The sequence below is a fragment of the Solea solea genome, chromosome 1 (assembly GCF_958295425.1).
Source record: "Solea solea chromosome 1, fSolSol10.1, whole genome shotgun sequence".
Classification (NCBI taxonomy): Eukaryota; Metazoa; Chordata; class Actinopteri; order Pleuronectiformes; family Soleidae; genus Solea; species Solea solea.
The window spans coordinates 23,098,187-23,170,275 of record NC_081134.1 but is presented as its reverse complement, the minus strand read 5'-3'; the positions used below and the strand labels follow the sequence as shown (position 1 = coordinate 23,170,275).

The following is a 72,089-nucleotide window of genomic DNA, read 5'->3' as shown; positions in this document are numbered from 1 at the left end:
AGACTGTATAGAGTCTAACACGACCTGATTTTCAGTTTTTGGACACAGGACAAACAGGACTTTGGGCTTTTTTCCCCCGGCCAAAAAAGACTGCCAAAAAGACAGTCTGTAAAATTCAAACGTGAAAAAGGTGGGAAACTGTCTTTTCTTCAATAATTCCTAAAGGCAATGAGCCAGGATGCTGATTTTTCCGTATGTGTATCAGGGACTAATGCTAATCCCGGGTGCCGAGTTTCAGACCTGTGCACCTTTCGTAAAGGTCAATGGTCAGCCGTTCGGGTGTGTTTTTTGTAATAATTCCTAAAGGCATTAGGCCAGGAGTCAGATTTTTCCGTATGTGTATCAGTGACTAAGGCTGATCTAGGTTGCTGAGTTTTTAGACCCGTGCAACCTTTGGAAAGGTCAAAGGTCAGCCGTTCTGGTGTGTTTTTTGTGATAATTTGTAAAGGCATTAAACCAGGAGTCTGGTTTTTCCGTATGTGTATCTGGGACTAAGGCTCATCCCGGGTGCCGAGTTTCAGACCTGTGCAATCTTCGGAAAGGTCAAAGGTCAGCCGTTCGGGTGTGTTTTTTGTAATAATTCCTAAAGGCAATGAGCCAGGATGCTGATTTCTCTGTATGTGTATCGAGGACCATAGCTGATCCAGGGTGCCGAGTTTCAGACCTGTGCCACCTTCGGAAAGGTCAAAAGTCAGCCGTTTGCTTGTGTTTTTTGTAATAATTCCTAAATGCATTGAGCCAGGAGTCAGATTTTTCCGTATGTGTATCAGGGACTAAGACTTATCTCGGGTGCTGAGTTTCAGACCTGTGTAACCTTCAGAAAGGTCAAAGGTCAGCCTTTCAGGTGTGTTTTTTGTAATAATTCCTAAAGGCATTGGGCCAGGAGTCTGATTTTTCCGTATGTGTATCTGGGACTAAGACTAATCCCCGGGTGCAGAGTTTCAGACCTGTGCAACCTTTGGAAAGGTTAAAGGTAAGCCGTTCGGTGTGTTTTTTGTAATAATTCCTATAATATAAAACCCACAAATGAAGTTAACATCTTATAAGATATACTTATGTACCTTCAGTGTTTGATTTTGCAATGATTTCACTGTTTGGATGTGTTTTTCTATTTGTGTCTGTTTTTGTGCGCATTCAGCAGGGATACAGCTGTTTTCTGATTTTTTTCATTTTTCTACTGTCCCATAACATAAACCTTACAAATAAAGTTAAAATCTTAAAAGATATAGTCATATACCTTCAGTGTTTGATTTTGCAATGATTTCACTGTTTGGATGTGTTTTTCTATTTGTGTCTGTTCTTGTGCGCATTCAGCTGGGATACGGCTGTTTTCGGACTTTTTTCCTTTTTTCTACTGTCCCATAACATAAACCTCAAAAATAAAGTTACAATATTATAAGATATGGTTATATACCTTCAGTGTTTGATTTTGCAATGATTTCACTGTTTGAATGTGTTTTTCTATTTGTGTCTGTTTTTGTGCGCATTCAGCTGGGATACGGCTGTTTTCTGACTTTTTTCATTTTTCTACTGTCCCATAACATAAACCTGAAACATAAAGTTAACATCTCATGAGATATACTTCTGTACCCTCAGTGTTTGATTTTGCAATGATTTCACTGTTTGGATGTGTTTTTCTATTGGTGTCTGTTTTGTGTGCGCATTCAGCTGAGATAAGGCTATTTTTGGATATTTTTCATTTTTCTACTGTCCCATAACATAAACCTCACAAATGAAGTTAACATCTTAAAAGATGTAGTTCTGTACCCTCAGTGTTTGATTTTGCAATGATTTCACTGTTGGGATGTGTTTTTCTATTGGTGTCTGTTTGTGGGCTCATTCAGCTTTGATAATGCTGTTTTCTGACTTTTTTCATTTTTCTACTGTCCCATAACCTAAACCTCACAAATGAAGTTAAAATCTTAAAAGATTTAGTTCTTTACCCTCAGTGTTTGCTTTTGCAATGATTTCACTGGTAGGATGGGCTTTTCTATTGGTGTCTGTTTGTGTGCGCATTCAGCTGAGATAAGGCTGTTTTCGGATTTTTTTCATTTTTCTACTGTCCCGTAACATAAACCTTACAAATGAAGTTAACATCTTAAAAGATTTAGTTCTGTACCCTCAGTGTTTGATTTTGCAATGATTTCACTGTTTTGGATGTGTTTTTCTATTGGTGTCTGTTTGTGTGCGCATTCAGCTGAGATAAGGCTGTTTTCAGTCTTTTTTCATTTTTCTACAGTCCCATAACATAAACCTCACAAATGAAGTTAAAATCTTATAAGATATAGTTATATACCTTCAGTGTTTGATTTTGCAATGATTTCACTGTTTGGATTTGTTTTTCTATTGATGTCTTTCTGTGTGTGCATTACACTGAGATAAGGCTATTTCCGGGACGCGGCACGAGACTGGCGTCATTCCGCTCATCTTGGGACCCCAAACGACAGATGAAATTTCACACTCCTGCGACCTGTAGAAATGTAGTTCCTCCAAAACTTCCACCCTGGCCAAAGGGTCTCAGACTGTATAGAGTATAACACGACCTGATTTTCAGTTTTTGGACACAGGACAAACAGGACTTTGGGCTTTTTTCCCCCGGCCAAAAAAGACTTCCAAAAAGACAGTCTGTAAAATTCAAACGTGAAAAAGGTGGGAAACTGTCTTTTCTTCAATAATTCCTAAAGGCAATGAGCCAGGATGCTGATTTTTCCGTATGTGTATCAGGGACTAATGCTAATCCCGGGTGCCGAGTTTCAGACCTGTGCACCTTTCGTAAAGGTCAATGGTCAGCCGTTCGGGTGTGTTTTTTGTAATAATTCCTAAAGGCATTAGGCCAGGAGTCAGATTTTTCCGTATGTGTATCAGTGACTAAGGCTGATCTAGGTTGCTGAGTTTTTAGACCCGTGCAACCTTTGGAAAGGTCAAAGGTCAGCCGTTCTGGTGTGTTTTTTGTGATAATTTGTAAAGGCATTAAACCAGGAGTCTGGTTTTTCCGTATGTGTATCAGGGACTAAGGCTAATCCCGGGTGCCGAGTTTCAGACCTGTGCAATCTTCGGAAAGGTCAAAGGTCAGCCGTTCGGGTGTGTTTTTTGTAATAATTCCTAAAGGCAATGAGCCAGGATGCTGATTTCTCTGTATGTGTATCAGGGACCATAGCTGATCCAGGGTGCCGAGTTTCAGACCTGTGCAACCTTTGGAAAGGTCAAAAGTCAGCCGTTTGCTTGTGTTTTTTATAATAATTCCTAAATGCATTGAGCCAGGAGTCAGATTTTTCCGTATGTGTATCAGGGACTAAGACTAATCTCGGGTGTCGAGTTTCAGACCTGTGCAACCTTCAGAAAGGTCAAAGGTCAGCCGTTCCTGTGTGTTTTTTGTAATAATTCCTAAAGGCATTGAGCAAGGAGTCAGATTTTTCCGTATTTGTATCAGGAACTACGGCTGATCCAGGGTGCCGTATCAGACCCGTGCTACCTTTGGAAAGGTCAAAGGTCAGCCGTTTGGGTGTGTTTTTTGTAATAATTCCTAAAGGCATTAGGCCAGGAGTCAGATTTTTCCGTATGTGTATCAGGGACTAAGGCTGATCTAGGTTGCTGAGTTTCACACCCGTGCAACCTTGGGAAAGGTCAATGGTCAGCCTTTCTGGTGTGTTTTTTGTAATAATTTGTAAAGGCATTGAGCCAGGAGTCTAAGTTTTCCGTATGTGTATCAGGGACTAAGGCTAATCCAGGGTGCTGAGTTTCAGACCTGTGCAGCCTTCAGAAAGGTCAAAGGTCAGCCTTTCAGGTGTGTTTTTTGTAATAATTCCTAAAGGCATTGGGCCAGGAGTCTGATCTTTCCGTATGTGTATCTGGGACTAAGACTAATCCCCGGGTGCAGAGTTTCAGACCTGTGCAACCTTCGGAAAGGTCAATGGTAAGCCGTTCGGTGTGTTTTTTGTAATAATTCCTATAATATAAAACCCACAAATGAAGTTAACATCTTATAAGATATAGTTATATACCTTCAGTGTTTGATTTTGCAATGATTTCACTGTTTGGATGTGTTTTTCTATTTGTGTCTGTTTTTGTGCGCATTCAGCTGAGATAAGGCTGTTTTCGGACTTTTTTCATTTTTCAACTGTCCCATAACATAAACCTCACAAATGAAGTTAACATCTTAAAAGATTTAGTTCTGTACCCTCAGTGTTTGATTTTGCAATGATTTCACTGTCGGGATGTGTTTTTCTATTGGTGTCTGTTTTGTGTGCGCATTCAGCTGAGATAAGGCTATTTTCGGATATTTTTAATTTTTCTACTGTCCCATAACATAAACCTCACAAATGAAGTTAACATCTTAAAAGATGTAGTTCTGTACCCTCAGTGTTTGATTTTGCAATGATTTCACTGTTGGGATGTGTTTTTCTATTGATGTCTGTTTGTGGGCTCATTCAGCTTTGATAATGCTGTTTTCGGACTTTTTTCATTTTTCTACTGTCCCATAACCTAAACCTCACAAATGAAGTTAAAATCTTAAAAGATTTAGTTCTGTACCCTCAGTGTTTGCTTTTGCAATGATTTCACTGTTTGGATGTGTTTTTCTATTGGTGTCTGTTTGTGTGCGCATTCAGCTGAGATAAGGCTGTTTTCGGATTTTTTTCATTTTTCTACTGTCCCGTAACATAAACCTTACAAATGAAGTTAACTTCTTAAAAGATTTAGTTCTGTACCCTCAGTGTTTGATTTTGCAATGATTTCACTGTTTTGGATGTGTTTTTCTATTGGTGTCTGTTTGTGTGCGCATTCAGCTGAGATAAGGCTGTTTTCGGATTTTTTTCATTTTTCTACTGTCCCGTAACATAAACCTTACAAATGAAGTTAACTTCTTAAAAGATTTAGTTCTGTACCCTCAGTGTTTGATTTTGCAATGATTTCACTGTTTTGGATGTGTTTTTCTATTGGTGTCTGTTTGTGTGCGCATTCAGCTGAGATAAGGCTGTTTTCAGTCTTTTTTCATTTTTCTACAGTCCCATAACATAAACCTCACAAATGAAGTTAAAATCTTATAAGATATAGTTATATACCTTCAGTGTTTGATTTTGCAATGATTTCACTGTTTGGATTTGTTTTTCTATTGATGTCTTTCTGTGTGTGCATTACACTGAGATAAGGCTATTTCCGGGACGCGGCACGAGACTGGCGTCGTTCCACTCGTCTTGGGACCCCAAACGACAGATGAAATTTCACCCTCCTGCGACCTGTAGAAATGTAGTTCCTCCAAAACTTCCACTCTGGCCAAAGGGTCTCAGACTGTATAGAGTCTAACACGACCTGATTTTCAGTTTTTGGACACAGGACAAACAGGACTTTGGGCTTTTTTCCCCCGGCCAAAAAAGACTGCCAAAAAGACAGTCTGTAAAATTCAAACGTGAAAAAGGTGGGAAACTGTCTTTTCTTCAATAATTCCTAAAGGCAATGAGCCAGGATGCTGATTTTTCCGTATGTGTATCAGGGACTAATGCTAATCCCGGGTGCCGAGTTTCAGACCTGTGCACCTTTCGTAAAGGTCAATGGTCAGCCGTTCGGGTGTGTTTTTTGTAATAATTCCTAAAGGCATTAGGCCAGGAGTCAGATTTTTCCGTATGTGTATCAGTGACTAAGGCTGATCTAGGTTGCTGAGTTTTTAGACCCGTGCAACCTTTGGAAAGGTCAAAGGTCAGCCGTTCTGGTGTGTTTTTTGTGATAATTTGTAAAGGCATTAAACCAGGAGTCTGGTTTTTCCGTATGTGTATCAGGGACTAAGGCTAATCCCGGGTGCCGAGTTTCAGACCTGTGCAACCTTCGTGAAGGTCAAAGGTCAGCTGTGCGGGTGTGTTTTTTGTAATAATTCCTAAAGGCATTGAGTCAGGAGTCTAATTTTTCCGTATGTGTATCAGGGACTAAGGCTCATCCCGGGTGCCGAGTTTCAGACCTGTGCAATCTTCGGAAAGGTCAAAGGTCAGCCGTTCGGGTGTGTTTTTTGTAATAATTCCTAAAGGCAATGAGCCAGGATGCTGATTTCTCTGTATGTGTATCAGTGACTAAGGCTGATCTAGGTTGCTGAGTTTTTAGACCCGTGCAACCTTTGGAAAGGTCAAAGGTCAGCCGTTCTGGTGTGTTTTTTGTGATAATTTGTAAAGGCATTAAACCAGGAGTCTGGTTTTTCCGTATGTGTATCAGGGACTAAGGCTAATCCCGGGTGCCGAGTTTCAGACCTGTGCAATCTTCGGAAAGGTCAAAGGTCAGCCGTTCGGGTGTGTTTTTTGTAATAATTCCTAAAGGCAATGAGCCAGGATGCTGATTTCTCTGTATGTGTATCAGGGACCATAGCTGATCCAGGGTGCCGAGTTTCAGACCTGTGCAACCTTCGGAAAGGTCAAAAGTCAGCCGTTTGCTTGTGTTTTTTATAATAATTCCTAAATGCATTGAGCCAGGAGTCAGATTTTTCCGTATGTGTATCAGGGACTAAGACTAATCTCGGGTGTCGAGTTTCAGACCTGTGCAACCTTCAGAAAGGTCAAAGGTCAGCCGTTCCTGTGTGTTTTTTGTAATAATTCCTAAAGGCATTGAGCAAGGAGTCAGATTTTTCCGTATTTGTATCAGGAACTACGGCTGATCCAGGGTGCCGTTTCAGACCCGTGCTACCTTTGGAAAGGTCAAAGGTCAGCCGTTTGGGTGTGTTTTTTGTAATAATTCCTAAAGGCATTAGGCCAGGAGTCAGATTTTTCCGTATGTGTATCAGGGACTAAGGCTGATCTAGGTTGCTGAGTTTCACACCCGTGCAACCTTGGGAAAGGTTAAAGGTCAGCCTTTCTGGTGTGTTTTTTGTAATAATTTGTAAAGGCATTGAGCCAGGAGTCTAATTTTTCCGTATGTGTATCAGGGACTAAGGCTAATCCAGGGTGCTGAGTTTCAGACGTGTGCAGCCTTCAGAAAGGTCAAAGGTCAGCCTTTCAGGTGTGTTTTTTGTAATAATTCCTAAAGGCATTGGGCCAGGAGTCTGATTTTTCCGTATGTGTATCTGGGACTAAGACTTATCCCCGGGTGCAGAGTTTCAGACCTGTGCAACCTTTGGAAAGGTCAAAGGTAAGCTGTTCGGTGTGTTTTTTGTAATAATTCCTATAATATAAAACCCACAAATGAAGTTAACATCTTATAAGATATACTTATGTACCTTCAGTGTTTGATTTTGCAATGATTTCACTGTTTGGATGTGTTTTTCTATTTGTGTCTGTTTTTGTGCGCATTCAGCTGGGATACGGCTGTTTTCTGACTTTTTTCATTTTTCTACTGTCCCATAACATAAACCTGAAACATAAAGTTAACATCTCATGAGATATACTTCTGTACCCTCAGTGTTTGATTTTGCAATGATTTCACTGTTTGGATGTGTTTTTCTATTTGTGTCTGTTTTTGTGCGCATTCAGCTGAGATAAGGCTGTTTTCGGACTTTTTTCATTTTTCAACTGTCCCATAACATAAACCTCACAAATGAAGTTAACATCTTAAAAGATTTAGTTCTGTACCCTCAGTGTTTGATTTTGCAATCATTTCACTGTCGGGATGTGTTTTTCTATTTGTGTCTGTTTTTGTGCGCATTCAGCTGGGATACGGCTGTTTTCTGACTTTTTTCCTTTTTTCTACTGTCCCATAACATAAACCTCAAAAATAAAGTTACAATATTATATGATATGGTTATATACCTTCAGTGTTGATTTTGCAATGATTTCACTGTTTGGATGTGTTTTTCTATTTGTGTCTGTTTTTGTGCGCATTCAGCTGGGATACGGCCGTTTTTCAGACTTTTTTCATTTTTCTACTGTCCCATAACATAAACCTCAAACATAAAGTTAACATCTCATGAGATATACTTCTGTACCCTCAGTGTTTGATTTTGCAATGATTTCACTGTTTGGATGTGTTTTTCTATTTGTGTCTGTTTTTGTGCGCATTCAGCAGGGATACGTCTGTTTTCTGATTTTTTTTCATTTTTCTACTGTCCCATAACATAAACCTCACAAATAAAGTTAAAATCTTAAAAGATATAGTTATATACCTTCAGTGTTTGATTTTGCAATGATTTCACTGTTTGGATGTGTTTTTCTATTTGTGTCTGTTTTTGTGCGCATTCAGCTGGGATACGGCCGTTTTTCGGACTTTTTTCATTTTTCTACTGTCCCATAACATAAACCTCACAAATGAAGTTAACATCTTAAAAGATTTAGTTCTGTACCCTCAGTGTTTGATTTTGCAATCATTTCACTGTCGGGATGTGTTTTTCTATTTGTGTCTGTTTTTGTGCGCATTCAGCTGGGATACGGCTGTTTTCTGACTTTTTTCCTTTTTTCTACTGTCCCATAACATAAACCTCAAAAATAAAGTTACAATATTATATGATATGGTTATATACCTTCAGTGTTGATTTTGCAATGATTTCACTGTTTGGATGTGTTTTTCTATTTGTGTCTGTTTTTGTGCGCATTCAGCTGGGATACGGCCGTTTTTCGGACTTTTTTCATTTTTCTACTGTCCCATAACATAAACCTCAAACATAAAGTTAACATCTCATGAGATATACTTCTGTACCCTCAGTGTTTGATTTTGCAATGATTTCACTGTTTGGATGTGTTTTTCTATTTGTGTCTGTTTTTGTGCGCATTCAGCAGGGATACGGCTGTTTTCTGATTTTTTTCATTTTTCTACTGTCCCATAACATAAACCTCACAAATAAAGTTAAAATCTTAAAAGATATAGTTATATACCTTCAGTGTTTGATTTTGCAATGATTTCACTGTTTGGATGTGTTTTTCTATTTGTGTCTGTTTTTGTGCGCATTCAGCTGAGATAAGGCTGTTTTCGGACTTTTTTCATTTTTCAACTGTCCCATAACATAAACCTCACAAATGAAGTTAACATCTTAAAAGATTTAGTTCTGTACCCTCAGTGTTTGATTTTGCAATGATTTCACTGTCGGGATGTGTTTTTCTATTGGTGTCTGTTTTGTGTGCGCATTCAGCTGAGATAAGGCTATTTTCGGATATTTTTAATTTTTCTACTGTCCCATAACATAAACCTCACAAATGAAGTTAACATCTTAAAAGATGTAGTTCTGTACCCTCAGTGTTTGATTTTGCAATGATTTCACTGTTGGGATGTGTTTTTCTATTGGTGTCTGTTTGTGGGCTCATTCAGCTTTGATAATGCTGTTTTCGGACTTTTTTCATTTTTCTACTGTCCCATAACCTAAACCTCACAAATGAAGTTAAAATCTTAAAAGATTTAGTTCTGTACCCTCAGTGTTTGCTTTTGCAATGATTTCACTGTTTGGATGTGTTTTTCTATTGGTGTCTGTTTGTGTGCGCATTCAGCTGAGATAAGGCTGTTTTCGGATTTTTTTCATTTTTCTACTGTCCCGTAACATAAACCTTACAAATGAAGTTAACTTCTTAAAAGATTTAGTTCTGTACCCTCAGTGTTTGATTTTGCAATGATTTCACTGTTTTGGATGTGTTTTTCTATTGGTGTCTGTTTGTGTGCGCATTCAGCTGAGATAAGGCTGTTTTCAGTCTTTTTTCATTTTTCTACAGTCCCATAACATAAACCTCACAAATGAAGTTAAAATCTTATAAGATATAGTTATATACCTTCAGTGTTTGATTTTGCAATGATTTCACTGTTTGGATTTGTTTTTCTATTGATGTCTTTCTGTGTGTGCATTACACTGAGATAAGGCTATTTCCGGGACGCGGCACGAGACTGGCGTCGTTCCACTCGTCTTGGGACCCCAAACGACAGATGAAATTTCACCCTCCTGCGACCTGTAGAAATGTAGTTCCTCCAAAACTTCCACTCTGGCCAAAGGGTCTCAGACTGTATAGAGTCTAACACGACCTGATTTTCAGTTTTTGGACACAGGACAAACAGGACTTTGGGCTTTTTTCCCCCGGCCAAAAAAGACTGCCAAAAAGACAGTCTGTAAAATTCAAACGTGAAAAAGGTGGGAAACTGTCTTTTCTTCAATAATTCCTAAAGGCAATGAGCCAGGATGCTGATTTTTCCGTATGTGTATCAGGGACTAATGCTAATCCCGGGTGCCGAGTTTCAGACCTGTGCACCTTTCGTAAAGGTCAATGGTCAGCCGTTCGGGTGTGTTTTTTGTAATAATTCCTAAAGGCATTAGGCCAGGAGTCAGATTTTTCCGTATGTGTATCAGTGACTAAGGCTGATCTAGGTTGCTGAGTTTTTAGACCCGTGCAACCTTTGGAAAGGTCAAAGGTCAGCCGTTCTGGTGTGTTTTTTGTGATAATTTGTAAAGGCATTAAACCAGGAGTCTGGTTTTTCCGTATGTGTATCAGGGACTAAGGCTAATCCCGGGTGCCGAGTTTCAGACCTGTGCAACCTTCGTGAAGGTCAAAGGTCAGCTGTGCGGGTGTGTTTTTTGTAATAATTCCTAAAGGCATTGAGTCAGGAGTCTAATTTTTCCGTATGTGTATCAGGGACTAAGGCTCATCCCGGGTGCCGAGTTTCAGACCTGTGCAATCTTCGGAAAGGTCAAAGGTCAGCCGTTCGGGTGTGTTTTTTGTAATAATTCCTAAAGGCAATGAGCCAGGATGCTGATTTCTCTGTATGTGTATCAGTGACTAAGGCTGATCTAGGTTGCTGAGTTTTTAGACCCGTGCAACCTTTGGAAAGGTCAAAGGTCAGCCGTTCTGGTGTGTTTTTTGTGATAATTTGTAAAGGCATTAAACCAGGAGTCTGGTTTTTCCGTATGTGTATCAGGGACTAAGGCTAATCCCGGGTGCCGAGTTTCAGACCTGTGCAATCTTCGGAAAGGTCAAAGGTCAGCCGTTCGGGTGTGTTTTTTGTAATAATTCCTAAAGGCAATGAGCCAGGATGCTGATTTCTCTGTATGTGTATCAGGGACCATAGCTGATCCAGGGTGCCGAGTTTCAGACCTGTGCAACCTTCGGAAAGGTCAAAAGTCAGCCGTTTGCTTGTGTTTTTTATAATAATTCCTAAATGCATTGAGCCAGGAGTCAGATTTTTCCGTATGTGTATCAGGGACTAAGACTAATCTCGGGTGTCGAGTTTCAGACCTGTGCAACCTTCAGAAAGGTCAAAGGTCAGCCGTTCCTGTGTGTTTTTTGTAATAATTCCTAAAGGCATTGAGCAAGGAGTCAGATTTTTCCGTATTTGTATCAGGAACTACGGCTGATCCAGGGTGCCGTTTCAGACCCGTGCTACCTTTGGAAAGGTCAAAGGTCAGCCGTTTGGGTGTGTTTTTTGTAATAATTCCTAAAGGCATTAGGCCAGGAGTCAGATTTTTCCGTATGTGTATCAGGGACTAAGGCTGATCTAGGTTGCTGAGTTTCACACCCGTGCAACCTTGGGAAAGGTTAAAGGTCAGCCTTTCTGGTGTGTTTTTTGTAATAATTTGTAAAGGCATTGAGCCAGGAGTCTAATTTTTCCGTATGTGTATCAGGGACTAAGGCTAATCCAGGGTGCTGAGTTTCAGACGTGTGCAGCCTTCAGAAAGGTCAAAGGTCAGCCTTTCAGGTGTGTTTTTTGTAATAATTCCTAAAGGCATTGGGCCAGGAGTCTGATTTTTCCGTATGTGTATCTGGGACTAAGACTTATCCCCGGGTGCAGAGTTTCAGACCTGTGCAACCTTTGGAAAGGTCAAAGGTAAGCTGTTCGGTGTGTTTTTTGTAATAATTCCTATAATATAAAACCCACAAATGAAGTTAACATCTTATAAGATATACTTATGTACCTTCAGTGTTTGATTTTGCAATGATTTCACTGTTTGGATGTGTTTTTCTATTTGTGTCTGTTTTTGTGCGCATTCAGCTGGGATACGGCTGTTTTCTGACTTTTTTCATTTTTCTACTGTCCCATAACATAAACCTGAAACATAAAGTTAACATCTCATGAGATATACTTCTGTACCCTCAGTGTTTGATTTTGCAATGATTTCACTGTTTGGATGTGTTTTTCTATTTGTGTCTGTTTTTGTGCGCATTCAGCTGAGATAAGGCTGTTTTCGGACTTTTTTCATTTTTCAACTGTCCCATAACATAAACCTCACAAATGAAGTTAACATCTTAAAAGATTTAGTTCTGTACCCTCAGTGTTTGATTTTGCAATCATTTCACTGTCGGGATGTGTTTTTCTATTTGTGTCTGTTTTTGTGCGCATTCAGCTGGGATACGGCTGTTTTCTGACTTTTTTCCTTTTTTCTACTGTCCCATAACATAAACCTCAAAAATAAAGTTACAATATTATATGATATGGTTATATACCTTCAGTGTTGATTTTGCAATGATTTCACTGTTTGGATGTGTTTTTCTATTTGTGTCTGTTTTTGTGCGCATTCAGCTGGGATACGGCCGTTTTTCAGACTTTTTTCATTTTTCTACTGTCCCATAACATAAACCTCAAACATAAAGTTAACATCTCATGAGATATACTTCTGTACCCTCAGTGTTTGATTTTGCAATGATTTCACTGTTTGGATGTGTTTTTCTATTTGTGTCTGTTTTTGTGCGCATTCAGCAGGGATACGTCTGTTTTCTGATTTTTTTTCATTTTTCTACTGTCCCATAACATAAACCTCACAAATAAAGTTAAAATCTTAAAAGATATAGTTATATACCTTCAGTGTTTGATTTTGCAATGATTTCACTGTTTGGATGTGTTTTTCTATTTGTGTCTGTTTTTGTGCGCATTCAGCTGGGATACGGCCGTTTTTCGGACTTTTTTCATTTTTCTACTGTCCCATAACATAAACCTCACAAATGAAGTTAACATCTTAAAAGATTTAGTTCTGTACCCTCAGTGTTTGATTTTGCAATCATTTCACTGTCGGGATGTGTTTTTCTATTTGTGTCTGTTTTTGTGCGCATTCAGCTGGGATACGGCTGTTTTCTGACTTTTTTCCTTTTTTCTACTGTCCCATAACATAAACCTCAAAAATAAAGTTACAATATTATATGATATGGTTATATACCTTCAGTGTTGATTTTGCAATGATTTCACTGTTTGGATGTGTTTTTCTATTTGTGTCTGTTTTTGTGCGCATTCAGCTGGGATACGGCCGTTTTTCGGACTTTTTTCATTTTTCTACTGTCCCATAACATAAACCTCAAACATAAAGTTAACATCTCATGAGATATACTTCTGTACCCTCAGTGTTTGATTTTGCAATGATTTCACTGTTTGGATGTGTTTTTCTATTTGTGTCTGTTTTTGTGCGCATTCAGCAGGGATACGGCTGTTTTCTGATTTTTTTCATTTTTCTACTGTCCCATAACATAAACCTCACAAATAAAGTTAAAATCTTAAAAGATATAGTTATATACCTTCAGTGTTTGATTTTGCAATGATTTCACTGTTTGGATGTGTTTTTCTATTTGTGTCTGTTTTTGTGCGCATTCAGCTGAGATAAGGCTGTTTTCGGACTTTTTTCATTTTTCAACTGTCCCATAACATAAACCTCACAAATGAAGTTAACATCTTAAAAGATTTAGTTCTGTACCCTCAGTGTTTGATTTTGCAATGATTTCACTGTCGGGATGTGTTTTTCTATTGGTGTCTGTTTTGTGTGCGCATTCAGCTGAGATAAGGCTATTTTCGGATATTTTTAATTTTTCTACTGTCCCATAACATAAACCTCACAAATGAAGTTAACATCTTAAAAGATGTAGTTCTGTACCCTCAGTGTTTGATTTTGCAATGATTTCACTGTTGGGATGTGTTTTTCTATTGGTGTCTGTTTGTGGGCTCATTCAGCTTTGATAATGCTGTTTTCGGACTTTTTTCATTTTTCTACTGTCCCATAACCTAAACCTCACAAATGAAGTTAAAATCTTAAAAGATTTAGTTCTGTACCCTCAGTGTTTGCTTTTGCAATGATTTCACTGTTTGGATGTGTTTTTCTATTGGTGTCTGTTTGTGTGCGCATTCAGCTGAGATAAGGCTGTTTTCGGATTTTTTTCATTTTTCTACTGTCCCGTAACATAAACCTTACAAATGAAGTTAACTTCTTAAAAGATTTAGTTCTGTACCCTCAGTGTTTGATTTTGCAATGATTTCACTGTTTTGGATGTGTTTTTCTATTGGTGTCTGTTTGTGTGCGCATTCAGCTGAGATAAGGCTGTTTTCAGTCTTTTTTCATTTTTCTACAGTCCCATAACATAAACCTCACAAATGAAGTTAAAATCTTATAAGATATAGTTATATACCTTCAGTGTTTGATTTTGCAATGATTTCACTGTTTGGATTTGTTTTTCTATTGATGTCTTTCTGTGTGTGCATTACACTGAGATAAGGCTATTTCCGGGACGCGGCACGAGACTGGCGTCGTTCCACTCGTCTTGGGACCCCAAACGACAGATGAAATTTCACCCTCCTGCGACCTGTAGAAATGTAGTTCCTCCAAAACTTCCACTCTGGCCAAAGGGTCTCAGACTGTATAGAGTCTAACACGACCTGATTTTCAGTTTTTGGACACAGGACAAACAGGACTTTGGGCTTTTTTCCCCCGGCCAAAAAAGACTGCCAAAAAGACAGTCTGTAAAATTCAAACGTGAAAAAGGTGGGAAACTGTCTTTTCTTCAATAATTCCTAAAGGCAATGAGCCAGGATGCTGATTTTTCCGTATGTGTATCAGGGACTAATGCTAATCCCGGGTGCCGAGTTTCAGACCTGTGCACCTTTCGTAAAGGTCAATGGTCAGCCGTTCGGGTGTGTTTTTTGTAATAATTCCTAAAGGCATTAGGCCAGGAGTCAGATTTTTCCGTATGTGTATCAGTGACTAAGGCTGATCTAGGTTGCTGAGTTTTTAGACCCGTGCAACCTTTGGAAAGGTCAAAGGTCAGCCGTTCTGGTGTGTTTTTTGTGATAATTTGTAAAGGCATTAAACCAGGAGTCTGGTTTTTCCGTATGTGTATCAGGGACTAAGGCTAATCCCGGGTGCCGAGTTTCAGACCTGTGCAACCTTCGTGAAGGTCAAAGGTCAGCTGTGCGGGTGTGTTTTTTGTAATAATTCCTAAAGGCATTGAGTCAGGAGTCTAATTTTTCCGTATGTGTATCAGGGACTAAGGCTCATCCCGGGTGCCGAGTTTCAGACCTGTGCAATCTTCGGAAAGGTCAAAGGTCAGCCGTTCGGGTGTGTTTTTTGTAATAATTCCTAAAGGCAATGAGCCAGGATGCTGATTTCTCTGTATGTGTATCAGTGACTAAGGCTGATCTAGGTTGCTGAGTTTTTAGACCCGTGCAACCTTTGGAAAGGTCAAAGGTCAGCCGTTCTGGTGTGTTTTTTGTGATAATTTGTAAAGGCATTAAACCAGGAGTCTGGTTTTTCCGTATGTGTATCAGGGACTAAGGCTAATCCCGGGTGCCGAGTTTCAGACCTGTGCAATCTTCGGAAAGGTCAAAGGTCAGCCGTTCGGGTGTGTTTTTTGTAATAATTCCTAAAGGCAATGAGCCAGGATGCTGATTTCTCTGTATGTGTATCAGGGACCATAGCTGATCCAGGGTGCCGAGTTTCAGACCTGTGCAACCTTCGGAAAGGTCAAAAGTCAGCCGTTTGCTTGTGTTTTTTATAATAATTCCTAAATGCATTGAGCCAGGAGTCAGATTTTTCCGTATGTGTATCAGGGACTAAGACTAATCTCGGGTGTCGAGTTTCAGACCTGTGCAACCTTCAGAAAGGTCAAAGGTCAGCCGTTCCTGTGTGTTTTTTGTAATAATTCCTAAAGGCATTGAGCAAGGAGTCAGATTTTTCCGTATTTGTATCAGGAACTACGGCTGATCCAGGGTGCCGTTTCAGACCCGTGCTACCTTTGGAAAGGTCAGAGGTCAGCCGTTTGGGTGTGTTTTTTGTAATAATTCCTAAAGGCATTAGGCCAGGAGTCAGATTTTTCCGTATGTGTATCAGGGACTAAGGCTGATCTAGGTTGCTGAGTTTCACACCCGTGCAACCTTGGGAAAGGTTAAAGGTCAGCCTTTCTGGTGTGTTTTTTGTAATAATTTGTAAAGGCATTGAGCCAGGAGTCTAATTTTTCCGTATGTGTATCAGGGACTAAGGCTAATCCAGGGTGCTGAGTTTCAGACGTGTGCAGCCTTCAGAAAGGTCAAAGGTCAGCCTTTCAGGTGTGTTTTTTGTAATAATTCCTAAAGGCATTGGGCCAGGAGTCTGATTTTTCCGTATGTGTATCTGGGACTAAGACTTATCCCCGGGTGCAGAGTTTCAGACCTGTGCAACCTTTGGAAAGGTCAAAGGTAAGCTGTTCGGTGTGTTTTTTGTAATAATTCCTATAATATAAAACCCACAAATGAAGTTAACATCTTATAAGATATACTTATGTACCTTCAGTGTTTGATTTTGCAATGATTTCACTGTTTGGATGTGTTTTTCTATTTGTGTCTGTTTTTGTGCGCATTCAGCTGGGATACGGCTGTTTTCTGACTTTTTTCATTTTTCTACTGTCCCATAACATAAACCTGAAACATAAAGTTAACATCTCATGAGATATACTTCTGTACCCTCAGTGTTTGATTTTGCAATGATTTCACTGTTTGGATGTGTTTTTCTATTTGTGTCTGTTTTTGTGCGCATTCAGCTGAGATAAGGCTGTTTTCGGACTTTTTTCATTTTTCAACTGTCCCATAACATAAACCTCACAAATGAAGTTAACATCTTAAAAGATTTAGTTCTGTACCCTCAGTGTTTGATTTTGCAATCATTTCACTGTCGGGATGTGTTTTTCTATTTGTGTCTGTTTTTGTGCGCATTCAGCTGGGATACGGCTGTTTTCTGACTTTTTTCCTTTTTTCTACTGTCCCATAACATAAACCTCAAAAATAAAGTTACAATATTATATGATATGGTTATATACCTTCAGTGTTGATTTTGCAATGATTTCACTGTTTGGATGTGTTTTTCTATTTGTGTCTGTTTTTGTGCGCATTCAGCTGGGATACGGCCGTTTTTCAGACTTTTTTCATTTTTCTACTGTCCCATAACATAAACCTCAAACATAAAGTTAACATCTCATGAGATATACTTCTGTACCCTCAGTGTTTGATTTTGCAATGATTTCACTGTTTGGATGTGTTTTTCTATTTGTGTCTGTTTTTGTGCGCATTCAGCAGGGATACGTCTGTTTTCTGATTTTTTTTCATTTTTCTACTGTCCCATAACATAAACCTCACAAATAAAGTTAAAATCTTAAAAGATATAGTTATATACCTTCAGTGTTTGATTTTGCAATGATTTCACTGTTTGGATGTGTTTTTCTATTTGTGTCTGTTTTTGTGCGCATTCAGCTGGGATACGGCCGTTTTTCGGACTTTTTTCATTTTTCTACTGTCCCATAACATAAACCTCACAAATGAAGTTAACATCTTAAAAGATTTAGTTCTGTACCCTCAGTGTTTGATTTTGCAATCATTTCACTGTCGGGATGTGTTTTTCTATTTGTGTCTGTTTTTGTGCGCATTCAGCTGGGATACGGCTGTTTTCTGACTTTTTTCCTTTTTTCTACTGTCCCATAACATAAACCTCAAAAATAAAGTTACAATATTATATGATATGGTTATATACCTTCAGTGTTGATTTTGCAATGATTTCACTGTTTGGATGTGTTTTTCTATTTGTGTCTGTTTTTGTGCGCATTCAGCTGGGATACGGCCGTTTTTCGGACTTTTTTCATTTTTCTACTGTCCCATAACATAAACCTCAAACATAAAGTTAACATCTCATGAGATATACTTCTGTACCCTCAGTGTTTGATTTTGCAATGATTTCACTGTTTGGATGTGTTTTTCTATTTGTGTCTGTTTTTGTGCGCATTCAGCAGGGATACGGCTGTTTTCTGATTTTTTTCATTTTTCTACTGTCCCATAACATAAACCTCACAAATAAAGTTAAAATCTTAAAAGATATAGTTATATACCTTCAGTGTTTGATTTTGCAATGATTTCACTGTTTGGATGTGTTTTTCTATTTGTGTCTGTTTTTGTGCGCATTCAGCTGAGATAAGGCTGTTTTCGGACTTTTTTCATTTTTCAACTGTCCCATAACATAAACCTCACAAATGAAGTTAACATCTTAAAAGATTTAGTTCTGTACCCTCAGTGTTTGATTTTGCAATGATTTCACTGTCGGGATGTGTTTTTCTATTGGTGTCTGTTTTGTGTGCGCATTCAGCTGAGATAAGGCTATTTTCGGATATTTTTAATTTTTCTACTGTCCCATAACATAAACCTCACAAATGAAGTTAACATCTTAAAAGATGTAGTTCTGTACCCTCAGTGTTTGATTTTGCAATGATTTCACTGTTGGGATGTGTTTTTCTATTGGTGTCTGTTTGTGGGCTCATTCAGCTTTGATAATGCTGTTTTCGGACTTTTTTCATTTTTCTACTGTCCCATAACCTAAACCTCACAAATGAAGTTAAAATCTTAAAAGATTTAGTTCTGTACCCTCAGTGTTTGCTTTTGCAATGATTTCACTGTTTGGATGTGTTTTTCTATTGGTGTCTGTTTGTGTGCGCATTCAGCTGAGATAAGGCTGTTTTCGGATTTTTTTCATTTTTCTACTGTCCCGTAACATAAACCTTACAAATGAAGTTAACTTCTTAAAAGATTTAGTTCTGTACCCTCAGTGTTTGATTTTGCAATGATTTCACTGTTTTGGATGTGTTTTTCTATTGGTGTCTGTTTGTGTGCGCATTCAGCTGAGATAAGGCTGTTTTCAGTCTTTTTTCATTTTTCTACAGTCCCATAACATAAACCTCACAAATGAAGTTAAAATCTTATAAGATATAGTTATATACCTTCAGTGTTTGATTTTGCAATGATTTCACTGTTTGGATTTGTTTTTCTATTGATGTCTTTCTGTGTGTGCATTACACTGAGATAAGGCTATTTCCGGGACGCGGCACGAGACTGGCGTCGTTCCACTCGTCTTGGGACCCCAAACGACAGATGAAATTTCACCCTCCTGCGACCTGTAGAAATGTAGTTCCTCCAAAACTTCCACTCTGGCCAAAGGGTCTCAGACTGTATAGAGTCTAACACGACCTGATTTTCAGTTTTTGGACACAGGACAAACAGGACTTTGGGCTTTTTTCCCCCGGCCAAAAAAGACTGCCAAAAAGACAGTCTGTAAAATTCAAACGTGAAAAAGGTGGGAAACTGTCTTTTCTTCAATAATTCCTAAAGGCAATGAGCCAGGATGCTGATTTTTCCGTATGTGTATCAGGGACTAATGCTAATCCCGGGTGCCGAGTTTCAGACCTGTGCACCTTTCGTAAAGGTCAATGGTCAGCCGTTCGGGTGTGTTTTTTGTAATAATTCCTAAAGGCATTAGGCCAGGAGTCAGATTTTTCCGTATGTGTATCAGTGACTAAGGCTGATCTAGGTTGCTGAGTTTTTAGACCCGTGCAACCTTTGGAAAGGTCAAAGGTCAGCCGTTCTGGTGTGTTTTTTGTGATAATTTGTAAAGGCATTAAACCAGGAGTCTGGTTTTTCCGTATGTGTATCAGGGACTAAGGCTAATCCCGGGTGCCGAGTTTCAGACCTGTGCAACCTTCGTGAAGGTCAAAGGTCAGCTGTGCGGGTGTGTTTTTTGTAATAATTCCTAAAGGCATTGAGTCAGGATGCTGATTTCTCTGTATGTGTATCAGGGACCATAGCTGATCCAGGGTGCCGAGTTTCAGACCTGTGCAACCTTCGGAAAGGTCAAAAGTCAGCCGTTTGCTTGTGTTTGTTATAATAATTCCTAAATGCATTGAGCCAGGAGTCAGATTTTTCCGTATGTGTATCAGGGACTAAGACTAATCTCGGGTGTCGAGTTTCAGACCTGTGCAACCTTCAGAAAGGTCAAAGGTCAGCCGTTCCTGTGTGTTTTTTGTAATAATTCCTAAAGGCATTGAGCAAGGAGTCAGATTTTTCCGTATTTGTATCAGGAACTACGGCTGATCCAGGGTGCCGTTTCAGACCCGTGCTACCTTTGGAAAGGTCAAAGGTCACCCGTTTGGATGTGTTTTTTGTAATAATTCCTAAAGGCATTAGGCCAGGAGTCAGATTTTTCCGTATGTGTATCAGGGACTAAGGCTGATCTAGGTTGCTGAGTTTCACACCCGTGCAACCTTGGGAAAGGTTAAAGGTCAGCCTTTCTGGTGTGTTTTTTGTAATAATTTGTAAAGGCATTGAGCCAGGAGTCTAATTTTTCCGTATGTGTATCAGGGACTAAGGCTAATCCAAGGTGCTGAGTTTCAGACCTGTGCAGCCTTCAGAAAGGTCAAAGGTCAGCCTTTCAGGTGTGTTTTTTGTAATAATTCCTAAAGGCATTGGGCCAGGAGTCTGATTTTTCCGTATGTGTATCTGGGACTAAGACTAATCCCCGGGTGCAGAGTTTCAGACCTGTGCAACCTTTGGAAAGGTCAAAGGTAAGCCGTTCGGTGTGTTTTTTGTAATAATTCCTATAATATAAAACCCACAAATGAAGTTAACATCTTATAAGATATACTTATGTACCTTCAGTGTTTGATTTTGCAATGATTTCACTGTTTGGATGTGTTTTTCTATTTGTGTCTGTTTTTGTGCGCATTCAGCAGGGATACGGCTGTTTTCTGACTTTTTCCTTTTTTCTACTGTCCCATAACATAAACCTCACAAATAAAGTTAAAATCTTAAAAGATATAGTCATATACCTTCAGTGTTTGATTTTGCAATGATTTCACTGTTTGGATGTGTTTTTCTATTTGTGTCTGTTTTTGTGCGCATTCAGCTGGGATACGGCTGTTTTCTGACTTTTTTCCTTTTTTCTACTGTCCCATAACATAAACCTCAAAAATAAAGTTACAATATTATAAGATATGGTTATATACCTTCAGTGTTTGATTTTGCAATGATTTCACTGTTTGGATGTGTTTTTCTATTTGTGTCTGTTTTTGTGCGCATTCAGCTGGGATACGGCTGTTTTCTGACTTTTTTCATTTTTCTACTGTCCCATAACATAAACCTGAAACATAAAGTTAACATCTCATGAGATATACTTCTGTACCCTCAGTGTTTGATTTTGCAATGATTTCACTGTTTGGATGTGTTTTTCTATTTGTGTCTGTTTTTGTGCGCATTCAGCTGAGATAAGGCTGTTTTCGGAATTTTTTCATTTTTCAACTGTCCCATAACATAAACCTCACAAATGAAGTTAACATCTTAAAAGATTTAGTTCTGTACCCTCAGTGTTTGATTTTGCAATGATTTCACTGTCGGGATGTGTTTTTCTATTGGTGTCTGTTTTGTGTGCGCATTCAGCTGAGATAAGGCTATTTTTGGATATTTTTCATTTTTCTACTGTCCCATAACATAAACCTCACAAATGAAGTTAACATCTTAAAATATGTAGTTCTGTACCCTCAGTGTTTGATTTTGCAATGATTTCACTGTTGGGATGTGTTTTTCTATTGGTGTCTGTTTGTGGGCTCATTCAGCTTTGATAATGCTGTTTTCTGACTTTTTTCATTTTTCTACTCTCCCATAACCTAAACCTCACAAATGAAGTTAAAATCTTAAATGATTTAGTTCTTTACCCTCAGTGTTTGCTTTTGCAATGATTTCACTGTTGGGATGTGTTCTTCTATTGGTGTCTGTTTGTGTGCACATTCAGCTGAGATAAGGCTGTTTTCTGTCTTTTTTCATTTTTCTACTGTCCCATAACATAAACCTCACAAATGAAGTTAACGTCTTATAAGATATAGTTATATACCTTCAGTGTTTGAATTACGCTGAGATAAGGCTATTTACAGATTTTTTCTACTGTCCCATAACATAAACCTCACAAATAAAGTTAACATCTTATAAGATATAATTATATACCTTCAGTGTTTGATTTTGCAATGATTTCACTGTTTGGATACTCTGAGATAAGGCTGTTTTCGGATCTTTAATTCAATTCAATTCAATTCAATTTTATTTGTATAGCGCCAAATCATAACATACAATATCTCAGGGCACTGTACATAGACAACATCTTTACCGGTTTCTTAACAGTTGACCTTTCACAGTGGCAGCATTCAGTGTTTTTTTTTCTTTTTCTGGAGCCTTTAACTCCTCATGTTGACAAAATAATGCAATAATATATGTAGAATATTATCAAACCTCTAATAATGACCACCGTAGGTATGAATGATTGTAAAATTGATTACAGTCAAAAAAATATAAGATGACATACAGCATAATATTTTCATGGGGGTTAATTCAATTATTTACCAATAACAGTGACAGCTAACCAAATGGAATCATCAGTAGTTTTAATCTCTACTGGCCCTTACCCTGGTCTGGCAGAGCTTCAGAGAATAAATCTCCATGGCAACCTAACTTTATCAATTGATCTTGTTTTGAGCAAAATAGTCCAAGATACTGGACAGCTTAATCCCTTCTGTACATGGTCCTCTGATATTTTCAAGCCTCAACTTGCCAGCTCCATGTTTATTTTTATTATATCAGAAAGTATATGAGTTAGCTGTGGATGAGCTAACTCATGCTTTTGAAGTTTTTGAAGCATGATGATGGTCGCCACAGCGGTCATCTCTTCCAGATAGAGATTAGATAGAAAATAAAAACTCTAAACTCAAGGAATTTAGCGAGAACAGGTGAACGTCACATAGTGTTCCCTGAGACATTATTGCTCTGGACAATAATCATGAATTGGACTGATAATCTCAAGAAATTACCGGCATCTTGTTAAAAGTCCCAGTACGGAAATAAAAGTGCCGGTTCTGTGAACTGGAAAGTACCGGGCCACTTCAAGCACTAGTTAATAATTGTACTGTAATGACAGTGATTATATTTTCTGTACACTTAATGTCTCTTATGTGATCTTATTCTTCAACAAACAAGTGCACAATATAATTCACTTAGAATTCTAAACAGCACATTGCAATTTCTGCAATTATTATCAAAGTATTGATCAGTAATACAGTGAAAATGAGCGGAAATATTAATATTTGCTTTGCAAGTCAATTTAAGGTGTGCGCCCCTAAATGTTTTGCTTGCTCTCCTAAAATGTTCAGTTACACCCCTACTGTGCTCCTTGTAAAACGTTAGTCAGATGCCCTCCAAACATTGTTCTAAAGGGTTTATGGTCTTAGTTCCTCTTCAGTAGAGCTGCATGTCCACAATGTAAAAAAAACCCTTCTCCACTAACTATGGTTGTTTCCATCCCTTCTCTTCTATTGTTTGTATTGTATTTGTATTGTATTTGTATTTTATGTATTTAGGTGGTCTTATAAATTAAACGATACATACTGTGAAGCAGCACTGTAATAAGCGACGGCCAGTTGATGAACCCATTAAAATATTCCATAACATGTCATTTAGCAGACACTTTTATCCAAAGCGACTAACAATTGAATTGAGTCCAGTAAGCCAGGGGCGGAGCCGAACTTGTGACCATTACGACCATGCTGTCTTTCGCACACAGGGTACCGGTCTTAACCACTGAGCCACTCTACCCCCGTATATATGAAATATGTCTTATTAACTTGTGATAGGATGTGGAATTTGAGACACGGCCTCATGACAGAATGAGCCGGTTAATGTCTTTTTATTTTTTATTTCCCTTTTCATTGCTTAAGCAGGAATGCTGTTGTGACCTATGGCCTTTGTGGACCAAGTGAGGGTGGACCATGGAGGACAATTTTATCTCTCACTGTATGTGCAAGAAAAACTGTCAGGATACACAGAGACAGCATTAACAAGGGTAATTAAAAGTGTTTCTAAACATTATTTTTCTCAAAACCATATGTGATGTGTGTGTGGGTATGTATTTTTCAGTACTTGGACAGTGGAGTGTCGGGGTGGTTGTGTATATAGCTCCTGTGTGTCTATATCGATACATGTTACTAGATTATATCAGAAAGTGGTCATGAAATTATTTGCATTTCTTTTCCCCACAAATCTTTTCTGAGTTATATGGCATGTGAAAAGTAAAAGATAATCTTGGAATAACATTAATATTTCCTAAAATGTGTTCCATTGACTGGGCTTGAAACCTAAAAGCAACAGAAAACTTTTTTTTTTAATTCCCTTCTGCTCTGCATTTTTACAGAACCACAGCAACACTCCCACTGAAGGCCACCTTGGTTCACCTGGTGGACCAAGAGCTTCTTGATATGGAGGACACCACAGTTCGATACTTTTCGAACCTGAGCTGCCAGCATTGGAATCCAACGGTTTATTGATGCTTGGAATTCTCACACAGTTTCAGGTATTTGATCCATTTGAGCAGTTGCATCCCCAACACAAAAATGAATTTCACTTAGCAGGGAGCCTGCTGTGAGGATTACTTCCCCCTTGGCAACACCTCAGGTCCACTTCCTCAGGTCCCACTGAGCATTTTCAAATTCAAAATGTGTGAAGAAAATCATTTCAGTGTAATCAGTGCATCTGAAAAGTATTCAGATGCACTGGCTTTCATGTAATAACCCTAACCCTAACCCTCATTTATTACACACTTTGTTGTGAGACTTGATTTAAAAAAATAGCATAGCATTAATCGGATTTTACATAATTTAGGCAGCTGACAAAACAATACTGTGAAATTACAGTTGCCTGATAGCCAAAAAATGATTACCCTGTTATTTGTTGCAAAAAGTGAAGTTTGAGCCTATATTCCTCCAAAACATATACAGTAAAAGTATTTCATACTACTAGTTTATGAAGTATAAGTGGTACTGAGTTCAGTGAAAGTGAAATCATACACTACTAATACAAATTATGGATTTTAAACTTCATCAAAAACGGATGATCACACAGGTCATACAAATGTATGTTTGATTTGATGTAATTATTTTACATGTAATCACTATAATATGATAGGGTTAGGGTTAGTTTTGATAAATTATTTAACCTTTTTCTTTTTCAGTACATTGTGACTGATGTTGATGAGGTCGAGGTCTTCAGCGTCTGAGGCTGTGTCTTTAACAGTCAGGATGAATTGAGCCCCAAACAAAGTGAAACATTGTGTTTACCTGTAATTGCACCTGTGTAAACAAAACCAGACTTTTGTTTGGGTTCACGTAGAGGGCAAGTCTTTGAAGTCCCTCAAGATGCCTGTTTTTTACTCAAAGGAGTGCATGTGTGTATGAGCCTCTTTGTAGTGCCTGTGTATCATGTCGATTTGAACTTGATGTGAGAACAAGAAGTGCCTGGAGTTGCACATACACACAGACACACACACACACACACACACACACACACACACAGACACACACACACACACACACACACACACACACACACATTCATTCCTAAACCCACATTCACACCATACTATGATATCCCTAAAATACACCCACATCATTTTAGCTTCAGATATTGATTGAATTGTGTGTTATATGATAATGAAAAATGTTGATATTCCCTGACAGTGGAAAATAACTTCACCTACACCAAATTTGAAGCAATTTGCATCAACACAGCCAAAGATATCCTCAAAAAAAAATCCAAAAGCACAAAGAATGCAGAGGATTAATCTGTAATGTTTTTATTACAAAAAATCTTGGAAGCGAACATTTCTGCCATGCCTGTATGGTGAAACAAAGGGGCACTTTATTTCAACTACTACTGTAGCTTTAAGATAATTATCGACCATCATCACACTCCAACGCAACGTAGTTCCCCACCACAGCAGCAGCGGATTAATATCCAAAACGTGAACAGGTTAGTGTCTGCTCAGCAGGTGGATGAACATGTAATGCAGTTGCAGCATCAGTCGCTGACCAAGGAATTACTGGGGAAGTTGGTGGTAGAGGGAGGCTATTGACATGTCACAGCAAGATGCTCAAAAATGTAGAGGTAAGTGAAATTTTACATTATAATGAGCTAAACAGCAGGCCAGGTGGCTAAAGAGTTATTGCTAAAATGTGTTCGTTAATTACAGTAACTACGTCTTTTCACTCATTGAAAATACATACATACACATGTATTTAAACACACATACACGCATTAATCGAAATATAGCGAAAGTTTAGTGTTTAAATGCAGATGGTGTTGTCTGCGACGTTACACGGGAGCCAGACTTTCTGTCTGAACAGTTCCACTGTGAGAACCGATGTCCTCTCACCCGGACCCGCAGCTGCAAAGCTCCCGTTTTCGCGGAACCGCTTGCTGTGTTTCGGCTGCGTCTTCGGTTGTGAGGACTGTGGGTCACATTGCTGATCTGTTCAGAGAGCTTCGCTGGTGCTGCTGCTGCAGGTATCCTGTCTATTTAACAAGTAGGCTATACACTAAATCTATCCCTCTATTCTTAAAAATTAAGTCCACTCTGAATGTTGATACAGTGTGGGTGTTGTAATTATTATTATTTTTTATGACAGTCTTTTCCATTCTTACAACGCACAGTTAACGTGACTTGGATTCTGCTTCATCCGGGGAAAGAGGTTGACCCTCAGGCTTTGGACACCTACAGTATTTAGTTGATGACAAACTGTTTCCTTAACCCTCAGGCTTCATTATGATTAATTTCCACTGTGTTAGTGCATATGGCACACTTTCTTGTAAGAAGGTCTCTTGGCAAATTGGAATTCAAATGAAAACATTTTATTAATAGATCAATAGAACACTGAACATTGTTTTCACAATACACTTGAGTATATGGCAGGAATGTTCACTCCCAAGAATTGCTGTCATAAAAGATTAATACTTTTGTCCTGCATCAGTCCTCCTCAAAACCACCAAATATTCAATCATTTCCATATTACAAATGACCTCTTTTCAAATTAAGAGGGGAGGGAGTACATGTTTTATCTGATGCTACACAAAACTAACAATGCTTCAAAGTTAATATTGTGGGTAATCTTTGACATATTCAAGACTGATTAAAAAAAAATCTCCCAGCCACCCAACATTTGTCATATGTGTTGCCAGTACAACCCATGAAATGCTCATTTGTACTTGTCAGGAAGTCACTGCAGCTCTGACCTTGTAACCTAAATATGTTTCTGCTTCAAAATCACTTTGTTTCATACATGAGGCTAATGTCTGGCAGATTATACCAATCTTAGCCAATCTTCATCACTAAGTTTTATGTTAAATCCTGATTCCCATCTTTTTTTTTAATGTATTTTGTAGCATTTTTTATATAGTCCCAATATAATTCTAATTGTGGTTTCTTTGTATGCGTTGATTATGATGATCTGGATCACACTATTCACTTCTCAGGAGGAGTCCACCCTGGTCTCTTTCATATAGTAGTCTCTAAGTTGCAGGAATCCACAGAATTCATGATTGATTATCTAAATCCTTTTTTTCTGTCATATTTTGGAAACTCTCAAGCTGTCCATCTTTCACCATAACACACCATGCTGTGATTCCCTTTGTTGTCCACTGTTTAAATCCTATATCGTACCTAGTCGGTGTAAAATTGCTATCCTATTCAATAAATTAGTGTCTTTCTGTATCTTATATTTTTTTATTATGCTGAACCATATTTTGTATGTGAACATCGTGATTGTGTCTATTTGGTTTTGAATCTTCTTGTATGTTTCTTTATCCCCAATTATATTCTGTACTGGGTTTTCTCCAAACTCTTTTTCTATTTCATTTCACTGTGTCTGGTTTGCACCAACCTACAATATATCTCAATTGGGCCGCATGGTAGTATTCCTTTAATTTTGGAAGTCTCATCCCTCCTTCTTCTTTTGGCAGCTGGAGAGTTTCCAGTCTTATTGTGGATCTTTTGCCACCCCAACTAAACTTTGATATCATTTTATTCCATCTCATAAATTGGGGTTTGGGGGACCTCTACTGGTAGGGCTTGGAATAGGTATAAGGGTCAGGGTCAGCGAGTTGGCGGCACCCCGCTTTACCCGCAGGCTGTAGCAGAGAGCCCCCCTTACAGCAACAACTTTGGCTCTTTCTCTCCCACTCCTGAATTCCCCGCTCCAGAGCCTGATGATGATCATGAAACACCTTTAGTAGAGGTAGAGAAAAAGAAAAGAAAAGCTTGTAGTATAAGTTATAAAATGACGACAAACCCACACCATAGCTTCCCCCCAAACATTTATGACCTCACCCAAAGTTTCATCTTGGAATGCCCATGGCATCCAATCAAATTCTTTTAGAGCCCAACAAATTGAATTCTTGTTGAAAACTGACTTTGACATATTATGTTGTCAAGAACTGAGACTGAACACAAGTAAAGAGTAAAGGTCTAAGTGTAATTTCTATTGGCGAAAGTAAAGCTGATGGTGGGATCTTTTTTCTAAAACTGGTGATGTCACTATTATTCGTAAAACGAATGAATTCCTAATTTAATTCCTTGTAGATTGCTCATGTTGGATTGTTTTTACCGAGGAGAAAAAATACGAATGATACACATGTACACCTCTCATGAGAGAACAAACATTTTTCAACTTTTTAAAAGACTTAAAGAACCGCTATTGGTCGGATACAAAATTATTTTATGTGGCGACTTTAACACTGTCATCGATGTAAACGACAGAGTGAGCTCTAAAGTCTTGAAACTCAGCTCTGACGGTAATCGCTTGACTCAATTCAATTCTTATGTAGACTAATTGTGATCTTAACAAGTCCTGGCAAATTAAAGTAGGCACAAGCACCATGACGTCCAATCTGAAGCAGCATCCTGCAATTTGTCTTCTTATGTCATCACTTTTTTTCAAAGGATGTATGTTACAGTATTTTAAATAAAATACACATAATGGAAATATATTGGTACAAAATATGAAGGAATTTTTATCATCTCCAGAAAAGAGCATATTTTGTATTTTAAATATGTATTTTTTTAATACATGTATCAGAAATACTTCCCATCCCTGCTTAGAGACATAACGTGAAGGTTGAAAATTGTGTCACTTTAAATAAAACCCATAACATGAGAAAATAAATTGAAGCACAAGATATAAGGATTATGTATAGAAAATGCACTCTGATTTTCGCAGTTGAAGCACAAGAATCTGGATCTTTACAAAACAAATGTTATCTATCCGCAATTCCTATACTCCTATTCCAGATATGTTTGTGATTTAAACAGCATTTGTCTAGTGTAACATTAGTGATACTTTTGCAGTAGTATATTTATTGTGAGACACAATTATAAATTTTTCCCAAATCTGTCCATGCCTCATCCATCTCTTCCTCTCCCTTCTTGTCTTCCTCCTCAGCACATGGAGAAGATTGCCATGCTGGCTTTCCATCCAGTTAAGATGCACAGCTGCTATGAGAAGGTGGTGAACCTGAGCCTTGAGGGTCTGCAGCAACAGTTTGACGTGAGCAGCCCGTCAGTGTTTGTCCAAAGGGCCCAGATCCCCATGAGAGAGGTGAAACCTCAACTACTGACTAACCAGTCTAATATGGGTTATTGGTTAACTGGTTAACACAATGGGAAGTTTCTATGAGAGCTAATCATTTTATTGACACTCATTTTATTTCTTGATCATTTTCCTACACTGTAGCTCCTGTTTGACTAGAGTTTGTCAAATAGTTGGATGATGAGGTTCTGACTGTGGCATTGATCAAGGACACAGTAGAACTAAAGGCGAGCATCTTTTGGCGGTTTGATAACTCAGTGGACAGTTAAATAGATATAGTTGTCTAGAGACATGCCACAATACAGACTGTGGAACTGGGTGAAGTACATTATCATATATTATCATTATTTCATGGGATATTCCTATATGAGTCAGTTTGTCTGGTGTTACATGCATGTATGTCACAAAGTTAGGTACAAAACTACAAATTGTGTTTTACTAGATGTTTGAGCAGATCCTTCATCAGAGTCTCGAGTCTCAGGGTACAGAGGAGCTGTGTAAGATCATCCAGCACTGCCAGGACAGAGTCATTAAGGTAATACACAAAGAAAACAGGCTTGTGCATCAAATTCTTGCATAACATCTACATTAATATCTAATAATATTACATCTGGCATACTCCAGCCCTGGGAGTGAAACTTTTGGTCTGGCCTTGTTTTAGTGTTAATGAAAATTCAGGTTCACCTTTATCAATTTATTAATTTTTTAACAAAGAGTCCAGGATACCGGGTAATATCGCAGCTTAATCCCTTCTGTGCATGGTCCTCTGATATTTTCAAGCCTCAACTTGCCAGCTCCATGTTTATTTTTATTATATCAGAAAGTATGAGTGTGTGGATGAGCTAACTCATGCTTTTGAAGCATGATGATGGTCGCCACAGCGGTCGTCTTCCAGATAGAGATTAGATAGAAAATAAAAACTCCAAACTCAAGGAATAAACACTTGACTTTTGCGAGAACAGGTGAACGTCACATAGTGTACCCTGAGACATTATTGCTCTGGACCATAATCATCAATTGGACTGATAAGAGATTGCCGGCATCTTGTGAAATGTGCCAGTACACAATAAAAGTGCCGGTTCTGTGTACTGGACAGTACCGGGCCACTTCTAGTTAATAATTGTACTGTAGTGACAGTGATGGTATTTTATGTACACTTAATGTCTCTTATGTGATCTTATTCTTTAACAAACAAGTGCACAATAAAAATTCACTGGGAATTCTAAACAGCACATTGCAATTTCTGCAATTATTTTCAAAGTATTGATCAGTAATACAGTGAAAATGAGCGGAAATATTAATATTTGCTTTGCAAGTCAATTTAAGGTGTGCGCCCCTAAATGTTTTGCTTGCTCTCCTAAAATGTTCAGTTTACACCCCTACTGTGCTCCTTGTAAAACGTTAGTCAGATGCCCTCCAAACATTGTTCTAAAGGGTTTATGTTCTTAGTTCCTCTTCAGTAGAGGTGCATGTCCACAATGTAAAAAAAACCCTTCTCCACTAACTATGGTTGTTTCCATCCCTTCTCTTCTATTGTTTGTATTGTATTTGTATTGTATTTGTATTTTATGTATTTAGGTGGTCTTATAAATTAAAGGATACATACTGTGAAGCAGCACTGTAATAAGCGAGGGCCAGTTGATGAACCCATTAAAATATTCCATAACATGTCATTTAGCAGACACTTTTATCCAAAGCGACTAACAATGGAATTGAGTACAGTAAGCCAGGGGCGGAGCCGAACTTGTGACCATTACGACCATGCTGTCTTTCGCACACAGGGTACCGGTCTTAACCACTGAGCCACTCTCCCCCCGTATATATGAAATATGTCTTATTAACTTGTGATAGGATGTGGAATTTGAGACACGGCCTCATGACAGAATGAGCCGGTTAATGTCTTTTTATTTTTTATTTCCCTTTTCATTGCTTAAGCAGGAATGCTGTTGTGACCTATGGCCTTTGTGGACCAAGTGAGGGTGGACCATGGAGGACAATTTTATCTCTCACTGTATGTGCAAGAAAAACTGTCAGGATACACAGAGACAGCATTAACAAGGGTAATTAAAAGTGTTTCTAAACATCATTTCTCTCAAAACCATATGTGATGTGTGTGTGGGTATGTATTTTTCAGTACTTGGACAGTGGAGTGTCGGGGTGGTTGTGTATATAGCTCCTGTGTGTCTATATCGATACATGTTACTAGATTATATCAGACAGTGGTCATGAAATTATTTGCATTTCTTTTTCCCACAAATCTTTTCTGAGTTATATGGCATGTGAAAAGTAAAAGATAATCTTGGAATAACATTAATATTTCCTAAAATGTGTTCCATTGACTGGGCTTGAAACCTAAAAGCAACAGAAAACTTTTTTTTTTAATTCCCTTCTGCTCTGCATTTTTACAGAACCACAGCAACACTCCCACTGAAGGCCACCTTGGTTCACCTGGTGGACCAAGAGCTTCTTGATATGGAGGACACCACAGTTCGATACTTTTCGAACCTGAGCTGCCAGCATTGGAATCCAACGGTTTATTGATGCTTGGAATTCTCACACAGTTTCAGGTATTTGATCCATTTGAGCAGTTGCATCCCCAACACAAAAATGAATTTCACTTAGCAGGGAGCCTGCTGTGAGGATTACTTCCCCCTTGGCAACACCTCAGGTCCACTTCCTCAGGTCCCACTGAGCATTTTCATATTCAAAATGTGTGAAGAAAATCATTTCAGTGTAATCAGTGCATCTGAAAAGTATTCAGATGCACTGGCTTTCATGTAATAACCCTAACCCTAACCCTCATTTATTACACACTTTGTTGTGAGACTTGATTTAAATAAATAGCATAGCATTAATCGGATTTTACATAATTTAGGCAGCTGACAAAACAATACTGTGAAATTACAGTTGCCTGATAGCCAAAAAATGATTACCCTGTTATTTGTTGCAAAAAGTGAAGTTTGAGCCTATATTCCTCCAAAACATATACAGTAAAAGTATTTCATACTACTAGTTTATGAAGTATAAGTGGTACTGAGTTCAGTGAAAGTGAAATCATACACTACTAATACAAATTATGGATTTTAAACTTCATCAAAAACGGATGATCACACAGGTCATACAAATGTATGTTTGATTTGATGTAATTATTTTACATGTAATCACTATAATATGATAGGGTTAGGGTTAGTTTTGATAAATTATTTAACCTTTTTCTTTTTCAGTACATTGTGACTGATGTTGATGAGGTCGAGGTCTTCAGCGTCTGAGGCTGTGTCTTTAACAGTCAGGATGAATTGAGCCCCAAACAAAGTGAAACATTGTGTTTACCTGTAATTGCACCTGTGTAAACAAAACCAGACTTTTGTTTGGGTTCACGTAGAGGGCAAGTCTTTGAAGTCCCTCAAGATGCCTGTTTTTTACTCAAAGGAGTGCATGTGTGTATGAGCCTCTTTGTAGTGCCTGTGTATCATGTCGATTTGAACTTGATGTGAGAACAAGAAGTGCCTGGAGTTGCACATACACACAGACACACAGACACACACACACACACAGACACACACACACACACACATTCATTCCTAAACCCACATTCACACCATACTATGATATCCCTAAAATACACCCACATCATTTTAGCTTCAGATATTGATTGAATTGTGTGTTATATGATAATGAAAAATGTTGATATTCCCTGACAGTGGAAAATAACTTCACCTACACCAAATTTGAAGCAATTTGCATCAACACAGCCAAAGATATCCTCAAAAAAAAATCCAAAAGCACAAAGAATGCAGAGGATTAATCTGTAATGTTTTTATTACAAAAAATCTTGGAAGCGAACATTTCTGCCATGCATGTATGGTGAAACAAAGGGGCAGTTTATTTCAACTACTACTGTAGCTTTAAGATAATTATCGACCATCATCACACTCCAACGCAACGTAGTTCCCCACCACAGCAGCAGCGGATTAATATCCAAAACGTGAACAGGTTACTGTCTGCTCAGCAGGTGGATGAACATGTAATGGAGTTGCAGCATCAGTCGCTGACCAAGGAATTACTGGGGAAGTTGGTGGTAGAGGGAGGCTATTGACATGTCACAGCAAGATGCTCAAAAATGTAGAGGTAAGTGAAATTTTACATTATAATGAGCTAAACAGCAGGCCAGGTGGCTAAAGAGTTATTGCTAAAATGTGTTCGTTAATTACAGTAACTACGTCTTTTCACTCATTGAAAATACATACATACACATGTATTTAAACACACATACACGCATTAATCGAAATATAGTTAATAATAATATATGCACATGTAAATGTTCCATGCTCTTTTTTTTTCTTTTTCGCTTTGCTGTTTTTTGCGAAAGTTTAGTGTTTAAATGCAGATGGTGTTGTCTGCGACGTTACACGGGAGCCAGACTTTCTGTCTGAACAGTTCCACTGTGAGAACCGATGTCCTCTCACCCGGACCCGCAGCTGCAAAGCTCCCGTTTTCGCGGAACCGCTTGCTGTGTTTCGGCTGCGTCTTCGGTTGTGAGGACTGTGGGTCACATTGCTGATCTGTTCAGAGAGCTTCGCTGGTGCTGCTGCTGCAGGTATCCTGTCTATTTAACAAGTAGGCTATACACTAAATCTATCCCTCTATTCTTAAAAATTAAGTCCACTCTGAATGTTGATACAGTGTGGGTGTTGTAATTATTATTATTTTTTATGACAGTCTTTTCCATTCTTACAACGCACAGTTAACGTGACTGGATTCTGCTTCATCCGGGGAAAGAGTTTGACCCTCAGGCTTTGGACACCTACAGTATTTAGTTGATGACAAACTGTTTCCTTAACCCTCAGGCTTCATTATGATTAATTTCCACTGTGTTAGTGCATATGGCACACTTTCTTGTAAGAAGGTCTCTTGGCAAATTGGAATTCAAATGAAAACATTTTATTAATAGATCAATAGAACACTGAACATTGTTTTCACAATACACTTGAGTATATGGCAGGAATGTTCACTCCCAAGAATTGTTGTCATAAAAGATTAATACTTTTGTCCTGCATCAGTCCTCCTCAAAACCACCAAATATTCAATCATTTCCATATTACAAATGACCTCTTTTCAAATTAAGAGGGGAGGGAGTACATGTTTTATCTGATGCTACACAAAACTAACAATGCTTCAAAGTTAATATTGTGGGTAATCTTTGACATATTCAAGACTGATTAAAAAAAATCTCCCAGCCACCCAACGTTTGTCATATGTGTTGCCAGTACAACCCATGAAATGCTCATTTGTACTTGTCAGGAAGTCACTGCAGCTCTGACCTTGTAACCTAAATATGTTTCTGCTTCAAAATCACTTTGTTTCATACATGAGGCTAATGTCTGGCAGATTATACCAATCTTAGCCAATCTTCATCACTAAGTTTTATGTTAAATCCTGATTCCCATCTTTTTTTTTTATGTATTTTGTAGCATTTTTTTATATAGTCCCAATATAATTCTAATTGTGGTTTCTTTGTATGCGTTGATTATGATGATCTGGATCACACTATTCACTTCTCAGGAGGAGTCCACCCTGGTCTCTTTCATATAGTAGTCTCTAAGTTGCAGGAATCCACAGAATTCATGATTGATTATCTAAATCCTTTTTTTCTGTCATATTTTGGAAACTCTCAAGCTGTCCATCTTTCACCATAACACACCATGCTGTGATTCCCTTTGTTGTCCACTGTTTAAATCCTATATCGTACCTAGTCGGTGTAAAATTGCTATCCTATTCAATAAATTAGTGTCTTTCTGTATCTTATATTTTTTTATTATGCTGAACCATATTTTGTATGTGAACATCGTGATTGTGTCTATTTGGTTTTGAATCTTCTTGTATGTTTCTTTATCCCCAATTATATTCTGTACTGGGTTTTCTCCAAACTCTTTTTCTATTTCATTTCACTGTGTCTGGTTTGCACCAACCTACAATATATCTCAATTGGGCCGCATGGTAGTATTCCTTTAATTTTGGAAGTCTCATCCCTCCTTCTTCTTTTGGCAGCTGGAGAGTTTCCAGTCTTATTGTGGATCTTTTGCCACCCCAACTAAACTTTGATATCATTTTATTCCATCTCATAAATTGGGGTTTGGGGGACCTCTACTGGTAGGGCTTGGAATAGGTATAAGGGTCAGGGTCAGCGAGTCGGCGGCACCCCGCTTTACCCGCAGGCTGTAGCAGAGAGCCCCCCTTACAGCAACAACTTTGGCTCTTTCTCTCCCACTCCTGAATTCCCCGCTCCAGAGCCTGATGATGATCATGAAACACCTTTTGTAGAGGAAGAGAAAAAGAAAAGAAAAGCTTGTAGTATAAGTTATAAAATGACGACAAACCCACACCATAAACCACAAACCACACCACCCCCAAACATTTATGACCTCACCCAAAGTTTCATCTTGGAATGCCCATGGCATCCAATCAAATTCTTTTAGAGCCCAACAAATTGAATTCTTGTTGAAAACTGACTTTGACATATTATGTTGTCAAGAACTGAGACTGAACACAAGTAAAGAGTAAAGGTATCCAGCATGTGGAACAAAGGTCTAAGTGTAATTTCTATTGGCGAAAGTAAAGCTGATGGTGGGATCTTTTTTCTAAAACTGGTGATGTCACTATTATTCGTAAAACTAATGAATTCCTAATTTAATTCCTTGTAGATTGCTCATGTTGGATTGTTTTTACCGAGGAGAAAAAATACGAATGATACACATGTACACCTCTCATGAGAGAACAAACATTTTTCAACTTTTTAAAAGACTTAAAGAACCGCTATTGGTCGGATACAAAATTATTTTATGTGGCGACTTTAACACTGTCATCGATGTAAACGACAGAGTGAGCTCTAAAGTCTTGAAACTCAGCTCTGACGGTAATCGCTTGACTCAATTCAATTCTTATGTAGACTAATTGTGATCTTAACAAGTCCTGGCAAATTAAAGTAGGCACAAGCACCATGACGTCCAATCTGAAGCAGCATCCTGCAATTTGTCTTCTTATGTCATCACTTTTTTTCAAAGGATGTATGTTACAGTATTTTAAATAAAATACACATAATGGAAATATATTGGTACAAAATATGAAGGAATTTTTATCATCTCCAGAAAAGAGCATATTTTGTATTTTAAATATGAATTTTTTTAATACATGTATCAGAAATACTATATGGGAATAATGGGAACATCCCTGCTTAGAGACATTACGTGAAGGTTGAAAATTGTGTCGCTTTAAATAAAACCCATAACATGAGAAAATAAATTGAAGCACAAGATATAATGATTATGTATAGAAAATGCACTCTGATTTTCGCAGTTGAAGCACAAGAATCTGGATCTTTACAAAACAAATGTTATCTATCCGCAATTCCTATACTCCTATTCCAGATATGTTTGTGATTTAAACAGCATTTGTCTAGTGTAACATTAGTGATACTTTTGCAGTAGTATATTTATTGTGAGACACAATTATACATTTTTCCCAAATCTGTCCATGCCTCATCCATCTCTTCCTCTCCCTTCTTGTCTTCCTCCTCAGCACATGGAGAAGATCGCCATGCTGGCTTTCCATCCAGTTAAGATGCACAGCTGCTATGAGAAGGAGGTGAACCTGAGCCTTGAGGGTCTGCAGCAACAGTTTGACGTGAGCAGCCCGTCAGTGTTTGTCCAAAGGGCCCAGATCCCCATGAGAGAGGTGAAACCTCAACTACTGACTAACCAGTCTAATTCGGGTTATTGGTTAACTGGTTAACACAATGGGAAGTTTCTATGAGAGCTAATCATTTTATTGACACTCATTTTATTTCTTGATCATTTTCCTACACTGTAGCTCCTGTTTGACTAGAGTTTGTCAAATAGTTGGATGATGAGGTTCTGACTGTGGCATTGATCAAGGACACAGTAGAACTAAAGGCGAACATCTTTTGGCGGTTTGATAACTCAGTGGACAGTTAAACAGATATAGTTGTCTACAGACATGCCACAATACAGACTGTGGAACTGGGTGTAGTACATTATCATATATTATCATTATTTCATGGGATATTCCTATATGAGTCAGTTTGTCTGGTGTTACATGCATGTATGTCACAAAGTTAGGTACAAAACTACAAATTGTGTTTTACTAGATGTTTGAGCAGATCCTTCATCAGAGTCTCGAGTCTCAGGGTACAGAGGAGCTGTGTAAGATCATCCAGCACTGCCAGGACAGAGTCATTAAGGTAATACACAAAGAAAACAGGCTTGTGCATCAAATTCTTGCATAACATCTACATTAATATCTAATAATATTACATCTGGCATACTCCAGCCCTGGGAGTGAAACTTTTGGTCTGGCCTTGTTTTAGTGTTAATGAAAATTCAGGTTCACCTTTATCAATTTATTAATTTTTTAACAAAGAGTCCAGGATACCGGGCAATATCCCAGCTTAATCCCTTCTGTGCATGGTCCTCTGATATTTTCAAGCCTCAACTTGCCAGCTCCATGTTTATTTTTATTATATCAGAAAGTATGAGTGTGTGGATGAGCTAACTCATGCTTTTGAAGCATGATGATGGTCGCCACAGCGGTCGTCTTCCAGATAGAGATTAGATAGAAAATAAAAACTCCAAACTCAAGGAATAAACACTTGACTTTTGCGAGAACAGGTGAACGTCACATAGTGTACCCTGAGACATTATTGCTCTGGACCATAATCATCAATTGGACTGATAAGAGATTGCCGGCATCTTGTGAAATGTGCCAGTACACAAATAAAAGTGCCGGTTCTGTGTACTGGACAGTACCGGGCCACTTCTAGTTAATAATTGTACTGTAGTGACAGTGATGGTATTTTATGTACACTTAATGTCTCTTATGTGATCTTATTCTTTAACAAACAAGTGCACAATAAAAATTCACTGGGAATTCTAAACAGCACATTGCAATTTCTGCAATTATTTTCAAAGTATTGATCAGTAATACAGTGAAAATGAGAGGAAATGTTTAAGGTGTGCGCCCCTCAATGTTCTGCTTGCTCTCCTAAAACATTCAGTTATAGGGGGGGCTACTGTGCTCCTAGTAAAAAGTTAGTCTGGTGCCCTGCATACATTGTTCTAAAGGGTTTATGGTCTCAGTTCCTCTTTAGTAGAGCTGCATGTCCACAATGTAAATTTAATTTTACATTTAAATGCAGAGCTGTCAGTCCCACCGTGTGTGATTGACAGCTCTGCATTTCATGGTTGCAATGTTGCAGTTATAGGTGGATTTGTAGTGGACAAGCTATCAGTATCCATCCCTTCTCTTATAACTATGGTTGTTTCTGGTTTCAAAAACTAACATGGTGTTGCCCAAAATACTAAACTCCAACATTTAAACAGGGGAGTCTACCCATCAGTGGCAACCCAAATAGTTGACACTTCCCAACCTTATGAGAACCTGCCTCTCAAAATGGGTTATGGATTCATATTTTATCTCTGACAAATGAAATGTGAATTATGATGAGGAAGGCATGACAATATTATAGCTATATCATGACATGAGACGAGATATGATCTTAGAATTTTGATATTGTCATATCGTGATCGGGTATTTGTGATGAATTTTCCTGGTTTGAGAATTTTGGAGAAAATCAAGCTCAAAAGTCAAGATTTTGACAATTATTTTGCAACAATTCGTGACTTTGCACTGCCCTCTAATGGCCTAATATGATTTCCCATGAAATATGTCACCTGCTTTGCATACTACAGCTCCTTATTTTTCCAGTGATCCCCTATATGTCCATATCTACTGTGGACTATAGGAGAAAGTCCATCTCAAATATGAATGCTGACTGAATTCTATTGCAACCATTCCTGAATTTGCACTTCTCCCTACTGGCCGAAACGTGCATTTTTTTAAGGTGGAATCGAAACTTAATGAAAATCGGAAGCGAATGTGGAGCCACCTTCAGCATCATCATGTCATTGTTCCCAATAGAATGAGTGCGTGAGTTTTTGGTTTTTTTATATTAATATAATGTCAATGTATTAATGATATAAATATAATGATGGTGATGATAACAATAATGATATTAACAGCGATAACAATAATAATAATATTAATAATAATGATATGATTACAACAATAATGTGTGTTGTGAAAGCAACATTTGTTGAAAAAACATTGTAGAAATGTTTTTTCAACATAAATAACCATGTGTTTTTCTATTGGTGTCTGTTTGTGTGCCCATTCAGCTGAGATAAGGCTGTTTTTTCATTTTTCTACTGTCCCATAACATAAACCTCACAAATGAACTTAAAAACTTATAAGATATACTTCTTTACCTTCAGTGTTTGATTTTGCAAAGATTTCACTGTTTGGATGTGTTTTTCTATTGGCGTCTGTTTGTGTGCGCATTCAGCTGAGATAAGGCTGTTTCCGGATTTTTTTTTATTTTTCTACTGTCCCGTAATATAAACCTCACAAGTGAAGTTAACATCTTAAAAGATTTAGTTCTGTACCCTCAGTGTTTGATTTTGCAAAGATTTCACTGTTTGGATGTGTTTTTCTATTGGTGTGTTTGTGTGCGCATTTAGCTGAGATAAGGCTGTTTCCGGATTTTTTTAATTTTTCTACTGTCCCGTAATATAAACCTCACAAATGAAGTTAGCATCTTAAACGATATACTTCTGTACCCTTAGTGTTTGATTTTGCAATGATTTCACTGTTTGGATGTGTTTTTCTGTTGGTGTCTGTTTGTGTGCGCATTCAGCTGAGATAAGGCTGTTTCCGGATTTTTTTCATTCTTCTACTGTCCCGTAATATAAACCTCACAAATGAAGTTAACATCTTAAACGATATACTTCTGTACCCTTTGTGTTTGATTTTGCAATGATTTCACTGTTTGGATGTGTTTTTCTGTTGGTGTCTGTTTGTGTGCGCATTGAGCTGAGATAAGGCTGTTTCCGGATTTTTTTTATTTTTCTACTGTCCCATAACATAAACCTCACATATGAACATAAGATCTTATATGATATACTTCTTTACCTTCAGTGTTTGATTTTGCAAATATTTCACTGTTTGGATGTGTTTTTCTATTGGTGTCTGTTTGTGTGCGCATTGAGCTGGGATAAGGCTGTTTCCGGATTTTTTTTATTTTTCAACTGTCCCGTAATATAAACCTCACAAATGAAGTTAACATCTTAAACGATATACTTCTGTATCCTTAGTGTTTGATTTTGCAATGATTTCACTGTTTGGATGTGTTTTTCTGTTGGTGTCTGTTTGTGTGCGCAAAACGCTGAGATAAGGCTGTTTCCGGATTTTTTTTTATTTTTCTACTGTCCCGTAATATAAACCTCACAAATGAAGTTAACATCTTAAAAGATTTAGTTCTGTACCCTCAGTGTTTGATTTTGCAAAGATTTCACTGTTTGGATGTGTTTTTCTATTGGTGTCTGTTTGTGTGCGCATTCAGCTGAGATAAGGCTGTTTCCGGATTTTTTTTATTTTTCTACTGTCCCGTAATATAAACCTCACAAATGAAGTTAACATCTTAAACGATATACTTCTGTACCCTTAGTGTTTGATCTTGCAATGATTTCACTGTTTGGATGTGTTTTTCTGTTGGTGTCTGTTTGTGTGCGCATTCAGCTGAGATAAGGCTGTTTCCGGATTTTTTTTATTTTTCTACTGTCCCGTAATATAAAACTCACAAATGAAGTTAACATCTTAAACGATATACTTCTGTACCCTTAGTGTTTGATTTTGCAATGATTTCACTGTTTGGATGTGTTTTTCTATTGGTGTCTGTTTGTGTGCGCATTCAGCTGAGATAAGGCTGTTTCCGGATTTTTTTCATTCTTCTACTGTCCCGTAATATAAACCTCACAAATGAAGTTAACATCTTAAACGATATACTTCTTTACCTTCAGTGTTTGATTTTGCAAAGATTTCACTGTTTGGATGTGTTTTTATATTGGCGTCTGTTTGTGTGCGCATTCAGCTGAGATTAGGCTGTTTCCGGATTTTTTTTATTTTTCTACTGTCCCGTAATATAAACATCACAAATGAAGTTAACATCTTAAAAGATTTAGTTCTGTACCCTTAGTGTTTGATTTTGCAACGATTTCACTGTTTGGATGTGTTTTTCTGTTGGTGTCTGTTTGTGTGCGCAAAACGCTGAGATAAGGCTGTTTCCGGATTTTTTTTTATTTTTCCACTGTCCCGTAATATAAACCTCACAAATGAAGTTAACATCTTAAACGATATACTTCTGTACTCTTAGTGTTTGATTTTGCAATGATTTCACTGTTTGGATGTGTTTTTCTATTGGTGTCTGTTTGTGTGCGCATTCAGCTGAGATAAGGCTGTTTCCGGATTTTTTTTATTTTTCTACTGTCCCGTAATATAAACCTCACAAAAGAAGTTAACATCTTAAAAGATTTAGTTCTGTACCCTCAGTGTTTGATTTTGCAATGATTTCACTGTACGGATGTGTTTTTCTGTTGGCGTCTGTTTGTGTGCGCATTCAGCTGAGATAAGGCTGTTTCCGGATTTTTTTTATTTTTCTACTGTCCCGTAATATAAACCTCACAAATGAAGTTAACATCTTAAACGATATACTTCTGTACCCTTAGTGTTTGATTTTGCAATGATTTCACTGTTTGGATGTGTTTTTCTGTTGGTGTCTGTTTTGTGTGCGCAAAACGCTGAGATAAGGCTGTTTCCGGATTTTTTTTTATTTTTCTACTGTCCCGTAATATAAACCTCACAAATGAAGTTAACATCTTAAAATATTTAGTTCTGTACCCTCAGTGTTTGATTTTGCAATGATTTCACTGTTTGGATGTGTTTTTCTGTTGGTGTCTGTTTGTGTGCGCATTGAGCTGAGATAAGGCTGTTTCCGGATTTTTTTTATTTTTCTACTGGCCCATAACATAAACCTCACATATGAACATAAGATCTTATATGATATACTTCTTTACCTTCAGTGTTTGATTTTGCAAATATTTCACTGTTTGGATGTGTTTTTCTATTGGTGTCTGTTTGTGTGCGCATTGAGCTGGGATAAGGCTGTTTCCGGATTTTTTTTATTTTTCAACTGTCCCGTAATATAAACCTCACAAATGAAGTTAACATCTTAAACGATATACTTCTGTATCCTTAGTGTTTGATTTTGCAATGATTTCACTGTTTGGATGTGTTTTTCTGTTGGTGTCTGTTTGTGTGCGCAAAACGCTGAGATAAGGCTGTTTCCGGATTTTTTTTTATTTTTCTACTGTCCCGTAATATAAACCTCACAAATGAAGTTAACATCTTAAACGATATACTTCTGTCCCCTTAGTGTTTGATTTTGCAATGATTTCACTGTTTGGATGTGTTTTTCTCTTGGTGTCTGTTTGTGTGCGCAAAACGCTGAGATAAGGCTGTTTCCGGATTTTTTTTATTTTTCTACTGTCCCGTAATATAAACCTCAGAAAAGAAGTTAACATCTTAAAAGATTTAGTTCTGTACCCTCAGTGTTTGATTTTGCAATGATTTCACTGTTTGGATGTGTTTTTCTGTTGGTGTCTGTTTGTGTGCGCATTCAGCTGAGATAAGGCTGTTTCCGGATTTTTTTCATTCTTCTACTGTCCCGTAATATAAACCTCACAAATGAAGTTAACATCTTAAACGATATACTTCTGTACCCTCAGTGTTTGATTTTGCAAATATTTCAATGTTTGGATGTGTTTTTCTATTGGTGTCTGTTTGTGTGCGCATTCAGCTGAGATAAGGCTGTTTCCGGATTTCTTTTATTTTTCTACTGTCCCGTAATATAAACCTCACAAATGAAGTTAACATCGTAAACGATATACTTCTGTACCCTTAGTGTTTGATCTTGCAATGATTTCACTGTTTGGATGTGTTTTTCTGTTGGTGTCTGTTTGTGTGCGCATTCAGCTGAGATAAGGCTGTTTTTTCATTTTTCTACTGTCCCATAACATAAACCTCACAAATGAATTTAAAAACTTATAAGATATACTTCTTTACCTTCAGTGTTTGATTTTGCAAAGATTTCACTGTTTGGATTTGTTTTTCTATTGGTGTCTTTTTGTGTGCGCATTCAGCTGAGATAAGGCTGTTTCCGGATTTTTTTTTATTTTTCCACTGTCCCGTAATATAAACCTCACAAATGAAGTTAACATCTTAAACGATATACTTCTGTACTCTTAGTGTTTGATTTTGCAATGATTTCACTGTTTGGATGTGTTTTTCTATTGGTGTCTGTTTGTGTGCGCATTCAGCTGAGATAAGGCTGTTTCCGGATTTTTTTTATTTTTCTACTGTCCCGTAATATAAACCTCACAAAAGAAGTTAACATCTTAAAAGATTTAGTTCTGTACCCTCAGTGTTTGATTTTGCAATGATTTCACTGTACGGATGTGTTTTTCTGTTGGTGTCTGTTTGTGTGCGCATTCAGCTGAGATAAGGCTGTTTCCGGATTTTTTTTATTTTTCTACTGTCCCGTAATATAAACCTCACAAATGAAGTTAACATCTTAAACGATATACTTCTGTACCCTTAGTGTTTGATTTTGCAATGATTTCACTGTTTGGATGTGTTTTTCTGTTGGTGTCTGTTTTGTGTGCGCAAAACGCTGAGATAAGGCTGTTTCCGGATTTTTTTTTATTTTTCTACTGTCCCGTAATATAAACCTCACAAATGAAGTTAACATCTTAAAATATTTAGTTCTGTACCCTCAGTGTTTGATTTTGCAATGATTTCACTGTTTGGATGTGTTTTTCTGTTGGTGTCTGTTTGTGTGCGCATTGAGCTGAGATAAGGCTGTTTCCGGATTTTTTTTATTTTTCTACTGTCCCATAACATAAACCTCACATATGAACATAAGATCTTATATGATATACTTCTTTACCTTCAGTGTTTGATTTTGCAAATATTTCACTGTTTGGATGTGTTTTTCTATTGGTGTCTGTTTGTGTGCGCATTGAGCTGGGATAAGGCTGTTTCCGGATTTTTTTTATTTTTCAACTGTCCCGTAATATAAACCTCACAAATGAAGTTAACATCTTAAACGATATACTTCTGTATCCTTAGTGTTTGATTTTGCAATGATTTCACTGTTTGGATGTGTTTTTCTGTTGGTGTCTGTTTGTGTGCGCAAAACGCTGAGATAAGGCTGTTTCCGGATTTTTTTTTATTTTTCTACTGTCCCGTAATATAAACCTCACAAATGAAGTTAACATCTTAAACGATATACTTCTGTACCCTTAGTGTTTGATTTTGCAATGATTTCACTGTTTGGATGTGTTTTTCTGTTGGTGTCTGTTTGTGTGCGCAAAACGCTGAGATAAGGCTGTTTCCGGATTTTTTTTATTTTTCTACTGTCCCGTAATATAAACCTCAGAAAAGAAGTTAACATCTTAAAAGATTTAGTTCTGTACCCTCAGTGTTTGATTTTGCAATGATTTCACTGTTTGGATGTGTTTTTCTGTTGGTGTCTGTTTGTGTGCGCATTCAGCTGAGATAAGGCTGTTTCCGGATTTTTTTCATTCTTCTACTGTCCCGTAATATAAACCTCACAAATGAAGTTAACATCGTAAACGATATACTTCTGTACCCTTAGTGTTTGATCTTGCAATGATTTCACTGTTTGGATGTGTTTTTCTGTTGGTGTCTGTTTGTGTGCGCATTCAGCTGAGATAAGGCTGTTTTTTCATTTTTCTACTGTCCCATAACATAAACCTCACAAATGAACTTAAAAACTTATAAGATATACTTCTTTACCTTCAGTGTTTGATTTTGCAAAGATTTCACTGTTTGGATTTGTTTTTCTATTGGTGTCTTTTTGTGTGCGCATTCAGCTGAGATAAGGCTGTTTCCGGATTTTTTTTTATTTTTCCACTGTCCCGTAATATAAACCTCACAAATGAAGTTAACATCTTAAACGATATACTTCTGTACTCTTAGTGTTTGATTTTGCAATGATTTCACTGTTTGGATGTGTTTTTCTATTGGTGTCTGTTTGTGTGCGCATTCAGCTGAGATAAGGCTGTTTCCGGATTTTTTTTATTTTTCTACTGTCCCGTAATATAAACCTCACAAAAGAAGTTAACATCTTAAAAGATTTAGTTCTGTACCCTCAGTGTTTGATTTTGCAATGATTTCACTGTACGGATGTGTTTTTCTGTTGGTGTCTGTTTGTGTGCGCAGTCAGCTGAGATAAGGCTGTTTCCGGATTTTTTTTATTTTTCTACTGTCCCGTAATATAAACCTCACAAATGAAGTTAACATCTTAAACGATATACTTCTGTACCCTTAGTGTTTGATTTTGCAATGATTTCACTGTTTGGATGTGTTTTTCTGTTGGTGTCTGTTTTGTGTGCGCAAAACGCTGAGATAAGGCTGTTTCCGGATTTTTTTTTATTTTTCTACTGTCCCGTAATATAAACCTCACAAATGAAGTTAACATCTTAAAATATTTAGTTCTGTACCCTCAGTGTTTGATTTTGCATTGATTTTACTGTTTGGATGTGTTTTTCTGTTGGTGTCTGTTTGTGTGCGCATTGAGCTGAGATAAGGCTGTTTCCGGATTTTTTTTATTTTTCTACTGTCCCATAACATAAACCTCACATATGAACATAAGATCTTATATGATATACTTCTTTACCTTCAGTGTTTGATTTTGCAAATATTTCACTGTTTGGATGTGTTTTTCTATTGGTGTCTGTTTGTGTGCGCATTGAGCTGGGATAAGGCTGTTTCCGGATTTTTTTTATTTTTCAACTGTCCCGTAATTTAAACCTCACAAATGAAGTTAACATCTTAAACGATATACTTCTGTATCCTTAGTGTTTGATTTTGCAATGATTTCACTGTTTGGATGTGTTTTTCTGTTGGTGTCTGTTTGTGTGCGCAAAACGCTGAGATAAGGCTGTTTCCGGATTTTTTTTTATTTTTCTACTGTCCCGTAATATAAACCTCACAAATGAAGTTAACATCTTAAACGATATACTTCTGTACCCTTAGTGTTTGATTTTGCAATGATTTCACTGTTTGGATGTGTTTTTCTGTTGGTGTCTGTTTGTGTGCGCAAAACGCTGAGATAAGGCTGTTTCCGGATTTTTTTTATTTTTCTACTGTCCCGTAATATAAACCTCAGAAAAGAAGTTAACATCTTAAAAGATTTAGTTCTGTACCCTCAGTGTTTGATTTTGCAATGATTTCACTGTTTGGATGTGTTTTTCTGTTGGTGTCTGTTTGTGTGCGCATTCAGCTGAGATAAGGCTGTTTCCGGATTTTTTTCATTCTTCTACTGTCCCGTAATATAAACCTCACAAATGAAGTTAACATCGTAAACGATATACTTCTGTACCCTTAGTGTTTGATCTTGCAATGATTTCACTGTTTGGATGTGTTTTTCTGTTGGTGTCTGTTTGTGTGCGCATTCAGCTGAGATAAGGCTGTTTTTTCATTTTTCTACTGTCCCATAACATAAACCTCACAAATGAACTTAAAAACTTATAAGATATACTTCTTTACCTTCAGTGTTTGATTTTGCAAAGATTTCACTGTTTGGATTTGTTTTTCTATTGGTGTCTTTTTGTGTGCGCATTCAGCTGAGATAAGGCTGTTTCCGGATTTTTTTTTATTTTTCCACTGTCCCGTAATATAAACCTCACAAATGAAGTTAACATCTTAAACGATATACTTCTGTACTCTTAGTGTTTGATTTTGCAATGATTTCACTGGTTGGATGTGTTTTTCTATTGGTGTCTGTTTGTGTGCGCATTCAGCTGAGATAAGGCTGTTTCCGGATTTTTTTTATTTTTCTACTGTCCCGTAATATAAACCTCACAAAAGAAGTTAACATCTTAAAAGATTTAGTTCTGTACCCTCAGTGTTTGATTTTGCAATGATTTCACTGTACGGATGTGTTTTTCTGTTGGTGTCTGTTTGTGTGCGCATTCAGCTGAGATAAGGCTGTTTCCGGATTTTTTTTATTTTTCTACTGTCCCGTAATATAAACCTCACAAATGAAGTTAACATCTTAAACGATATACTTCTGTACCCTTAGTGTTTGATTTTGCAATGATTTCACAGTTTGGATGTGTTTTTCTGTTGGTGTCTGTTTTGTGTGCGCAAAACGCTGAGATAAGGCTGTTTCCGGATTTTTTTTTATTTTTCTACTGTCCCGTAATATAAACCTCACAAATGAAGTTAACATCTTAAAATATTTAGTTCTGTACCCTCAGTGTTTGATTTTGCAATGATTTCACTGTTTGGATGTGTTTTTCTGTTGGTGTCTGTTTGTGTGCGCATTGAGCTGAGATAAGGCTGTTTCCGGATTTTTTTTATTTTTCTACTGTCCCATAACATAAACCTCACATATGAACATAAGATCTTATATGATATACTTCTTTACCTTCAGTGTTTGATTTTGCAAATATTTCACTGTTTGGATGTGTTTTTCTATTGGTGTCTGTTTGTGTGCGCAAAACGCTGAGATAAGGCTGTTTCCGGATTTTTTTTATTTTTCTACTGTCCCGTAATATAAACCTCAGAAAAGAAGTTAACATCTTAAAAGATTTAGTTCTGTACCCTCAGTGTTTGATTTTGCAATGATTTCACTGTTTGGATGTGTTTTTCTGTTGGTGTCTGTTTGTGTGCGCATTCAGCTGAGATAAGGCTGTTTCCGGATTTTTTTCATTCTTCTACTGTCCCGTAATATAAACCTCACAAATGAAGTTAACATCTTAAACGATATACTTCTGTACCCTCAGTGTTTGATTTTGCAAATATTTCAATGTTTGGATGTGTTTTTCTATTGGTGTCTGTTTGTGTGCGCATTCAGCTGAGATAAGGCTGTTTCCGGATTTCTTTTATTTTTCTACTGTCCCGTAATATAAACCTCACAAATGAAGTTAACATCTTAAACGATATACTTCTGTACCCTTAGTGTTTGATTTTGCAATGATTTCACTGTTTGGATGTGTTTTTATGTTGGTGTCTGTTTGTGTGCGCAAAACGCTGAGATAAGGCTGTTTTTTCATTTTTCTACTGTCCCATAACATAAACCTCACAAATGAACTTAAAAACTTATAAGATATACTTCTTTACCTTCAGTGTTTGATTTTGCAAAGATTTCACTGTTTGGATTTGTTTTTCTATTGGTGTCTTTTTGTGTGCGCATTCAGCTGAGATAAGGCTGTTTCCGGATTTTTTTTTATTTTTCTACTGTCCCGTAATATAAACCTCACAAATGAAGTTAACATCTTAAACGATATACTTCTGTACTCTTAGTGTTTGATTTTGCAATGATTTCACTGTTTGGATGTGTTTTTCTATTGGTGTCTGTTTGTGTGCGCATTCAGCTGAGATAAGGCTGTTTCCGGATTTTTTTTATTTTTCTACTGTCCCGTAATATAAACCTCACAAAAGAAGTTAACATCTTAAAAGATTTAGTTCTGTACCCTCAGTGTTTGATTTTGCAATGATTTCACTGTACGGATGTGTTTTTCTGTTGGTGTCTGTTTGTGTGCGCATTCAGCTGAGATAAGGCTGTTTCCGGATTTTTTTTATTTTTCTACTGTCCCGTAATATAAACCTCACAAATGAAGTTAACATCTTAAACGATATACTTCTGTACCCTTAGTGTTTGATTTTGCAATGATTTTACTGTTTGGATGTGTTTTTCTGTTGGTGTCTGTTTTGTGTGCGCAAAACGCTGAGATAAGGCTGTTTCCGGATTTTTTTTAATTTTTCTACTGTCCCGTAATATAAACCTCACAAATGAAGTTAACATCTTAAAATATTTAGTTCTGTACCCTCAGTGTTTGATTTTGCAATGATTTCACTGTTTGGATGTGTTTTTCTATTGGTGTCTGTTTGTGTGCGCATTCAGCTGAGATAAGGCTGTTTCCGGATTTTTTTCATTCTTCTACTGTCCCGTAATATAAACCTCACAAATGAAGTTAACATCTTAAACGAATTACTTCTGTACCCTTAGTGTTTGATTTTGCAATGATTTCACTGTTTGGATGTGTTTTTCTGTTGGTGTCTGTTTGTGTGCGCATTCAGCTGAGATAAGGCTGTTTCCGGATTTTTTTTTATTTTTCTACTGTCCCGTAATATAAACCTCACAAATGAAGTTAACATCTTAAAATATTTAGTTCTGTACCCTCAGTGTTTGATTTTGCAATGATTTCCCTGTTTGGATGTGTTTTTCTATTGGTGTCTGTTTGTGTACGCATTCAGCTGAGATAAGGCTGTTTCCGGATTTTTTTTATTTTTCTACTGTCCCGTAATATAAACCTCACAAATGAAGTTAACATCTTAAAAGATTTAGTTCTGTACCCTCAGTGTTTGATTTTGCAAAGATTTCACTGTTTGGATTTGTTTTTCTATTGGTGTCTTTTTGTGTGCGCATTCAGCTGAGATAAGGCTGTTTCCGGATTTTTTTTTATTTTTCCACTGTCCCGTAATATAAACCTCACAAATGAAGTTAACATCTTAAACGATATACTTCTGTACTCTTAGTGTTTGATTTTGCAATGATTTCACTGTTTGGATGTGTTTTTCTGTTGGTGTCTGTTTGTGTGCGCAAAACGCTGAGATAAGGCTGTTTCCGGATTTTTTTTATTTTTCTACTGTCCCGTAATATAAACCTCACAAAAGAAGTTAACATCTTAAAAGATTTAGTTCTGTACTCTTAGTGTTTGATTTTGCAATGATTTCACTGTTTGGATGTGTTTTTCTATTGGTGTCTGTTTGTGTGCGCATTCAGCTGAGATAAGGCTGTTTCCGGATTTTTTTTATTTTTCTACTGTCCCGTAATATAAACCTCACAAATGAAGTTAACATCTTAAAATATTTAGTTCTGTACCCTCAGTGTTAGATTTTGCAATGATTTACTGTTTGGATGTGTTTTTCTATTGGTGTCTGTTTGTGTGCGCATTCAGCTGAGATAAGGCTGTTTCCGGATTTTTTTCATTCTTCTACTGTCCCGTAATATAAACCTCACAAATGAAGTTAACATCTTAAACGAATTACTTCTGTACCCTTAGTGTTTGATTTTGCAATGATTTCACTGTTTGGATGTGTTTTTCTGTTGGTGTCTGTTTGTGTGCGCATTCAGCTGAGATAAGGCTGTTTCCGGATTTTTTTCATTCTTCTACTGTCCCGTAATATAAACCTCACAAATGAAGTTAACATCTTAAACGATATACTTCTGTACCCTCAGTGTTTGATTTTGCAAATATTTCACTGTTTGGATGTGTTTTTCTATTGGTGTCTGTTTGTGTGCGCATTCAGCTGAGATAAGGCTGTTTCCGGATTTTTTTTTATTTTTCTACTGTCCCGTAATATAAACCTCACAAATGAAGTTAACATCTTAAAATATTTAGTTCTGTACCCTCAGTGTTTGATTTTGCAATGATTTCCCTGTTTGGATGTGTTTTTCTATTGGTGTCTGTTTGTGTACGCATTCAGCTGAGATAAGGCTGTTTCCGGATTTTTTTTATTTTTCTACTGTCCCGTAATATAAACCTCACAAATGAAGTTAACATCTTAAAAGATTTAGTTCTGTACCCTCAGTGTTTGATTTTGCAAAGATTTCACTGTTTGGATTTGTTTTTCTATTGGTGTCTTTTTGTGTGCGCATTCAGCTGAGATAAGGCTGTTTCCGGATTTTTTTTTATTTTTCCACTGTCCCGTAATATAAACCTCACAAATGAAGTTAACATCTTAAACGATATACTTCTGTACTCTTAGTGTTTGATTTTGCAATGATTTCACTGTTTGGATGTGTTTTTCTGTTGGTGTCTGTTTGTGTGCGCAAAACGCTGAGATAAGGCTGTTTCCGGATTTTTTTTATTTTTCTACTGTCCCGTAATATAAACCTCACAAAAGAAGTTAACATCTTAAAAGATTTAGTTCTGTACCCTCAGTGTTTGATTTTGCAATGATTTCACTGTTTGGATGTGTTTTTCTGTTGGTGTCTGTTTGTGTGCGCATTCAGCTGAGATAAAGCTGTTTCCGGATTTTTTTCATTCTTCTACTGTCCCGTAATATAAACCTCACAAAAGAAGTTAACATCTTAAAAGATTTAGTCCTGTACCCTCAGTGTTTGATTTTGCAATGATTTCACTGTACGGATGTGTTTTTCTGTTGGTGTCTGTTTGTGTGCGCATTCAGCTGAGATAAGGCTGTTTCCGGATTTTTTTTATTTTTCTACTGTCCCGTAATATAAACCTCACAAATGAAGTTAACATCTTAAACGATATACTTCTGTACCCTTAGTGTTTGATTTTGCAATGATTTTACTGTTTGGATGTGTTTTTCTGTTGGTGTCTGTTTTGTGTGCGCAAAACGCTGAGATAAGGCTGTTTCCGGATTTTTTTTTATTTTTCTACTGTCCCGTAATATAAACCTCACAAATGAAGTTAACATCTTAAAATATTTAGTTCTGTACCCTCAGTGTTTGATTTTGCAATGATTTCACTGTTTGGATGTGTTTTTCTATTGGTGTCTGTTTGTGTGCGCATTCAGCTGAGATAAGGCTGTTTCCGGATTTTTTTCATTCTTCTACTGTCCCGTAATATAAACCTCACAAATGAAGTTAACATCTTAAACGAATTACTTCTGTACTCTTAGTGTTTGATTTTGCAATGATTTTACTGTTTGGATGTGTTTTTCTATTGGTGTCTGTTTGTGTGCGCATTCAGCTGAGATAAGGCTGTTTCCGGATTTTTTTTATTTTTCTACTGTCCCGTAATATAAACCTCACAAAAGAAGTTAACATCTTAAAAGATTTAGTTCTGTACCCTCAGTGTTTGATTTTGCAATGATTTCACTGTACGGATGTGTTTTTCTGTTGGTGTCTGTTTGTGTGCGCATTCAGCTGAGATAAGGCTGTTTCCGGATTTTTTTCATTCTTCTACTGTCCCGTAATATAAACCTCACAAATGAAGTTAACATCTTAAACGATATACTTCTGTACCCTCAGTGTTTGATTTTGCAAATATTTCACTGTTTGGCCGGTTTTTCTATTGGTGTCTGTTTGTGTGCGCATTCAGCTGAGATAAGGCTGTTTCCGGATTTTTTTCATTCTTCTACTGTCCCGTAATATAAACCTCACAAATGAAGTTAACATCTTAAACGAATTACTTCTGTACCCTTAGTGTTTGATTTTGCAATGATTTCACTGTTTGGATGTGTTTTTCTGTTGGTGTCTGTTTGTGTGCGCAAAACGCTGAGATAAGGCTGTTTCCGGATTTTTTTTATTTTTCTACTGTCCCGTAATATAAACCTCACAAATGAAGTTAACATCTTAAACGATATACTTCTGTACCCTTAGTGTTTGATCTTGCAATGATTTCACTGTTTGGATGTGTTTTTCTGTTGGTGTCTGTTTGTGTGCGCATTCAGCTGAGATAAGGCTGTTTTTTCATTTTTCTACTGTCCCATAACATAAACCTCACAAATGAACTTAAAAACTTATAAGATATACTTCTTTACCTTCAGTGTTTGATTTTGCAAAGATTTCACTGTTTGGATTTGTTTTTCTATTGGTGTCTTTTTGTGTGCGCATTCAGCTGAGATAAGGCTGTTTCCGGATTTTTTTTTATTTTTCCACTGTCCCGTAATATAAACCTCACAAATGAAGTTAACATCTTAAACGATATACTTCTGTACTCTTAGTGTTTGATTTTGCAATGATTTTACTGTTTGGATGTGTTTTTCTATTGGTGTCTGTTTGTGTGCGCATTCAGCTGAGATAAGGCTGTTTCCGGATTTTTTTTATTTTTCTACTGTCCCGTAATATAAACCTCACAAAAGAAGTTAACATCTTAAAAGATTTAGTTCTGTACCCTCAGTGTTTGATTTTGCAATGATTTCACTGTACGGATGTGTTTTTCTGTTGGTGTCTGTTTGTGTGCGCATTCAGCTGAGATAAGGCTGTTTCCGGATTTTTTTCATTCTTCTACTGTCCCGTAATATAAACCTCACAAATGAAGTTAACATCTTAAACGATATACTTCTGTACCCTCAGTGTTTGATTTTGCAAATATTTCACTGTTTGGATGTGTTTTTCTATTGGTGTCTGTTTGTGTGCGCATTCAGCTGAGATAAGGCTGTTTCCGGATTTTTTTTTATTTTTCTACTGTCCCGTAATATAAACCTCACAAATGAAGTTAACATCTTAAAATATTTAGTTCTGTACCCTCAGTGTTTGATTTTGCAATGATTTCCCTGTTTGGATGTGTTTTTCTATTGGTGTCTGTTTGTGTACGCATTCAGCTGAGATAAGGCTGTTTCCGGATTTTTTTTATTTTTCTACTGTCCCGTAATATAAACCTCACAAATGAAGTTAACATCTTAAAAGATTTAGTTCTGTACCCTCAGTGTTTGATTTTGCAAAGATTTCACTGTTTGGATTTGTTTTTCTATTGGTGTCTTTTTGTGTGCGCATTCAGCTGAGATAAGGCTGTTTCCGGATTTTTTTTTATTTTTCCACTGTCCCGTAATATAAACCTCACAAATGAAGTTAACATCTTAAACGATATACTTCTGTACTCTTAGTGTTTGATTTTGCAATGATTTCACTGTTTGGATGTGTTTTTCTGTTGGTGTCTGTTTGTGTGCGCAAAACGCTGAGATAAGGCTGTTTCCGGATTTTTTTTATTTTTCTACTGTCCCGTAATATAAACCTCACAAAAGAAGTTAACATCTTAAAAGATTTAGTTCTGTACCCTCAGTGTTTGATTTTGCAATGATTTCACTGTTTGGATGTGTTTTTCTGATGGTGTCTGTTTGTGTGCGCATTCAGCTGAGATAAGGCTGTTTCCGGATTTTTTTCATTCTTCTACTGTCCCGTAATATAAACCTCACAAATGAAGTTAACATCTTAAACGATATACTTCTATACCCTCAGTGTTTGATTTTGCAAATATTTCAATGTTTCGATGTGTTTTTCTATTGGTGTCTGTTTGTGTGCGCATTCAGCTGAGATAAGGCTGTTTCCGGATTTTTTTTATTTTTCCACTGTCCCGTAATATAAACCTCACAAATGAAGTTAACATCTTAAACGATATACTTCTGTACTCTTAGTGTTTGATTTTGCAATGATTTCACTGTTTGGATGTGTTTTTCTGTTGGTGTCTGTTTGTGTGCGCAAAACGCTGAGATAAGGCTGTTTCCGGATTTTTTTTATTTTTCTACTGTCCCGTAATATAAACCTCACAAAAGAAGTTAACATCTTAAAAGATTTAGTTCTGTACCCTCAGTGTTTGATTTTGCAATGATTTCACTGTTTGGATGTGTTTTTCTGTTGGTGTCTGTTTGTGTGCGCATTCAGCTGAGATATGGCTGTTTCCGGATTTTTTTCATTCTTCTACTGTCCCGTAATATAAACCTCACAAATGAAGTTAACATCTTAAACGATATACTTCTGTACCCTCAGTGTTTGATTTTGCAAATATTTCAATGTTTGGATGTGTTTTTCTATTGGTGTCTGTTTGTGTGCGCATTCAGCTGAGATAAGGCTGTTTCCGGATTTCTTTTATTTTTCTACTGTCCCGTAATATAAACCTCACAAATGAAGTTAACATCTTAAACGATATACTTCTGTACCCTTAGTGTTTGATTTTGCAATGGTTTCACTGTTTGGATGTGTTTTTCTATTTGTGTCTGTTTTTGTGCGCATTCAGCAAGGATACGGCTGTTTTCTGATTTTTTTCATTTTTCTAGTGTCCCATAACATAAACCTCACAAATAAAGTTAACATCTTATAATATATACTTCTGTACCCTCAGTGTTTGATTTTGCAATGATTTCACTGTTTGGATGTTTTTTTCTATTTGTGTCTGTTTTTGTGATCATTCAGCAGGAATACGGCTGTTTTCTGAATTTTTTCATTTTTCTACTGTACCGTAACATAAACCTCACAAATAAAGTTAACATCTTATAAGATATACCTCTGTACCCTCAGTGTTTGATTTTGCAAAGATTTCACTGTTTGGATGTGTTTTTCTATTGGTGTCTGTTTGTGTGCGCATTCAGCTGAGATAAGGCTGTTTCCGGATCTTTTTTATTTTTCTACTGTACCGTAACATAAACCTCACAAATAAAGTTAATATCTTATAAGATATAGTTATATACCTTCAGTGTTCGATTTTGCAAGGATTTCACTGTTTGGATGTGTTTTTCTATTTGTGTCTGTTTTTCAGCTGGGATACGGCTGGTTTCTGATTTTTTTTCATTTTTCTACTGTCCCATAACACAAACCTCACAAATAAAGTTAACATCTTATAAGATATACTTCTGTAACCTCAGTGTTTGGTATTTTCAAGGATTTCACTGTTTGGATGTGTTTTTCTATTTGTGTCTGTTTTTGTGCGCATTCAGCAAGTATACGGCTGTTTTCTGATTTATTTTCATTTTTCTACTGTCCCATAACACAAACCTCACAAATAAAGTTAACATCTTATAAGATATACTTCTGTACCCTCAGTGTTTGATTTTGCCATGATTTCACTGTTTGGATGTGTTTTTCTATTGGTGTCTGTTTTTGTGCGCATTCAGCAGGGATATGGCTGTTTTCTGATTTTTTTCATTTTTCTACTGTCCCATAACATAAACCTCACAAATAAAGTTAACATCTTATAAGATATACTTCTGTACCCTCAGTGTTTGATTTTGCAATGATTTCAGTGTTTGGATGTGTTTTTCTATTTGTGTCTGTTTTTCAGCTGGGATACGGCTGTTTTCTGATTTTATTTCATTTTTCTACTGTCCCATAACATAAACCTCACAAATAAAGTTAACATCTTATAAGATATACTTCTGTACCCTCAGTGTTTGATTTTGCAATGATTTCACTGTTTGGATGTGTTTTTCTATTTGTGTCTGTTTTTGTGCACATTCAGCAAGTATACGGCTGTTTTCTGATTTTTTTCAATTTTCTACTGTCCCATAACATAAACCTCACAAAGAAAGTTAAAATCTTATAATATATAGTTATATACCTTCAGTGTTTGATTTTGCAATGATTTCACTGTTTGGATGTGTTTTTCTATTTGTGTCTGTTTTTGTGCGCATTCAGCAAGGATACGGCTGTTTTCTGATTTTTTTCATTTTTCTAGTGTCCCATAACATAAACCTCACAAATAAAGTTAACATCTTATAATATACACTTCTGTACCCTCAGTGTTTGATTTTGCAATGATTTTACTGTTTGGATGTGTTTTTTCTGTTTGTGTCTGTTTGTGTGCGCGAATCGCTGAGATAAGGCTGTTTTCTGATTTTTTTTCATTTTTCTACTGTCCCATAACATAAACCTCAAAATTGAAGTTAACATCTTAAAAGATTTAGTTCTGTACCATTAGTGTTTGATTTTGCAATGATTTCACTGTTTGGATGTGGTTTTCTGTTGGTGTATGTTTGTGTGCGCAATACGCTGAGATATGGCTGTTTTCTGATTTTTTTCATTTTTCTACTGTCCCATAACATAAACCTCACAAATAAAGTTAATATCTTATAAGATATAGTTATATACCTTCAGTGTTTGATTTTGCAATGATTTCACTGTTTGGATGTGTTTTTCTATTTGTGTCTGTTTTTGTGCACATTAAGCAAGTATACGGCTGTTTTCTGATTATTTTCAATTTTCTACTGTCCCATAACATAAACCTCACAAATAAAGTTAACATCTTATAAGATATACTTCTGTACCCTCAGTGTTTGATTTTGCAATGATTTCACTGTTTGGATGTGTTTTTCTATTTGTGTCTGTTTTTGTGCACATTCAGCAAGTATACGGCTGTTTTCTGATTTTTTTCAATTTTCTACTGTCCCATAACATAAACCTCACAAAGAAAGTTAAAATCTTATAATATATAGTTATATACCTTCAGTGTTTGATTTTGCAATGATTTCACTGTTTGGATGTGTTTTTCTATTTGTGTCTGTTTTTGTGCACATTAAGCAAGTATACGGCTGTTTTCTGATTTTTTTCAATTTTCTACTGTCCCATAACATAAACCTCACAAATAAAGTTAACATCTTATAAGATATAGTTATATGCTTTCAGTGTTTGATTTTGCAATGATTTCACTGTTTGGATGTGTTTTTCTATTTGTGTCTGTTTTTGTGCACATTCAGCAAGTATATGGCTGTTTTCTGATTTTTTTCAATTTTCTACTGTCCCATAACATAAACCTCACAAATAAAGTTAAAATCTTATAAGATATAGTTATTTACCCTCAGTGTTTGATTTTGCAATGATTTCACTGTTTGGATGTGTTTTTCTATTTGTGTCTGTTTTTGGGCACATTCAGCAAGTATACGGCTGTTTTCTGATTTTTTTCAATTTTCTACTGTCCCATAACATAAACCTCACAAATAAAGTTAAAATCTTATAAGATATAGTTATTTACCCTCAGTGTTTGATTTTGCAATGATTTCACTGTTTGGATGTGTTTTTCTATTTGTGTCTGTTTTTGTGCGCATTCAGCAAGTATGCGGCTGTTTTCTGATTTTTTTCAATTTTCTACTGTCCCATAACATAAACCTCACAAATAAAGTTAAAATCTTATAAGATATAGTTATTTACCCTCAGTGTTTGATTTTGCAATGATTTCACTGTTTGGATGTGTTTTTCTATTTGTGTCTGTTTTTGTGCGCATTCAGCAAGTATGCGGCTGTTTTCTGATTTTTTTAAATTTTCTACTGTCCCATAACATAAACCTCACAAATAAAGTTAACATCTTATAAGATATACTTCTGTACCCTCAGTGTTTGATTTTGCAATGATTTCACTGTATGGATGTGTTTTTCTATTTGTGTCTGTTTTTGTGCGCATTCAGCAAGTATGCGGCTGTTTTCTGATTTTTTTCAATTTTCTACTGTCCCATAACATAAACCTCACAAATAAAGTTAACATCTTATAAGATATACTTCTGTACCCTCAGTGTTTGATTTTGCAATGATTTCACTGTATGGATGTGTTTTTCTATTTGTGTCTGTTTTTGTGCGCATTCAGCAAGTATGCGGCTGTTTTCTGATTTTTTTCAATTTTCTACTGTCCCATAACATAAACCTCACAAATAAAGTTAACATCTTATAAGATATATTTCTGTACCCTCAGTGTTTGATTTTGCAATGATTTCACTGTTTGGATGTGTTTTTCTATTTGTGTCTGTTTTAGTGCACATTCAGCAAGTTTACGGCTGTTTTCTGATTATTTTCAATTTTCTACTGTCCCATAACATAAACCTCACAAATAAAGTTAAAATCTTATAAGATATAGTTATTTACCCTCAGTGTTTGATTTTGCAATGATTTCACTGTTTGGATGTGTTTTTCTATTTGTGTCTGTTTTTGTGCACATTAAGCAAGTATACGGCTGTTTTCTGATTTTTTTCAATTTTCTACTGTCCCATAACATAAACCTCACAAATAAAGTTAAAATCTTATAAGATATAGTTATATGCTTTCAGTGTTTGATTTTGCAATGATTTCACTGTTTGGATGTGTTTTTCTATTTGTGTCTGTTTCTGTGCACATTCAGCAAGTATACGGCTGTTTTCTGATTTTTTTCAATTTTCTACTGTCCCATAACATAAACCTCACAAATAAAGTTAAAATCTTATGAGATATAGTTATTTACCCTCAGTGTTTGATTTTGCAATGATTTCACTGTTTGGATGTGTTTTTCTATTTGTGTCTGTTTTTGTGCGCATTCAGCAAGTATGCGGCTGTTTTCTGATATTTTTCAATTTTCTACTGTCCCATAACATAAACCTCACAAATAAAGTTAAAATCTTATAAGATATAGTTATTTACCCTCAGTGTTTGATTTTGCAATGATTTCACTGTTTGGATGTGTTTTTCTATTTGTGTCTGTTTTTGTGTGCATTCAGCAAGTATGCGGCTGTTTTCTGATTTTTTTCAATTTTCTACTGTCCCATAACATAAACCTCACAAATAAAGTTAACATCTTATAAGATATACTTCTGTACCCTCAGTGTTTGATTTTGCAATGATTTCACTGTTTGGATGTGTTTTTCTATTTGTGTCTGTTTTAGTGCACATTCAGCAAGTTTACGGCTGTTTTCTGATTATTTTCAATTTTTTACTGTCCCATAACATAAACCTCACAAATAAAGTTAAAATCTTATAAGATATAGTTATATGCTTTCAGTGTTTGATTTTGCAATGATTTCACTGTTTGGATGTGTTTTTCTATTTGTGTCTGTTTTTGTGCACATTAAGCAAGTATGCGGCTGTTTTCTGATTTTTTTCAATTTTCTACTGTCCCATAACATAAACCTCACAAATAAAGTTAACATCTTATAAGATATAGTTATTTACCCTCAGTGTTTGATTTTGCAATGATTTCACTGTTTGGATGTGTTTTTCTATTTGTGTCTGTTTTTGTGCACATTAAGCAAGTATACGGCTGTTTTCTGATTTTTTTCAATTTTCTACTGTCCCATAACATAAACCTCACAAATAAAGTTAAAATCTTATAAGATATAGTTATATGCTTTCAGTGTTTGATTTTGCAATGATTTCACTGTTTGGATGTGTTTTTCTATTTGTGTCTGTTTCTGTGCACATTCAGCAAGTATACGGCTGTTTTCTGATTTTTTTCAATTTTCTACTGTCCCATAACATAAACCTCACAAATAAAGTTAAAATCTTATAAGATATAGTTATTTACCCTCAGTGTTTGATTTTGCAATGATTTCACTGTTTGGATGTGTTTTTCTATTTGTGTCTGTTTTTGTGCGCATTCAGCAAGTATGCGGCTGTTTTCTGATATTTTTCAATTTTCTACTGTCCCATAACATAAACCTCACAAATAAAGTTAAAATCTTATAAGATATAGTTATTTACCCTCAGTGTTTGATTTTGCAATGATTTCACTGTTTGGATGTGTTTTTCTATTTGTGTCTGTTTTTGTGCACATTCAGCAAGTATACGGCTGTTTTCTGATTTTTTTCAATTTTCTACTGTCCCATAACATAAACCTCACAAATAAAGTTAACATCTTATAAGATATACTTCTGTACCCTCAGTGTTTGATTTTGCAATGATTTCACTGTTTGGATGTGTTTTTCTATTTGTGTCTGTTTTAGTGCACATTCAGCAAGTATACGGCTGTTTTCTGATATTTTTCAATTTTCTACTGTCCCATAACATAAACCTCACAAATAAAGTTAAAATCTTATAAGATATAGTTATATGCTTTCAGTGTTTGATTTTGCAATGATTTCACTGTTTGGATGTGTTTTTCTATTTGTGTCTGTTTCTGTGCACATTCAGCAAGTATACGGCTGTTTTCTGATTTTTTTCAATTTTCTACTGTCCCATAACATAAACCTCACAAATAAAGTTAAAATCTTATAAGATATAGTTATTTACCCTCAGTGTTTGATTTTGCAATGATTTCACTGTTTGGATGTGTTTTTCTATTTGTGTCTGTTTTTGTGCACATTAAGCAAGTATACGGCTGTTTTCTGATTTTTTTCAATTTTCTACTGTCCCATAACATAAACCTCACAAATAAAGTTAAAATCTTATAAGATATAGTTATATGCTTTCAGTGTTTGATTTTGCAATGATTTCACTGTTTGGATGTGTTTTTCTATTTGTGTCTGTTTCTGTGCACATTCAGCAAGTATACGGCTGTTTTCTGATTTTTTTCAATTTTCTACTGTCCCATAACATAAACCTCACAAATAAAGTTAAAATCTTATAAGATATAGTTATATGCTTTCAGTGTTTGATTTTGCAATGATTTCACTGTTTGGATGTGTTTTTCTATTTGTGTCTGTTTTTGTGCACATTAAGCAAGTATGCGGCTGTTTTCTGATTTTTTTCAATTTTCTACTGTCCCATAACATAAACCTCACAAATAAAGTTAACATCTTATAAGATATACTTCTGTACCCTCAGTGTTTGATTTTGCAATGATTTCACTGTTTGGATGTGTTTTTCTATTTGTGTCTGTTTTTGTGCACATTAAGCAAGTATACGGCTGTTTTCTGATTTTTTTCAATTTTCTACTGTCCCATAACATAAACCTTACAAATAAAGTTAAAATCTTATAAGATATAGTTATATGCTTTCAGTGTTTGATTTTGCAATGATTTCACTGTTTGGATGTGTTTTTCTATTTGTGTCTGTTTTTGTGCACATTCAGCAAGTATACGGCTGTTTTCTGATTTTTTTCAATTTTCTACTGTCCCATAACATAAACCTCACAAATAAAGTTAAAATCTTATAAGATATAGTTATTTACCCTCAGTGTTTGATTTTGCAATGATTTCACTGTTTGGATGTGTTTTTCTATTTGTGTCTGTTTTTGTGCACATTCAGCAAGTATACGGCTGTTTTCTGATTTTTTTCAATTTTCTACTGTCCCATAACATAAACCTCACAAATAAAGTTAAAATCTTATAAGATATAGTTATTTACCCTCAGTGTTTGATTTTGCAATGATTTCACTGTTTGGATGTGTTTTTCTATTTGTGTCTGTTTTAGTGCACATTCAGCAAGTTTACGGCTGTTTTCTGATTATTTTCAATTTTCTACTGTCCCATAACATAAACCTCACAAATAAAGTTAAAATCTTATAAGATATAGTTATATGCTTTCAGTGTTTGATTTTGCAATGATTTCACTGTTTGGATGTGTTTTTCTATTTGTGTCTGTTTTTGTGCACATTCAGCAAGTATACGGCTGTTTTCTGATTTTTTTCAATTTTCTACTGTCCCATAACATCAACCTCACAAATAAAGTTAAAATCTTATAAGATATACTTCTGTACCCTCAGTGTTTGATTTTGCAATGATTTCACTGTTTGGATGTGTTTTTCTATTTGTGTCTGTTTTTGTGCACATTAAGCAAGTATACGGCTGTTTTCTGATTTTTTTCAATTTTCTACTGTCCCATAACATAAACCTCACAAATAAAGTTAAAATCTTATAAGATATAGTTATTTACCCTCAGTGTTTGATTTTGCAATGATTTCACTGTTTGGATGTGTTTTTCTATTTGTGTCTGTTTTTGTGCACATTCAGAAAGTATACGGCTGTTTTCTGATTTTTTTCAATTTTCTACTGTCCCATAACATAAACCTCACAAATAAAGTTAAAATCTTATAAGATATACTTCTGTACCCTCAGTGTTTGATTTTGCAATGATTTCACTGTTTGGATGTGTTTTTCTATTTGTGTCTGTTTTTGTGCACATTAAGCAAGTATGCGGCTGTTTTCTGATTTTTTTCAATTTTCTACTGTCCCATAACATAAACCTCACAAATAAAGTTAACATCTTATAAGATATACTTCTGTACCCTCAGTGTTTGATTTTGCAATGATTTCACTGTTTGGATGTGTTTTTCTATTTGTGTCTGTTTTTGTGCACATTAAGCAAGTATACGGCTGTTTTCTGATTTTTTTCAATTTTCTACTGTCCCATAACATAAACCTTACAAATAAAGTTAAAATCTTATAAGATATAGTTATATGCTTTCAGTGTTTGATTTTGCAATGATTTCACTGTTTGGATGTGTTTTTCTATTTGTGTCTGTTTTTGTGCACATTCAGCAAGTATACGGCTGTTTTCTGATTTTTTTCAATTTTCTACTGTCCCATAACATAAACCTCACAAATAAAGTTAACATCTTATAAGATATACTTCTGTACCCTCAGTGTTTGATTTTGCAATGATTTCACTGTTTGGATGTGTTTTTCTATTTGTGTCTGTTTTAGTGCACATTCAGCAAGTATACGGCTGTTTTCTGATATTTTTCAATTTTCTACTGTCCCATAACATAAACCTCACAAATAAAGTTAAAATCTTATAAGATATAGTTATATGCTTTCAGTGTTTGATTTTGCAATGATTTCACTGTTTGGATGTGTTTTTCTATTTGTGTCTGTTTCTGTGCACATTCAGCAAGTATACGGCTGTTTTCTGATTTTTTTCAATTTTCTACTGTCCCATAACATAAACCTCACAAATAAAGTTAAAATCTTATAAGATATAGTTATTTACCCTCAGTGTTTGATTTTGCAATGATTTCACTGTTTGGATGTGTTTTTCTATTTGTGTCTGTTTTTGTGCACATTAAGCAAGTATACGGCTGTTTTCTGATTTTTTTCAATTTTCTACTGTCCCATAACATAAACCTCACAAATAAAGTTAAAATCTTATAAGATATAGTTATATGCTTTCAGTGTTTGATTTTGCAATGATTTCACTGTTTGGATGTGTTTTTCTATTTGTGTCTGTTTCTGTGCACATTCAGCAAGTATACGGCTGTTTTCTGATTTTTTTCAATTTTCTACTGTCCCATAACATAAACCTCACAAATAAAGTTAAAATCTTATAAGATATAGTTATTTACCCTCAGTGTTTGATTTTGCAATGATTTCACTGTTTGGATGTGTTTTTCTATTTGTGTCTGTTTTTGTGCGCATTCAGCAAGTATGCGGCTGTTTTCTGATATTTTTCAATTTTCTACTGTCCCATAACATAAACCTCACAAATAAAGTTAAAATCTTATAAGATATAGTTATTTACCCTCAGTGTTTGATTTTGCAATGATTTCACTGTTTGGATGTGTTTTTCTATTTGTGTCTGTTTTTGTGTGCATTCAGCAAGTATGCGGCTGTTTTCTGATTTTTTTCAATTTTCTACTGTCCCATAACATAAACCTCACAAATAAAGTTAACATCTTATAAGATATAGTTATATGCTTTCAGTGTTTGATTTTGCAATGATTTCACTGTTTGGATGTGTTTTTCTATTTGTGTCTGTTTTTGTGCACATTCAGCAAGTATACGGCTGTTTTCTGATTTTTTTCAATTTTCTACTGTCCCATAACATCAACCTCACAAATAAAGTTAAAATCTTATAAGATATACTTCTGTACCCTCAGTGTTTGATTTTGCAATGATTTCACTGTTTGGATGTGTTTTTCTATTTGTGTCTGTTTTTGTGCACATTAAGCAAGTATACGGCTGTTTTCTGATTTTTTTCAATTTTCTACTGTCCCATAACATTAACCTCACAAATAAAGTTAAAATCTTATAAGATATAGTTATTTACCCTCAGTGTTTGATTTTGCAATGATTTCACTGTTTGGATGTGTTTTTCTATTTGTGTCTGTTTTTGTGCACATTCAGCAAGTATACGGCTGTTTTCTGATTTTTTTCAATTTTCTACTGTCCCATAACATAAACCTCACAAATAAAGTTAAAATCTTATAAGATATACTTCTGTACCCTCAGTGTTTGATTTTGCAATGATTTCACTGTTTGGATGTGTTTTTCTATTTGTGTCTGTTTTTGTGCACATTAAGCAAGTATGCGGCTGTTTTCTGATTTTTTTCAATTTTCTACTGTCCCATAACATAAACCTCACAAATAAAGTTAACATCTTATAAGATATACTTCTGTACCCTCAGTGTTTGATTTTGCAATGATTTCACTGTTTGGATGTGTTTTTCTATTTGTGTCTGTTTTTGTGCACATTAAGCAAGTATACGGCTGTTTTCTGATTTTTTTCAATTTTCTACTGTCCCATAACATAAACCTTACAAATAAAGTTAAAATCTTATAAGATATAGTTATATGCTTTCAGTGTTTGATTTTGCAATGATTTCACTGTTTGGATGTGTTTTTCTATTTGTGTCTGTTTTTGTGCACATTCAGCAAGTATACGGCTGTTTTCTGATTTTTTTCAATTTTCTACTGTCCCATAACATAAACCTCACAAATAAAGTTAACATCTTATAAGATATACTTCTGTACCCTCAGTGTTTGATTTTGCAATGATTTCACTGTTTGGATGTGTTTTTCTATTTGTGTCTGTTTTAGTGCACATTCAGCAAGTATACGGCTGTTTTCTGATATTTTTAAATTTTCTACTGTCCCATAACATAAACCTCACAAATAAAGTTAAAATCTTATAAGATATAGTTATATGCTTTCAGTGTTTGATTTTGCAATGATTTCACTGTTTGGATGTGTTTTTCTATTTGTGTCTGTTTCTGTGCACATTCAGCAAGTATACGGCTGTTTTCTGATTTTTTTCAATTTTCTACTGTCCCATAACATAAACCTCACAAATAAAGTTAAAATCTTATAAGATATAGTTATTTACCCTCAGTGTTTGATTTTGCAATGATTTCACTGTTTGGATGTGTTTTTCTATTTGTGTCTGTTTTTGTGCACATTAAGCAAGTATACGGCTGTTTTCTGATTTTTTTCAATTTTCTACTGTCCCATAACATAAACCTCACAAATAAAGTTAAAATCTTATAAGATATAGTTATATGCTTTCAGTGTTTGATTTTGCAATGATTTCACTGTTTGGATGTGTTTTTCTATTTGTGTCTGTTTCTGTGCACATTCAGCAAGTATACGGCTGTTTTCTGATTTTTTTCAATTTTCTACTGTCCCATAACATAAACCTCACAAATAAAGTTAAAATCTTATAAGATATAGTTATTTACCCTCAGTGTTTGATTTTGCAATGATTTCACTGTTTGGATGTGTTTTTCTATTTGTGTCTGTTTTTGTGCACATTCAGCAAGTATACGGCTGTTTTCTGATTTTTTTCAATTTTCTACTGTCCCATAACATAAACCTCACAAATAAAGTTAAAATCTTATAAGATATACTTCTGTACCCTCAGTGTTTGATTTTGCAATGATTTCACTGTTTGGATGTGTTTTTCTATTTGTGTCTGTTTTTGTGCACATTAAGCAAGTATGCGGCTGTTTTCTGATTTTTTTCAATTTTCTACTGTCCCATAACATAAACCTCACAAATAAAGTTAACATCTTATAAGATATACTTCTGTACCCTCAGTGTTTGATTTTGCAATGATTTCACTGTTTGGATGTGTTTTTCTATTTGTGTCTGTTTTTGTGCACATTAAGCAAGTATACGGCTGTTTTCTGATTTTTTTCAATTTTCTACTGTCCCATAACATAAACCTTACAAATAAAGTTAAAATCTTATAAGATATAGTTATATGCTTTCAGTGTTTGATTTTGCAATGATTTCACTGTTTGGATGTGTTTTTCTATTTGTGTCTGTTTTTGTGCACATTCAGCAAGTATACGGCTGTTTTCTGATTTTTTTCAATTTTCTACTGTCCCATAACATAAACCTCACAAATAAAGTTAACATCTTATAAGATATACTTCTGTACCCTCAGTGTTTGATTTTGCAATGATTTCACTGTTTGGATGTGTTTTTCTATTTGTGTCTGTTTTAGTGCACATTCAGCAAGTATACGGCTGTTTTCTGATATTTTTAAATTTTCTACGGTCCCATAACATAAACCTCACAAATAAAGTTAAAATCTTATAAGATATAGTTATATGCTTTCAGTGTTTGATTTTGCAATGATTTCACTGTTTGGATGTGTTTTTCTATTTGTGTCTGTTTCTGTGCACATTCAGCAAGTATACGGCTGTTTTCTGATTTTTTTCAATTTTCTACTGTCCCATAACATAAACCTCACAAATAAAGTTAAAATCTTATAAGATATAGTTATTTACCCTCAGTGTTTGATTTTGCAATGATTTCACTGTTTGGATGTGTTTTTCTATTTGTGTCTGTTTTTGTGCACATTAAGCAAGTATACGGCTGTTTTCTGATTTTTTTCAATTTTCTACTGTCCCATAACATAAACCTCACAAATAAAGTTAAAATCTTATAAGATATAGTTATATGCTTTCAGTGTTTGATTTTGCAATGATTTCACTGTTTGGATGTGTTTTTCTATTTGTGTCTGTTTCTGTGCACATTCAGCAAGTATACGGCTGTTTTCTGATTTTTTTCAATTTTCTACTGTCCCATAACATAAACCTCACAAATAAAGTTAAAATCTTATAAGATATAGTTATTTACCCTCAGTGTTTGATTTTGCAATGATTTCACTGTTTGGATGTGTTTTTCTATTTGTGTCTGTTTTTGTGCACATTCAGCAAGTATACGGCTGTTTTCTGATTTTTTTCAATTTTCTACTGTCCCATAACATAAACCTCACAAATAAAGTTAAAATCTTATAAGATATAGTTATTTACCCTCAGTGTTTGATTTTGCAATGATTTCACTGTTTGGATGTGTTTTTCTATTTGTGTCTGTTTTTGTGCACATTCAGCAAGTATACGGCTGTTTTCTGATTTTTTTCAATTTTCTACTGTCCCATAACATAAACCTCACAAATAAAGTTAAAATCTTATAAGATATAGTTATTTACCCTCAGTGTTTGATTTTGCAATGATTTCACTGTTTGGATGTGTTTTTCTATTTGTGTCTGTTTTAGTGCACATTCAGCAAGTTTACGGCTGTTTTCTGATTATTTTCAATTTTCTACTGTCCCATAACATAAACCTCACAAATAAAGTTAAAATCTTATAAGATATAGTTATATGCTTTCAGTGTTTGATTTTGCAATGATTTCACTGTTTGGATGTGTTTTTCTATTTGTGTCTGTTTTTGTGCACATTCAGCAAGTATACGGCTGTTTTCTGATTTTTTTCAATTTTCTACTGTCCCATAACATCAACCTCACAAATAAAGTTAAAATCTTATAAGATATACTTCTGTACCCTCAGTGTTTGATTTTGCAATGATTTCACTGTTTGGATGTGTTTTTCTATTTGTGTCTGTTTTTGTGCACATTAAGCAAGTATACGGCTGTTTTCTGATTTTTTTCAATTTTCTACTGTCCCATAACATTAACCTCACAAATAAAGTTAAAATCTTATAAGATATAGTTATATGCTTTCAGTGTTTGATTTTGCAATGATTTCACTGTTTGGATGTGTTTTTCTATTTGTGTCTGTTTCTGTGCACATTCAGCAAGTATACGGCTGTTTTCTGATTTTTTTCAATTTTCTACTGTCCCATAACATAAACCTCACAAATAAAGTTAAAATCTTATAAGATATAGTTATTTACCCTCAGTGTTTGATTTTGCAATGATTTCACTGTTTGGATGTGTTTTTCTATTTGTGTCTGTTTTTGTGCGCATTCAGCAAGTATGCGGCTGTTTTCTGATATTTTTCAATTTTCTACTGTCCCATAACATAAACCTCACAAATAAAGTTAAAATCTTATAAGATATAGTTATTTACCCTCAGTGTTTGATTTTGCAATGATTTCACTGTTTGGATGTGTTTTTCTATTTGTGTCTGTTTTTGTGTGCATTCAGCAAGTATGCGGCTGTTTTCTGATTTTTTTCAATTTTCTACTGTCCCATAACATAAACCTCACAAATAAAGTTAACATCTTATAAGATATACTTCTGTACCCTCAGTGTTTGATTTTGCAATGATTTCACTGTTTGGATGTGTTTTTCTATTTGTGTCTGTTTTAGTGCACATTCAGCAAGTTTACGGCTGTTTTCTGATTATTTTCAATTTTCTACTGTCCCATAACATAAACCTCACAAATAAAGTTAAAATCTTATAAGATATAGTTATATGCTTTCAGTGTTTGATTTTGCAATGATTTCACTGTTTGGATGTGTTTTTCTATTTGTGTCTGTTTTTGTGCACATTAAGCAAGTATGCGGCTGTTTTCTGATTTTTTTCAATTTTCTACTGTCCCATAACATAAACCTCACAAATAAAGTTAACATCTTATAAGATATACTTCTGTACCCTCAGTGTTTGATTTTGCAATGATTTCACTGTTTGGATGTGTTTTTCTATTTGTGTCTGTTTTTGTGCACATTAAGCAAGTATACGGCTGTTTTCTGATTTTTTTCAATTTTCTACTGTCCCATAACATAAACCTTACAAATAAAGTTAAAATCTTATAAGATATAGTTATATGCTTTCAGTGTTTGATTTTGCAATGATTTCACTGTTTGGATGTGTTTTTCTATTTGTGTCTGTTTCTGTGCACATTCAGCAAGTATACGGCTGTTTTCTGATTTTTTTCAATTTTCTACTGTCCCATAACATAAACCTCACAAATAAAGTTAAAATCTTATAAGATATAGTTATTTACCCTCAGTGTTTGATTTTGCAATGATTTCACTGTTTGGATGTGTTTTTCTATTTGTGTCTGTTTTTGTGCACATTAAGCAAGTATACGGCTGTTTTCTGATTTTTTTCAATTTTCTACTGTCCCATAACATAAACCTCACAAATAAAGTTAAAATCTTATAAGATATAGTTATATGCTTTCAGTGTTTGATTTTGCAATGATTTCACTGTTTGGATGTGTTTTTCTATTTGTGTCTGTTTCTGTGCACATTCAGCAAGTATACGGCTGTTTTCTGATTTTTTTCAATTTTCTACTGTCCCATAACATAAACCTCACAAATAAAGTTAAAATCTTATAAGATATAGTTATTTACCCTCAGTGTTTGATTTTGCAATGATTTCACTGTTTGGATGTGTTTTTCTATTTGTGTCTGTTTTTGTGCGCATTCAGCAAGTATGCGGCTGTTTTCTGATATTTTTCAATTTTCTACTGTCCCATAACATAAACCTCACAAATAAAGTTAAAATCTTATAAGATATAGTTATTTACCCTCAGTGTTTGATTTTGCAATGATTTCACTGTTTGGATGTGTTTTTCTATTTGTGTCTGTTTTTGTGTGCATTCAGCAAGTATGCGGCTGTTTTCTGATTTTTTTCAATTTTCTACTGTCCCATAACATAAACCTCACAAATAAAGTTAACATCTTATAAGATTTACTTCTGTACCCCCAGTGTTTGATTTTGCAATGATTTCACTGTTTGGATGTGTTTTTCTATTTGTGTCTGTTTTAGTGCACATTCAGCAAGTTTACGGCTGTTTTCTGATTATTTTCAATTTTCTACTGTCCCATAACATAAACCTCACAAATAAAGTTAAAATCTTATAAGATATAGTTATATGCTTTCAGTGTTTGATTTTGCAATGATTTCACTGTTTGGATGTGTTTTTCTATTTGTGTCTGTTTTTGTGCACATTCAGCAAGTATACGGCTGTTTTCTGATTTTTTTCAATTTTCTACTGTCCCATAACATCAACCTCACAAATAAAGTTAAAATCTTATAAGATATACTTCTGTACCCTCAGTGTTTGATTTTGCAATGATTTCACTGTTTGGATGTGTTTTTCTATTTGTGTCTGTTTTTGTGCACATTAAACAAGTATACGGCTGTTTTCTGATTTTTTTCAATTTTCTACTGTCCCATAACATAAACCTCACAAATAAAGTTAAAATCTTATAAGATATAGTTATTTACCCTCAGTGTTTGATTTTGCAATGATTTCACTGTTTGGATGTGTTTTTCTATTTGTGTCTGTTTTTGTGCGCATTCAGCAAGTATGCGGCTGTTTTCTGATATTTTTCAATTTTCTACTGTCCCATAACATAAACCTCACAAATAAAGTTAAAATCTTATAAGATATAGTTATTTACCCTCAGTGTTTGATTTTGCAATGATTTCACTGTTTGGATGTGTTTTTCTATTTGTGTCTGTTTTTGTGCGCATTTAGCAAGTATGCGGCTGTTTTCTGATTTTTTTCAATTTTCTACTGTCCCATAACATAAACCTCACAAATAAAGTTAACATCTTATAAGATATACTTCTGTACCCTCAGTGTTTGATTTTGCAATGATTTCACTGTTTGGATGTGTTTTTCTATTTGTGTCTGTTTTTGTGCACATTCAGCAAGTTTACGGCTGTTTTCTGATTATTTTCAATTTTCTACTGTCCCATAACATAAACCTCACAAATAAAGTTAAAATCTTATAAGATATAGTTATATGCTTTCAGTGTTTGATTTTGCAATGATTTCACTGTTTGGATGTGTTTTTCTATTTGTGTCTGTTTTTGTGCACATTAAGCAAGTATACGGCTGTTTTCTGATTTTTTTCAATTTTCTACTGTCCCATAACATAAACCTCACAAATAAAGTTAACATCTTATAAGATATAGTTATATGCTTTCAGTGTTTGATTTTGCAATGATTTCACTGTTTGGATGTGTTTTTCTATTTGTGTCTGTTTTTGTGCACATTCAGCAAGTATACGGCTGTTTTCTGATTTTTTTCAATTTTCTACTGTCCCATAACATAAACCTCACAAATAAAGTTAAAATCTTATAAGATATAGTTATTTACCCTCAGTGTTTGATTTTGCAATGATTTCACTGTTTGGATGTGTTTTTCTATTTGTGTCTGTTTTTGTGCACATTCAGCAAGTATACGGCTGTTTTCTGATTTTTTTCAATTTTCTACTGTCCCATAACATAAACCTCACAAATAAAGTTAAAATCTTATAAGATATAGTTATTTACCCTCAGTGTTTGATTTTGCAATGATTTCACTGTTTGGATGTGTTTTTCTATTTGTGTCTGTTTTTGGGCACATTCAGCAAGTATACGGCTGTTTTCTGATTTTTTTCAATTTTCTACTGTCCCATAACATAAACCTCACAAATAAAGTTAAAATCTTATAAGATATAGTTATTTACCCTCAGTGTTTGATTTTGCAATGATTTCACTGTTTGGATGTGTTTTTCTATTTGTGTCTGTTTTTGTGCGCATTCAGCAAGTATGCGGCTGTTTTCTGATTTTTTTCAATTTTCTACTGTCCCATAACATAAACCTCACAAATAAAGTTAAAATCTTATAAGATATAGTTATTTACCCTCAGTGTTTGATTTTGCAATGATTTCACTGTT

At 35.7% G+C, this 72,089-nt stretch overlaps 1 protein-coding gene across 1 annotated transcript; it reads left to right on the top strand.

The window, feature by feature from the left end:
• The first annotated feature begins 33,374 nt into the window (after nt 1–33,374).
• Nucleotides 33,375–37,837, top strand: LOC131469864 (protein Niban 2-like). Its single transcript, XM_058645275.1, has 3 exons — nt 33,375–33,491; nt 36,939–37,043; nt 37,528–37,837. The coding sequence occupies exons 1-3, from the start codon at nt 33,474–33,476 to the stop codon at nt 37,663–37,665; spliced, it is 261 nt and encodes an 86-aa protein (XP_058501258.1). The 5' UTR covers nt 33,375–33,473; the 3' UTR covers nt 37,666–37,837.
• The last annotated feature ends 34,252 nt before the right edge of the window (nt 37,838–72,089 follow it).

Bases quoted from the DNA above. Each gene is read 5' to 3' on its own strand.
- LOC131469864 (XM_058645275.1), top strand. The intron at 37,044-37,527 runs GTGAGCAGCCCG...GTGTTTTACTAG, and splicing joins GTCTGCAGCAACAGTTTGAC to ATGTTTGAGCAGATCCTTCA.